We start from the raw sequence: 60,948 nt of genomic DNA on the forward strand, positions 1-60,948 counted from the left end.
AATTAAATCGGAGCAATAAGATGTAATCCATTTTTAATAAATGCTTCATAAAAGTGTCTCACATAAAATTCTGAAAAGGGTCAAACTTCTGCCATATGGTACAACTGGTGAAACTGAGATTTTTGAATAAATGAGAAAATAATTCAATAAATGTGACTTTTGAAAAATATTTGGAAACAGGACAATGCAAATTTGCATAATAACCTGAATCTATTAGTAGATTTCACAAAGAATAAATCAATAATATTCATGATTGATTCAGCTGATATGGAATGACCCATGTGTAATGTCCTCTTCTACATTTTGACATGTTCAACTAATCACACATTATCTGATTCCAGGATGCCTCTCCTCTGTATGTGAATCAGTAGAAATAAACCAGATGGTTTAAGAAATGATGTTTCTTTTCTGGGAAGTGCACTTAAGCATATGATAAATCTCAAATGATAAATATACGTATATATATATATTTTTTTATAGATACCATACGATGTACTGCATTTAATAGTGCTGAAGAGAATGTGTGTCTTGTACGTCCAATTGCATAACCGACAAATAGGCAACCATTATGAAGACTCGTTTAGATAGATTAGCCACTGCTCTGCCTTTATACGTTAATGTGATTGCCTGCGTGGGGGGTCTGTTTGTTTCTTAGGGCCTTCATTAAGCTGTCATGACAAAAATAATAGTTTTAAATAGATATTAAGGCTAAAGACCGTCATGAGTGTGTGTAGGTTTGTACTATGTATTCATATAGATTATGTGCATCCTGCAGAGCAAGGCTTTGCCCTTTTCAAAGCAGATGATCAAGTCCTTTCAAAACATGTACATCTTGTGGCAATCATAAGGGCAAAATCTGAAATTAAGATTAGTCTCAATGGATTTTCTAGTTGACAGTTCCTATAAAATACAAAGCGCTATAGTAGTCCTCAACCACATGCATGTGGAGATATAATATCTTTGGAATATTTACCACATAAGGCTCATCCATCGATAATTCCTAAGAGACTTGTGGTTCTCTAATGGTGAAGACACTATGCAATAATAGTCTGCACGTACTATTGAGTGTGAGAGTTTAAGAATAACAGTGATAATAATAATTGTAAAAGTATTTGATTGTCATACGGTCCTTATACAGCTATAGCACACAGTGTACAAAAGAAAACAAGCTGTCAACCAATACGCAAATGTCACATACTACGTGCTCTTTAGGAGATTAAAATAACCCGTTTTTTCATTATTTAAAAGACAAATGAATCCAATCAAACTGTTTCATTCCACTTTGGAATATATCGAGATGCGTATGAATTTTCTTTCTTTTTTTTTTACTACAAAGCAGATGTATTTTTTGAGAGAAATGCCACATTTGCAATAGTATTTGAGAACACTATACACATACCAACATGTATAAATGGTGTTGGGAACTCAAGCATGATTGTGGGTATTTGCTGTTTGTTTTGTTTTCTAACCCTGGAAACTAAAAGTGTTTTGTTTTCTAACCCTGAAAACTAAATGCAGTAGTTTTGTTAGAAGGATTATGTCCGTCAAAACATATGTTATGCCAATGTAATATAGCCGACATGACCATAAGACCTAACTCTGAGTTTTTGCTAAACAGGCCTGGGATGAATACGACTTCCTTTTATTATTGGAGAATACAAAACAAGGGAGGAGAGTGGTATTACTGTGGGTTTTATACTGTAAATGTCTCGACATTAGAAATGTATTATTATTTCCTCATCCATTTTATACCCTCAATCTCCTTGTTTCCTTGTCTCATATATTACATAGCTCCGTATTTGTCTCCATGGCCACAAGCATGGATTTCTCCTTTCTTTTCAAGTAGCATACTGTAAGTCCTATTAGACAGTTGCTGGCTCGGCTACCCTTTTCCCCATCTCGGGAGGCACAACCGAGGTGCGGCACTTGGCCTCATGTGAATCCCTATGGTCTTGCAATAATACTGTATATAATGTACCTCCAGTCCATCAGCCTAATGCCAGTCTATTATTGAGCACCTGAGAGACGAGAGCTGCTAGATAATTATCTGCATGTATCATAAGCATGAGTATTTCACCGGCCAAAGGAAAGCTCACAGTACTCAGATATTGAACGAACAAACTATCTGCCAGCAAAAGGCCTTTAATGATACCAGAAATGTAAAGCCAAGTCTGAGGCACAAAGCAGAACATTAAACACGGCCACAATGGGAGAAATGCAAAAAGAGATGTGGTCGTTGTTCAAAACAGCAGATGGATAGATTATGGAAATGAGTCACATTGGCCGGTGGACTGAAGCGTCAGAGCCATGATTAGGGTGGCTATTGATGGCGAAGGCGAGCAAATTGCATCGTACTTATTCAGCTACTGACGGGTGCAAAGGTGCATACAATAACACACGGATGAGGCAAAAGACAGTCGCGGTAAGGCAGATGGATTGGTGGCAAGACACAACGATTCACAAGCCGCCGACATGCCAGCCAGACAGGCGAAGAAAGAGAGTGAGAGAGAAGTATTACTGAGTCTGAGTGGGGTGGATGTAGACGGCGCATCACACGCAGTAAAGCAGCGTTTGTTGTCATGTCCATAAGTCACAGTCCCTTGAGTTTTTTTCTCTAAAATGAAAATCGGACGATGTTGTTCCTCCTCCAAGGTGTCGGAGGACAGGAAAAAGAAAATCCATTTCTCCTCCTACTTCTTCTCAGTCTTTAAATCGCGCCTGGTTTCATCACAGAAAATAAAAACACGAGCTTGTCACAGTAAAGCATCGGTTTTATAAGAGTTGGGAGAAATACAGCGCTACTGCAACAATTAGTTCTTCGTACTGCGTCATAAGATCAATTGTGAAGTTATCCCGGCTAGCCATCTGGCTGTGTGATTTCATATAGTTGTTGACTTATATTGTCACATTGTATAGGCAGTGAAATGACACTCCTATTCAGACATGACTGTTGTTTTAATTCATGTCAATTATGTATCATTATTGGATACTGGAATTGCCTTGATGGCATATTAGGACACATCATGTTTGAAAATACGCTCCTTGCCTCTTTTTCTTTGTTGTTGTTGCTATCTGTTGCTGCTACATCATTTGTGGAAAAAAAAAGTTATCTTCGACATACATAGTGTTCTTTTCTTAACATGAGAAATGAAGTAAGCAATGGGTAACTTTCGACTCTATCTATTATGCTCAGTTGGGCTTCTACTTATTTGAATAGTCAGAAATCGAGCCATTTTATGATACATTGCCTTTTGCAAATCTTACCTTGTCATCTTTCTAAATGGAGAACTGAGAATGTCCAGAGCTGTAATAGCTCTCATGAGGAGTCTGGAAAATGTGGGTGGGAGTTGCCCTTGGCCCTTGTAAGATTTTGACAGTTGGAAAAAAAAACGTATTTTTCACAATCTACTTTTCTTCTGCCCACATTGCTCTGTATCAAACCTACTCAAATATGACATTTGAAATATAGCTGTTTGCATTTCCATGAAGCTCCATCGTTGCATTAAAGCCTCTCTATCTAGTACCTGTAATGACCTTACCATGGGGCAAGAATGAGCTCCTAATGCTCTGAGAGTTATTGTCACAGTTTTATACTTTCATACTATATATAGATGCTTTCTCACCACGTAGCTGTCCATTGCCATATATTTTCCAGTACCCAAGGGGACATATAGACATTGCAGATAAGATATGACTAAATGACAGATTCTTTGAGTGCCCATGTATTGACGGCGGCTCTATGCAGATTTTTCTCACAATCCAACACAAATGTGTTTACAAATGTCACAATTCAGCGAAGGACCTTGTGTAATTGCTCAGCAGTCATCTTTTTTTATTTTTAACATCATGGACACCCTCTCTAAAAATCAACATTGATAGTCGGGTTGAATAAAAAAATAAAGGCTGGTTGTGCAAGGTTGCCTGTAATTGTTGCCAGAGCTAATTTGATCAGTGTTACAGGACCGTTACAACTACAGGGAAAGACAACTGGATTCTAATGTGACATGCTAATACCATTAAAGGTTAGCCTCCGAGTAGCATTCAATTAAGATGCATCACACAGGAGGAAGTGCTCTTATAGTGATTATTTGTACAGCTGTACATTTTCATTATTTATTTATCCATCTATTTAGCTTAATTGACTGGACGGTTGCCAAAAAGTGAAGACCCTTTTTACAGAAAACAACCTCCTTAGTTTATTTATTTATTATTATTATTATTTATTTGGGTCTACATTTTGGAAAAGCCACCAGGTGCTTTGTTTGCATCCACTGAGGCCACAAATTGTTAATATGTCGTGACCCTTTAAAAATCTTCCACGTTTTTCAAAGTCCTCTAACGTTTTCATTTTCTGTGGTCTGAAACTTGTCCTAAAGTCTTTTATCTGGAGTGGTGGTTCCCTTGTGCTTTGAGAAACTGGGTGTGCGCCGCTGAACAAAGCACAAATCCCAATCTCTAATGCAGATCCATAATTCCATGTGCATACAAATATGTAGGCCTGACCTCTGCGTAGCATGCGGGGGAAACTTCTCTTGGGGACAAATAAAGGGATTGCATGTTTTTACATCGAGGTTGCGATTGGTGTAGACTGTGTTGTGCAAGTCAGTGACTCTTTGTAGTGACTGGAAAATGTGTGACAGCTTGGGGAGATCACACTCTCAGGGAGAAGGAGGTTCACCAAATATCTGTCCCTGCTATTAACCTGCTGTTACTCTGGTATTCCTGGGGCAAAGACAGCGTCTCTGGTTTGCACTCGTGCCAGCACAACAGTGCAACATTTCCCACAATTTGGATGAATGATTTACTAGGTTAGAGGCTCTTATTTCAAGTTTACCAACTTGGTGTTGAACCTAAGGTGTTGCACTATCCTAAGGTGTCTTTCAGTCGGTGAATTACCCTAATGTATAAATTATATGTGGATGCTCAGAGACACTGGCACTGAGCTGATAAGCAAATAAAAAATAAAATAAATTTGTTTTTATTACACAGCACGTCATAGCAATTCCACATAATATTCATGTTCCATCAGGAAAGGTCTCTTGAAGCTCCAATTTAATAAGTGTGGGAAAGAACTAGCCCTTGAATATGACACACATACTACATGAGTTCAAATGCTTGTCTCTCAGTATTCAGCGAATTAAGACCTGGCAAATGGAGTGTCCAGGTATTCTAAGCTCTAGAGGAGCACTTGTCTAGTCAGATTACTGTTTAATAATTGATGAGAGAGAGCGAAGGTGAAGCTGAATGATTGCTAATGCCAAGTGTGTTTCTGGCCAATTTCACAGCGCAGTCTTTCTGATTATGGAGTATATTTGTTTATTTTGTCGAATGACATATCCGAAGATTGTATTAGACTGACTGTCCGACATTTCCACACGCAACTTTTGGATTTTCTTTGCCCTGTCTGTGCATTTGTGTAAAACATGCCAGTCAATAGTCACTTCATAGCCAGATTATATTCACTTGTTAGACAGTCCTGCATCAGCTCAGTTGTCCTGTGTGTTCTTGTATTTAATGCTCACATTGATCTTGTCCCCCTCTACATCGTGCACGGATGTGTGTTCAGGAAAGGTGCTTTTTTTGCACTCCTGACAATTAATTGATAGTAAAGTGAAATATGATAACCCTAACTATTACTATCAGTTCTACAGATGGTATTTTTTGTACAAGTGTGTTTAAACTGAGCTAAATTGAATTAAAGCTTGATACATTCAAATTGAAAGTCGATTGCATCATAGTTGTAGTCCAGCCAGTTTAAGGTAAAGCCATGCTGGGCATATTGAATCCTCCAATAACCTATCGGTACTATTAAAAATGTAATAGTAGAAATTTAAAAAAAAAAACTCATCTACGTATCTTCTCAATGTTTCTTATTATTTGGTCTGGGGACGCTAGATTTCACAAGGCTCTGCTCTTTATCAACATCAATTCCATTCAGCTTGATACAAGTTGAGCCTTTTTATTACCTCAATGAATTTGGATGGCCAATAAGATGGGAAAAAAAGCAATGCTCTCACACCTGTGGTCTATAGTGACCTGAAGCAGGTGCAAAAGTGACAAAATGAAGCAGACGAAGGGCTCTTCTGGAATCATCTGACAACTCTAAGGTTCCTAAAACACTATGGTTGAGAAAGGTTTGCACTTAAGAGTCTCATTTTAAATTGTCACTGTCTTTAGTTGCCAAAACTGATGCTCATACAGGTTTGTGGTGTGTTTTCAATCATAGATCGCAATTTTTGCCAAGTATTTTTGCTCACAATGTTTCAGCGATGTGAATATATATATTTTTTTTAAATATATAACATTCAAGACCCTACTTTTGTGTGTGGTGTATAGAGTTTTTATGGCCACTATATATTGGTGGTTAGGTGCATAACAGGGGCATGCCAAATATCAGTTATTGTGTTCTCTATATTCTGTATAAATGATTCTCATGTTTGTTAATACTCTATCCACTTTGCATAAAATGAAATGAGTTTTCCCACTTAACATCCTTGTCAGGCTCAGGGGACCTACAAGATTAAATGTTTGACATTTGTGTACTTTTTTGTGGTGCTGAACTGACTTCCTACTGCCTCAAGTAACTCAGACTGTTTCTTTGGCTTGTCTGATTTCATGGAGAGCGAAGCACACCTCAGGTGAGAAAAAGTTCAACCTGTCACTGAGTCGTAGAGCGCAAGTAGAATTTATTTCTCATTTCTCTTTCAATTTCCCCCATCTTTCATTCACTTTCTATAGTCCTCTCATACGCACACACAAACATGGGTTAACACTCAGATACGGTGCATTTCAGAGATCAGGAAGTCGGTTTTCCATGTCTCACAACTTTTAAAAAATTCAACAACTTGAACATCTGAGAATTGTATTTGACTTTGGCACAGAGGCCTCAGTGTGAGCATGTTAACCTGGGAAAAGACGTTTGCATATTTCAGAAGCAAAATGCTTTCATGCCATTCATGTTCAGCTATAATAAGTGAGAAACACAAGATAAGTGTTGATGTTTTTTTTACAAAAGATTTTTAAGGAGAACTACTAGGAGGAGCCTTGAGGGCAGAAAAACAGTTTCAAAGCTGTTTCATAGAGAGAACCCTTATTTGATTAGGGTATGCTTAGAGGTGTCAAAATTAATTGACAATGTAGTCATGATAAAACAAATCGCCTTGTATTTGAATGATCATTCTTTCAGAGTCATTAGGGGGGGGGGGAACAAATAAATAAATAAATAAATCACTTAAATGCAAATAAAATTGTATCTGAATTTCCGAATAGTCAATGCTAAAGATTTTTCATAGTGACAGCCCTAGTTCAGATGTGTCATTTTAAATGTAAAATATAGAACCTATGTCACAGCAAAGGTGTCAAAAATATTCTTAAGTGTTTGATACCACTACAAGCTATTGTCATCTTTCTGACAATGTCAATCGAAACCGTTCATCGTTTTCTTCATAAACTAAAGGCAAAAGTTTTGATACCGCTTGTGCATTAAGTTAGCTCCATGTAATGAAACGCGTAAAAACCATTCAAAATCATTGCAGTTGCTTATTGAATCAGTTTGTACCAATATTATTGCCAGAAAACTCACATGGAGAATTCTTCTTTTGAGATTGTGTTAGTGGATGACCTTCCCGCATGTCGCAGAATAAAAGTTGCCTGCGTTAAATAAGACCTCGAGCAGCACTCCTTGATAAAAATTCAAGACTTCATTAATTAGAACTGCAAAATTGTCACGCTCGTTCCTACACAGGAGGTTAAACCAGAGTGAAGCCAAGTGCGGTGCTCATAAAGATGGCAGGGAAATAGCATTTTGGTCAAGGACTCTTCAGAAACATGGTTGTTGTTCGGCTTTGACAAGGTCTTCTGGAATTGTGCTATGTAAGAACACTTGAGATATGTTTGCGACTGGAGCTTTTTGTCAAGGATTCTTTGTGCTTTCACTCAGGACTTTTTCACCTATCAAGAAAAATGAGTCATCATTCAAGTGTTGTCAATATGTTGTTGAGTTTTAGACAGCCAAGCAAACTAGAAAGTTTGTCTTGGTTTCCAAAGTCTCACAATTCCGGTAACTTTTCCAAATGAAAACATTTTTATTGATCCTTGCAATATCATTGTTTACATATATTTGTGCAGGAACCGTCGTGGCTTGGATATTTAAGTGGTCTTCCCCTAAATCAGGGGTATCAAATTCCTTTTTTTCGTGGGCCGCATTGTAGTCATAGCTTCTTTCAGAGGGCCATTATGACTGTCAACCTAAATAAATGTATGAGCACCTCATACGTTTTCAAATCAGACGGGTAAAAATTGGTCAAATATTAAAAAAAAAATGATATTATTAAAAGTGAAGACAATTTGCAATTCTAGTAATGACACACAAATTTGATGCACATTTGTCTTCGCGGGCCACATAAAATGATGTGGTGGGCCGTATCTGGGCCCCGGGCCTTGAGTTTGACACCTGTGCCCGAAACTGACAGTAGTCTGTTTGACTCTGAAATGATTCTGACCACATCAAAGTATCCTTTAGCAAGAAAATGAACTCCCAGTTGCGGCATCAGTATGTGAATGAAGAAAGTGTTCAAATGCTTTGCATACCTTGTGGGTATAAAAGCATGGGACAATGTTCAACTGGGAAAATATTTGATGTGAGTTAGGGACACTACACAAAAATAAAGTAGAAAATAAAATGTGAAGACCGGGATCGCAAGCCTAGACAAATGTGACTTTGTGAAGAAACCAGGTAATTTGGTATGTAAGAAGCAAGTATACATGGTGCAGACTCAGTACTTTTTTTTTCTAGGCTGATCTAAGAGTCTGTTTGCGTGTGTGTGACCTGAGTAGCGGCTCTTCACATCTGTACACGTATGAAGCGGTGCAAATCACAGCTTAACTATGTATGGTCCCTCCTGTGGGAGTCCATGTTTAATTTTGCATGCTGCTAGAGTGTCATAACATATTCACATCACACAACTCAACAAGCTCACTGGGTCAGAATAAAGGAGTGCAAAGAGTGCATTAGTCTGCTGAGCTTGTGAATTCCTGCACAGTTGCTCATTTGCATGTGTATATAGTAGATGTGGACACTCAACTTTTATGAACTTGCATGGCTAGATTACTCAAAAAATATTTTTTTTTCAATCGCTGGATACTAAAAGATACAATCAGAAACCAGTAAGGATAAGACACAAAGCATGTTTGAAGCATTTAACACATCAAGGAGAGATTTTCACATATGCTTTGTATAATTTATTGGCCTGCACACATCCACACTGAATATACAGTGTGTTATAGCACACGGAAGCACATACTTTCCATGGTGCAGCACATTAACACCCATACATACGACAGATTGAGGTCACTCTCGTTAAAACTGCTGGGAGATAGTTAACATGTTTTGTTCACACCCTGCATTCACCATTTTGTCGTTGCCATACTCGGATAGCGATTTGCTTTTAGTGCTGTTAAAAAATGGTGATATAGACAAACTGACTCATTTGCCTGCTTGACTGGTATACTCTGTGTGATTTCATCATGTTTTGCCATGCAGTAGGATTTGTTGCAAAATGTCCGCAGAGGCCTCCAAACTTGTTCTTTCTGTCTCCCCTTATGATCTTCCCTGCTCTTCAATTCTCCAACACAACAAAGTCAGCATCAGTTTGCTTGACCTAAAATTCTTACCTTCATGATCACAAGTCAGCTTTTAACTTTGCAGTGGTTAGGAAACACTTTACACGTGAAAGGCACAAGTAAAAAATACATGATATTTACAGAGACCACGTTCCTTCAAAGTTTTCTCGGAAAAAGGTCATCTGAAAATCAGATTATCCTCCATCCATCCATCCATCCATCCATCCATCCATCCATTCTTTGAAACATGTTTCTATTCAAATGAACACTCACAAAATTGTTGTAAAAACGACAGACCCAGATAAATTGTGATTGAGTCAATGGGTTCATACAGTATGTCCGTCTAGAAAGTCATTGAATCACTTAATAACATTAAGATTCTATGAAGACTGGTGCAATACTGACAGAAAAGGGCAGCAAAAAAAAAAAAAAGTCCTTGCACCTTTATTTGGATCAGCACCAAAATGTATTGTGGCAACCTTGGCCCGTGCCCCCACCACAAGTATTGTGGAAATAGGTCCAGTAGATTTAGCTACTACTAACTGTGATTAAAGATGGAAAATTAAAAACTTGACAATACATAACTGTTTCCAAAGAAAATCATCCCAGTCGAACAAAACTGCATTTAGGTGTGGGTGGTTAATAGAGAATTTTGTCATTTTGTCTCTTGCTATCATGAAAGATATCAGCAAGACCAGGGTGTTTCATAACTGCGGGATTAGACTTCAAAAATACTTCAACACACACAAGCCAAAGTGGAAAAAAACATTAAAGACACTAGAGGTCTCACAGGCACATTATTAAATTAGTCAAGGAAACATGCGCCCAGTGCCTCAAAGACTAGAGGCTTTCTCTTTTCAGATAATCCCAACAAAGGGACACTTTCTCCTTTGTTAGACTCTCCCTCTTGTTTCAATTTGACCAAGGAACAAGGGATCCAGGAAAGGGAGGATTCTTTTCCAAGTCTAGAAAGAACAATCATTCCTCTTTTTAGGGGGGGGGGGGGTTCCTTGGAGTTAATCTCAACTCTGCTGATTAGCGACTGGCATCGTGCACGATTGGCTTCTCCAAGAGAAAGGGAAGCAGAGGCGGAAAAAACAGAATAAAAGAAACAAACAACTTAGATATCCACCAAGAGAGAGACGCACACATTTTACAAACAGACAAATCCAGTTCGCCCGGGAGAATAGATTAAAAAAAAAAAAGGAAATGAAAATTAAATGCAAGAAGATGAGCAAATACTCAACACCTTAGGAATTTCCTTCACAGCAATCATAATAAAAGTTAAATTAACTTTATCAAGGATGTTTTAGTGAAAACAATGTTTAATGTTGAATATTCTGTCTGTAACAAACAAATCTCCCAAATTAGGTGTACTGCTATGCTACAAGAAAATTAGACCCATTGGTGTCGTTTCCGTGGTCATGAATAATCATTGGGTAAATGAGGGCGAATTTGGCATTTGAACTCAAGGCAATGTGATTTAGCCATTAGCAGCACTTTATTTATTGTAAATTTTTAGAATGAGTTTCCCAACCACTTACTCGCACTTTAGGCAAATAAGAAGTCTCTATCGGTCACATGTCCATCAAGCAGAAAGGTTCAATTCACGTCATGATTAAATTGCCTTGTTTTGGGATATTTAGGCACATTGAACACAAAAGTAATGATAAGACTCTTTATGAAGGCAGTTGGCTTTCCGCTCAAAGTGATGAGATGTTACTCTGAGACGTTTCTTTGAAGGATTGTGATAAGTATAACAAATAAATTGAATCATTGTATAGTGAAAATGAACAAATAGCATACACTACTTAGCTTTAACCCATTGAGGGATGAGCAAAGAGAATTATTTTGTATTCTCACTTTTTGTTGTGAATTCCCGTTTACTTTAATGATGGTGTCAAATTTATTATAAATCGTTATTGCCTTTTTTAAACAAGCTATCTGCATTGTCAGCTTATGTGAAATTTAAAACTACTAAAACTTTCGAACTACAGTGCATTTCGGTACTTTGTATGCAAATGAGTTGCCGGCTCATCAGATTCAGCCAGCAAAAGGATGAGCCCATTCATTGTATTTTTAAATTCATCATCTAACTCTCTCAAAAAAAGATACTACAACGATATCCTAGGCAATACAACCACTGTGGGGAGCAATTTATGTTGTTTCAATTTGTGCTGCCTCTCTATGTTCTCAACAGTATCAAGAGATTTATGTCCCCACATTGTAGAGATATACCTGCAAAACACACACACACACACAGGCCTCCAGTCACTTCCACTTCAAAGACCCACTGCTTGATTGGGCCACAAGAGGTTTGGGGTAGAGACGGGACAAAGTTGGTCCTCAGAGGAAAGATTTGCTTGTCTGCGTCGGTACAACCAATCTGTAGAGCAGCGCATGAGGCTTTAGCGATAAATAACAGAAATAATTAGTGAATTAAATCATAAATCTTACTTCAAGTTTTCAGTGTAAATGTTAGTTATATAAAAGGCAACATTAGACAAAGTTTGAAATCAATTTCAACATGGAAAATCTTTGAGATTAATTGGTTAATTAATTAATTTATGATAATTAACAAACGTACCCGGGTAACTTGACCTTGTACAGCTTGAATGTATAATTTTAATGGATGTTTTACTATTTCAAATAATTCTGTCGAAGAGATATGAGTGAGTGTAATTTGTTCCTAGTAATTTGATGGCGGTCCTCATGAGAACAGAAATGACTTTGTCACAGTCATGCTCCTAATCATTATCGGGACTTTATACCGCGACAAATAGTCACGGGCGTTGCAGAGGAATTTTGGTGAAGCAATGACATCATTGAGAAGCAATTTACTAATTTTGTTGTACTTTTTTTTATTACATTTACGTGTTTCATTAAACCGAAAAAATACGACAATATATTCAATGACTAATTGCTTTTATTTTTATAGAATTTTGTAGAATTTGTTTAATTCATTGCAGCAAACTTCATTTTGTTGTCTAAAATTGATTTAAAGAAAACTACTGGAATGCAAGGAACGTGTTTGTGCAAAAGATGTTGAAATTCAAAATCAAAGCTGGATCCAAACTAATTTCTGATAAATTATGAATATTTCATACTGTATTAACATACAATTAATCTTAGTGGATATGATTTTCTCTCCAAATTCCAGGCACTTTTTAATTGTCCTGCTATTTTGCTCTTCAAAGATGGATGTTCTCTGCTTTAATCCAGTTCCAGCCAGACATCTTTGAAAAGTGTAATCAATCACCCAAGCACATACTTGCGGTGCCCCTGTCAATTTCAGGTCTATCATTGTATTTAGCATTTTCCATCTTATTTCATCATCCCTTCTTGAGTATGATTCTTGTCAGAAATGTAACTTATTCACCACTATGCTGGCAATGATTTCTTAGGAGCGAGTCCGCTACGTGTTTAGGTGCAATCGTAGCCAGCCAAAGCTGTTGCTGCCTTGTTGCCTTTACATAAATGGCACAAGGCTTCTCCTAAAAATCGGACTGAATCTTCTGAGTGAAGCTTTTTAGGACCATCCCAGAGGTTTTCGCTTTTCATACTCTTACTCAGTGGTTTGTTTTGCTATCCATTTTAATGAGGTGCAAAATGCAAATTTTACCTCAAACAGCGATGTGAAACCTCATCTTTCGAGCCTTGTTATTATAAATTAACGTCAGTGTCAGTGAGTGCACAGTAGAGACGAATACTATAGTTTATTTAGTAGATTTGTGGAATGTGTTAATTTGATCGGGCATGTGCAACTTGATTATCTTGAAAGTCAAATGCCCATATGTAAGTTAGATTTCAATCGACATTTTCTGCAAAAGTATGGCCCAAAGGGGGTTGGGTGCAAAAGGGTAATGGTGGCAATATTTTCTTCTTCACACATAAAACAGAGCAAGACTTTTACAGCAAAGTCTGTCTCATTGCAACGGATCACATAAAGGAAGGCTTTTTTATTGATTATGGTAGTCACTTCAGTTATTTCATTCTACATGGAAAAGACTGAGTTATATTAGATGTCTTCTTGTTATGTGTTCTTTTCTGCTTGGATACCAGTGGTGCTCTCCAAAGACACTTTTTTTGATTAAGGATCCACTTTGCTGCCTTGCAATGGCACCGGATCCACTTTAACTTTATATTACCTACACACTTTAACACTTGTCCCCCAGTGAATGAACCCTTGTGACCTAAAGAATCATTACAGTCGTAAGTCAGCCAATACGTGTTCTTTTATGTTATTTCTTGAGGTTATTAAAGTAAATGATCATGAGTATTAAAGCAATGAACGTTGCCCCCCCCTCCCCTTCTACTTTCAATGACCTATTGTGTATATACTTGTGAAGACAAAATGATGTTGTTGTTTTTTGCCCAAAATGAATCAGAAATCAAATCTGAACACCACAAAAACTAATCAAATGGCAGTAATATGTTTTTTCTTACTGGCCATTGTAATGTGAAACAATATATAAGCTGTTCAAAAACACTGCACTATATTCTCCTGCAAATAATGTACAGTACCGTTACAGTGTACACATGGAAGCCACTAATGCTATGGTACCCAAAGGCTGTATAGAAAGTACTGTAAGTTGCTGAGTGTGTTTTTGTCCACCTTGCTGTGCAGTGGGTTTTAATAGATCCAATATCCCTCTGCATGTTTATTGGCTGATTATGAAAAATGCACTAGCTAAAATTCCCCTAAAGCGACCATTATGGGCAAAGTCCTATACTGCATACGCATACAAATCACCAGTTCCTCGATCCACACTAAAAGTTTAATTTATATGGTTACTTCCAGACTACGGTGGACCATTTAAATTCAATTTAAACAAGGCCCCAAACTTACTTTTATATTTCCTTGCGCACACATCCTCCCCCACTTATTTATTTTTTGCTTTATAGTCAATGCCGTCTTCTTTTTTATTTCTCTCTCTAACAATCAGTCAGTTCAATTTACTCTGGGACAGACTGCAGGGTTGAAGCAGCTGAGCTGTCACAATGAATTTGTGTGCTCTAAACAAGATTAACTACTGCTATTTGTATCCCCATATCTCTGAAAGGGTAATCAACGCAGCCAGTTTAGCTTGCTAATTTTCACCATGGTAACCACTTAAAAAATAGCCCATCATGGCAAATAGATTGGCTTCAAATAGCATTGCTATTATATGCGGGTGTGTTTCACAGAGGTGTGTGTTTTGAGGTGATGCAAGGTTTTTCATGGCTTAGCCTGCATTTATGACGTATTTATGATGAATTCCTATTCACAAGATTGATCAGACAACGAGACATATGTTTGGTTATGAGACTTGACCAGCATTCATTTCAGCACAATAAGGAGGGAAGGTGTGTGTGGGGGAATGCGTGCAGTATCGCCAACTTTTCTGGGTTGCTTCACCCATGGTGCATAATTAGTGGAACAGACAGAGCTAAGTGGAGGGGAGAAAAGGTACAGCCAAAAAAGAAACACCTTTGTGCCTTTTAAACTCACTGAAGCGAGTGAAAGAAAAGTGATGACCCCCGTGGGATGGATGGATGGATGGATGGATGGATGGATGGATGGATGGATGGATGGATGGATGGATGGATGGATGGATGGATGGATGGATGGATGGATGGATGGATGGATGGATGGATGGATGGATGGATGGATGGATGGATGGATGGATGGATGGATGGGTGACAAGGAATGCCTTCATTTCAAGGGAGCTCCACTCAAGAGTGCCTATCTGGCATGAAGGTATGGAAATGAAAGATCTAAATTAACTCCGAGGCAGGAATCTCATTCAGGACTTAGTATCAAAGTTGAGGGAGAGTACATAATTTTTTGATAATGTTTTACAGTGACAGTTAACATCGCTTGTATGGCAGTTAAGGATGCTAAAAGCGAATATGCACGAGGTCTTTATTTCCCATTTGTCTTGGATCCAACTGTAACAACTTTCTTGAGGATATTTTTGTTTCAAATTCAATGGTTAATGGAAAACCACCCAAAATAGGCTTTGACGCCCCTGGTGCCAGGCCAGATAACTTACTTTGGGTACAGTATTTTCCAATTTTTTCCAGGAATTGTTCCCCCCATATCCCCCTTGTCCTCTGTAGGGTACATATAATGAGTGTTTATCTGCATTTTCTGAGGAATGTATGGGTTAAAGAAATTGTGCAGACCCCAAATCCTTGGCCAACCCATGCGATGTGAAAACAATCCGCCAGTGACTAAATTATGTTTGTCCTCTGTGAATACGGAATCTTCACAAACCCTCAGGCATGACACAATAAAGGTGGGGAGTTTGCTCAAATTGTCAAAAGGACATATGTGGATTCTAGCACCAATAAGAAGAGATTTGGTGGATTCACAGATTTCAGTCATTCCCTTTTCATATTAGTTTATTTCAAAGCTGCATTGAAGTGCTAACACCAAAGGTCCTCACAAATGTCACCGTCCCTACAACTGTGATCCTTTTATCCATTTATTTTTAGAAAGATGTTGGATAGGTGACAATGAAAACTACAATAGAATCAGAAGGAAGGGAGACTCACTTTATTGCATGAAAATACCAGCCATCCTTTTTGAACCTTCTATTTAGGCTTAAAGTTCTCACCTTTTCTCACCATCTTTGATCAGCATGCAACACAGAGGCTGCGAAGGAAGAGGTGCGAGAAAGTGAGATACCCCCAAGCGCAACACTTTCAGAGCCTGGATACAGAAATCTATTCATTGACATTTTTTTCAGGGATTTTTTTCAGGGACTGTCGATTGATTACCTGATAAGGGTTGGACAAGCAGGAGTAAGGTGCGATACCAATTAGGAAGAGTGAAGTGCTTCTAAAAACTCGTCGTACTGACAGTCGACTGACTTTCATGCTGGCGTCTTGCTGCTTGGAATGAAATAGCACTGCAGATTTTCCCACTGATAAAAATAACCTTTATATCAGATGTGAGTTGAGCTCCTTGTACACAGCTGAAAGAAAAGTATGCCTTGTGTTGCTCTGCCATAAAAATATCATTTTGCAAACCATTACATTCTTTTCATCTGTATGCAAAGTGGAAATTACTAAACAGTTATGTTTTGTCGGGGGAATCAATAAAACATGGCTCGAGTCCAATAGCTACTGCAATTGAAAATATTAAATGTACAGTACAGTGATTCCTCAGTCTCAGTTTATTCTTTCATGAAAGGTCTTCTGGTTGATTGTGTTTAAACATTCTGTTTAGAGTTTGGACTTTGTAAAACAATATCATATTCACTATTAACTTGTCGAGGCAGAGTTCACAATGGCCCTAAGAGTGTGTTATGGCTTGCACAAGGCAAACCGACTAAAGGAGATAGCTAGCTTGACTGTCCGGTAAAGAGACAAGATAGTGCTGTGTGAAGAAGAGGTGTGAGAAGAAGGAGGGGAAAATGGCATGAGGCTGGTGAAACGCACAGTCAGAGATCATAAGAGCCCCCAGGGTAGAGACAATGGAGGCATAAAAGAGCTTTGGAGATAGGGGGAGTTGATACAAACTTCACATTCACTTTATCCACCTCACAATTTTTTTCTGAACTTGTTAGCTGTCTGCAACTCCCTTCTTTCTCCATTTGACTTAACTTTTCTTTTCTGCTTGTCATTTTGCCACTCATGGATTCTCTTTTGGGTCTGGTGAAGAAAAAAAAATGACAGCTGACATTTACGTTAATGGACTCTAAAGGTTCCATTTTATTCAGTTCTGAAGTTGAACTTCGCTGAGGTTGTACAATTATAGATTTGGTCAAGATTTCTGCATAACTACATATCTATTCCTAACATTAAACTGTGTAGATTTAATGTTAGGAAAATTAAATTACTTTAAATGATTTAACTTTATTTTGAAATGGAAAAGCACATCTGATCATTTTAAGTCTTCTGTCAGCTGAATCTGAGAATCTATACTGTGACAAAATATAGAATTTTGGTCCATTTTAATCAGCTTAATGACATTGAAAATGAACCGCCTATGTTGTCTTTTTCAGCATGATTTTAGGAGGCAATTCTTTTGTAAATTGTCTGCAGTAGCTGCATATCTGTTTGGAATTGCAAAGTCAGATGACAAAAGGCTCCAGCTTTTGATCGAGCATAAGCCGTTTTATTTGGCTGATTTTTTTTTTGTGTGTATTTTGTTAAATGTTTGGCTGTCACGCAGCTCTTTGTATATTTCTGGATGTTTACCTGCTGTTCATTTTTCTGTCTGGACCGGACATCTTTAATGGTGCATGATAGCAAATAAGCAAATACATTATTCAAATGTATTTGAAGAGAGTTTTACAGATTCATTTAAGCACACTGTCTTAAATAAGAGTTTGCTTTAATGACCCATGATCATTTACTTACATTTATGAAATTGATCACTAGCCTAGAAAGTGTTTTGTTTGCAATAGCACGACGTGTAAACTTAGTCAGGACATGCATAACAAAAATGATAAATTTTTCAACAACATAGTCAAGAACGATTTTAAAAAAAATTCTGTGTACGCTGAAAACACCTTACCTTCTATATTCATGTGGAATGCAGTTCTCAAATGTTCACCTTTCTTCACTCCTTTTTTACTCTAACAATTCAAGGACATCCTTGAGTTGAATTGAGAAGCCAGTGGTAAATAAAGCGAGGACATACGTCATTAGTCTACCTTGCCAGAAAGAGTTTAATATTTGGGAAAAGCTTCTCTTCCTCTTTTCTTCTGACTTTTTTCAATCCTGCCCTCCATCTCTTTCTCGCCATCTTTCCCAAACAACTCAGCTGTCCTCTGGCTGAACCATCGCTGTGTAATACGGGTGCACATGCGTGTGAGTTCGTGCTTCTCTGTGTGAGAACAGAGTGTGCGCAGCTAGTGTGTGTTTGCGTGTGTGTTCATGCTAAGCCATCAATCAATTCTCAGAGTGTAGCTGAGCCTTCTGCCTTGACTCTGCAGCCTCAAAAGTTGATTTACTTCAAACCTTAGACACAATGTGACTGGATAAATGCAACTTTTGCAGACAATTAGATTTTCAGGAAGTACTCTTAAACTAAGTTTATCTAATAACTGCACATTTGATTCTTTTTTAACATTAGTTATTAACTATAACTGATCACATCAAATGTTCTGCAAAGGAGTGAAGGTGGGAGACAGGGAGTATTTGTGTGTCTGCTGCATTGCATGCACAACAGACACAGATCAGCACACAAATTGAAAAGTGTTATTCAACCACTTGGTGATAAAGTCCTGGCTCGATCAGTGCAAGTATAGAAAGTACAAACAATTTTAGTCCTTGTGTTTTTTTTGGGGTTTTTTTTTCAATCTCAGGGCCTGTGCGCTAAACCTTTACCTTTTGTATGTTATCAGTAATGAAGACTTGAAACTGGTAAGACTTGCTAAAATGAAGCAAAATTAAAGGTTTTACTGCCGTGTGTTTGTACCATTCAAAACAACTGTGTCCCTCTGTCCATTTAATACCAAGGATTTAATAAGAACTTTCTGCCAATTAAAACCTGATTAAATAACTCTCCTAATAGCGTCCCTGGATTTTTTTAATTAACTTATCCTTATCAGTTTCAATATCAGTGAAACAAGTAGAATATTTGAAGATAAATCAACAAATTGAGGAAATGTTACAGAAATTATGTTAATTGGAAGAGCTATACCACTTCTCCCGATGAGGGTCACGGGCGTGCTGGAGCCAATCCCAGCCGTCATCGAGCAGGAGATGGGGGACACCCTGAGTCAGTTGCCAGCCAATCGCAGGGCACACAGAGACAACCATCCACACTCACATCTCGGGGCAATTTGGAGTGCTCAATCAGCCTACCATGCATCTTTTTGGGATGTGGGAAGAAACCGGAGTGCCCGGAGAAAACCCACACAGGCACGGGGAGAACACACACACGCTAAAAATGAACAAAAACTGTGAGACTTAATTGCTCAAACTAGCACAAACGTGAACCCACTGCTAGTGTCACAACAACAACAAATACACAAAACATGGGACGTATGGCTCTTAGTCTCTGACTGGTTGGCCACCCCTGATGTAGAGCTATACAGGGGCAGGCTAAATCAAGTTTACTATTTTTGCAGACCCGTGCAGCGTGGCATGGTTTAAAATTTGCGCTATCATGGGTGTGAACGCAACCGCCTTGTTTAGCCACCAATCACCGCTCAATAATTGCCAAGCACACTGATAGTCCTTGCCATGGAGGAGAAAGACGCTGATTTATTTGAATTCTGCAGCAGGGTGAGGCAGCAAAGTGCATTTGTGAGGAACTGCAAACGACCTTCCACTGTATCAGGATTTTCCAGTTTTAATGGCCCATCTTACGTGTTGTATCCAGAAGTGCACTACTTGCTGTGTTACTGGGTTGAATGTGATATACCAAGTAACATCCTTCATGTCCTTCCATAGTTTTAGAAACCACTGTCATGTTTTTAGCTGTTGACTGTAAATTTTAATCTTTTCAAATATTTACAAGAGACACACTGATGAATATGTTTTATGAATCCCATAGGGGAAATAAAGTACTAGTGTTCCTGCCAGAGTGTCAGTTGTATAAGAATCAGCCAGTTAAATGTCCCCGATGATCTTGGACATACTTGAGCATATTTCTGATGTGGGGAAAGCCAGTAGTTGATTGTTGAAATGATATGTGGATGCAGGAATGAATTAAATACTGCCATTTATGGATTGGATTAGACAAGAGGAGTATGCTTCTAAGCAGCAGTCTCACGGGGCACTATTTTAGTCATTTGGCCTTCAATGAAGTGGTTCACATTCTTGTTTAGGGAACAATTTTGTTCATTCTGTGTTTTGCAGATTTACCAGTTGGTCGCCAGCTTTGCCAGTGTGCTATAATTAATGTAGATGTACCATTATAACCATCAGGACTTCTGTTTTGGATTTGACTTTCCCTTATAGTGTACATTTGTCACTTGAGGAAGTTGAACCCTCAAAGAGTAGAAAGATGACACCGAACACTGTTTTATGAGATATAGATGGACTTGTAAATGTCAAATATGCATCTGCTCATACCAAATAGTTCAGTTCAAGATAGAGTATGGAGATTGTCTGTTTAAATAGCTTTTACACAAGGCCAGATGGGCTTTTAGGTCATTCATACGCCTGCAGCAGAGCAAGGGGAATGACATCACCTCAACCTGTTGGTATCATACCCCAGGGTTCTTGAAAAACCTGTTGACTGACCTTTAGAGTAACTACCCACTGTTTTTAAAGGACGCTTATTAAATTGGGGTTACATCTTTTAAATTGCCCCTCAGAGTGTAGAGGTTCACTAGGCTAATTTTATGTGTAAGCAGCAGGGGTTCAGTACACACTTGGTGGCGATGAGAAAGTGAATCTGTTTATAATAGGCCACAGGGACAAAGAATTGCTTCTGTTGCCCTGGTGGCAAAACAGAACAGTGATTGGAAAATTAAGCTTCAAAATTGCTACATCAACCAGTTGATATATTTTTTTACTCCTCTGGATGGTGGTCTCTGTTCAACATTGGGCTAAAAAGGTATACTGATGGAAAATCCATAAAACTGTTTCATTAAGCAAATTTGAAGCTTCATTTTCACATTTGAAAGCAATTTGACTTGGTGTTTCTTAACCCCCTTTCTTTGAACAAATAGTGCATCAAAGACCTTTATCACGCTGCGCCTAGCACAGTGTAAATAGGGTATTTAATATTAATTGGATATTCAAATGTGTTAACATTATGCATTTAGATGAAAAAGATCTTTAGTGTAAGTGCAGATTCACATAGTCATGGTATGTTGGTCACAAATTCAAACTACAACCTTTGTGGGAATTTTATGTAAGAAGAAACTTGAATTTCGTCCATTGTTAGAAGAAATTTTGAAAGCAAAATATTCAACAACCAATGTAGCTCAACCATCTGTTGGCATGGCAGCGGGACAGATGTTTTCAGTGAGCTGTTAAAAATAACTGGTTTTCAGTGATCATCGTAATTGGTTTTGAACAAATGCTAATTAGAAAAAAATGAAATATGTCACTAAAAGAGATTGAGCAGGCAAACAATATTAATTATCAACTAAATGAGATTAGGATACAAATGAACAAAATGCTGTCTTAAGTCATTAAAAAGACATTGGGAAAATAAGCTTGTGTTACTTCATTTCTTGTCTCTATCTTAAGACGTCTTAAACACGTTTCATAAATAATGTTTATGGCCATCTGTCCTTCAGTGGGTAAGGAACTATTACCTTCATGCTGAGTTGCAGAGCTGTCAACTTGAAATGAAACAGGCTGATTTGAAGGTGAGTTGACCTGAGCTGCCCTTGTAAAGGCCCTGCACTTCATGACCTCAACTCATAGAAAATGCATGGAAACTCACCAAATGACCTTTGACATTTCATTATAGCCATCACATGTCACCGGCAATAGAATTGATTTGTTTGAAAAATAACAAGACTGACAATTGACGTGACTCAAAATACAAAATCCTGCTTTGTAAAGACAACTCTATGAGAATATGTAAATGTAGTAGAATCGAGGAGAATAGAGTTAAATTCTCCTTTTTTTAGTAGATAACAGTCAATACATCCTCAAGCGCAGAAGTGAAGACTTTGGACAAATGGTGGCTCTGAAAGAGATCCGAAGAAGCATACGCACAATAAATCATGGGCCGAAAAAGAAATTTGAAAAAGTGCCACCTACGTACATTCGTTCACGCATAAACATACACAGACCTCCTCTGAGTGTCCCTTGAGCTTAAATTTAAGGGTAGGTTGTGGATAGGTTGTGTTTTGCAGAGCACTATGTAGCTAACAAGAGCAGTTACAAAATGGTGGGTCGAACGAGAAAAGGGGAGTTGTGACCGGTGAAAGAAATATAACAACTTTAATTCTGTCATAAATGTATATTCTTGTAATAGAGTGGAACCTCTGTTCTGGGATGCTGCTCAACCTTTGTTAAAATTCCAAATGTCTCCATGGTGCAACCAGAAACAGACTCGCCATGCAGAAGATCGACTCGCAAAGTATTGTACAAGTGATAAGATCGCCACTTCCAAATGATTTGCAGCGTTTGATGTACGCTGTTATTATAATCGTGATATAATAGAAGACATCAACCATACATGTCCCTGGAGCACAGAATCTGTCTGCCTGCACCTTGATCAAAATCACCAAAATCCTGTTATACCCTCTGCGCCACAACATCGACCTGCCTCCCTAGCTATAAAGTATTTTAAATTTTCAACACTGAAGTATTGCGCCCAAAGGTGAAATATTTACTTATTTTTTGCAGGGCCACAAATCCTCGAATGTCATATTTTAGAATGCTTCCTTCAACAACTTGTGAGATCGTTACGATGATCGCAATGTATGCAGATTTTTTTTTCACTGTCAATTTCAACCACAGATTATTGTACAAAAACAGTCAGAAAAGCAAAGCAACAAAGTCTCTTAAATCGTATAGATATCATTTCATGTATCTATTAAAATATTATATATAAATATTAAATATGGCGCTTTCGATTTTTACAATTTTAATAAAGCATTTATAACACTAACAATTTTAAAGAATAAATTGAACATAAGAAATAGCCAAGAATCTTTTGATTGCCCTCTAAACTGAGCACTATTACAGCAGTTAAATCACTGCATCAGTATCCTGATTCTCCCACTAGCTCCACTTGTCTCTTTTTGCATAGCACCAGTGCCACCTTCTGTTTGCACATCCTGTCTAACAGATTAGGTTCTCGCAAGCTTTTATTTGAAATTTCAATTTAAAAAAAAAAGAATAATCTAATTTACACACCTTACATCTCACACCCCTATCCCGTTACCAACCACTCCACATAAACTGAGTCTGAAGATGTGATCAGCAGAAAATATGTTCCTTATTTCATTCTAATTATTTATATCTACCCTGAATTCCCATTGGATTAATATATTAGTGAATCTCGACAACACAATCTCCTTCTAATACATTTTGAGAATATATTACCATTCTATAACTCAAAATAAAAGGGCGTAGGCATACTACATCAAATTTTGACCAAAAAAAAGCATGTTTTGGTATAAAGATCATGATCTGAAAAGATAAATCCAAGACCATTCATTTTCTGCTGCAATATTGTATTCAGTGTGTTGCTACACTGTGATACTGGTGTTAAATCTCACAAGTAACAAGATTCACACGGCTCTCTCATCAAAATTTAATAGGTTCTTTGCGATCATAAGTCACTACCAGCTTGTGAGGCCAAAGGCAGAACAACTAACTGTATGAGCTCTCTCCTGTGGAGTTTGTAGAGATTTCAAATGACGAGTAATGGGTTGTAATTAGTCGCTATTACATGGGGGGAGGGTTAACTTCAAAAGCTTCCAGAAAGAAATATTATAAGTAAAAATATTAAATATACAAGTGCTTTGGTGAAGGTACGTATGAGCACATGTGAACATAGCATACAAAAGTGTGGTGATGCGCAAGTTGTTGGAAAATAGTCCAATTCATTATAATATTCATAATACAGTTAGTTCTTCTCGGTGCTTGTTTGGCCATGCTGTCTCTAAAGCTGTGTGCTGACCAAAAAATGATCTGTTTTCTTATTCTGATACAACAGCAAAATAGAAAACTAAAATAAAAATACAGCTTCCATAAGCTGAGCTGCAAGTAGTTTGTGTGACGCTAGTTATGTGTGCACGTTCGTGAACGATTTACTATGGTCAAGGAAGCAAGGGGGTTGCTGAGAGTCATGAAATGATGCTGAATTCAAATCTCTAGCAGTTTGCTTTAAGCAATACTGTTGCACGAACATGCCTCGCTTTCAAAGAAATAAAGCCATATTTAATGTCATTGCTCAACTTTGTGTAGAGTAGCTCTTACTATTTACTATTATTATCCCCAAATGACTGTAAGCATCTCAATACACAACAACACTGCAGGAGCCCTACAGAATCTTTGCACAGTTTTTTTCTTCTTCTTCTATTTCAGTACATTAGATGTTTAAACCCCCAGAGATGTACAGTACTCTGCCTAAAGGAACTGGCTACAGCCTTCTTCTATAATGCATTATGTCCACATCCGGCCGAAGATGCACAACTGCAAATGCGTAGGAATCTGCAGACGGAAAATGCATTCACAATGCTTTCCAAATCATCTTCATCAAAAAAAAAAAAAAAAAAAATACCCTGGAGACAATTAGTTCTCCAATTTTGGACAAGACAGGGAGGTGAAAATGAGGCTTCATTTCCACATAGATGTCGGAGTGAAAGTGTAGTTAAATGCAAGGTGAAGAGGGTAGAGGGAAGTGAAAGAATTGGATTTTTACAGAGATGGCAGCTAAATGAAGCTGTGGAGTGTGGTACAGATGGAGAATGGCTTCAGACACAAGGTAATTATTTTGTGGCTGGTGGAATGGAAGGAGCAAGGGCTCCATCATTAACTGGCTGTTCATTACTGATGGATCGAGGGACCGACACATTCATATGGGCACACGTGCGTGTGCACACACATTTTCAACACCGTGTCACCTAACAGTCTTAAGCATTAGGTTTAGAATTATGACTATACTATATTGGAAATATAAGAAAATAATCCCCTTATAACATGGGGATGGGTTAAATGCAGAGGACAATTTTCACCACACCCAGATGTGTGTGTGACGATCATTGGGACTTTAAAAAAAAAAGATGCTAAGGCCAGAATGTTAAATGATTTTCTTTTTTAAATATAGACTTTTTAGCCTTGGACTACGGAGAAATCAAAATTGTATATTTATTGAGTTGCTGAGAAATTCCAGGATTCAACCAATTAGTCGGTCGACTGATGAAATCTCCCAATTTTGGCTCTTCAAACAAATAGATCTATACCACAACATTTTATCCCTAAATATATATCATGAAATTTGCTGAGATGGTCTTGCTATGGATAACTCATTCAAAACAAAGCAGATCTTAATTTTTACAATCCTTGGGTGAGCAATGCAAGTCGTGCAAAGAATTGACCCAGATATCATTGTTACGCACAAGTTAGTCACATTTTTTAAACTTAAAATAAATACAGTGCATCAAGAATCAAAGATAAATATGTTACATACGACTCACATAAACTACTGATAACACTAACACACATGCGAAGGATTAATATCCTTTAACATTAATTGTGAAATGCAATGCATTCTGGGAAATGAAAAAGAGTTTTGTTTTTTAACTAGACAGTCGGAATATATATATATATATATATATATATACACGTATGCACACATTCTACCGTGGCACCATTGAGAGAATCCTCTCCAGTTGTATCGCTGTTTGGGGTGGTAGCTGCACTGAATACAACATGAAGGCCCTGGAGCACATAGTGAACACGACTGGTAAGATTATTGGTGCTTCACTCCCCTCCCTGAAGGACATTTACACCTCCCATCTCACCCGATTGTGAGTGATGTGAGTCACCCCGCTCACTCTTTGTTTGATTTTCTGCCCTCTGGGAATTTAGTACAGGAGCTTGCGCTCCCGCACCACCAGACTCACCAACAGCTTCATAATCCAGGCTGTTAGGAACCTGAACTCTCTCCCCCCCTTCTGCGTCGCGTCCTGTACTTTTGCGCTATATTCTGACTGTCTGCTTTATGCACACTTGCTCCATTTTTGCTCCTCTTATTTATTATGTTATGTATGTATGTATGTATATATATATATATGTATATATATATATATGTATATATATATATATATGTATATATATATATATGTATATATATATATATGTATATATATATATATGTATATATATATATATGTATATATATATATATGTATATATATATACATATATATATATATATATATATATATGTATATATATATATATATGTATATATATATATATGTATATATATGTATATGTATATATATATATATATGTATATGTATATATATATATATATGTATATGTATATATATATATATATATACATATATATATATATGTATATATATGTATATATATATGTATATATATGTATGTATATGTATGTATATGTATGTATATGTATGTGTGTGTGTGTGTATGTATATATATGTATATATATATGTATGTATATATGTATGTGTGTGTGTATAATGTACGTGTAAGTGTTTGTGATCTGTATGTGTGCATTGCAAATGCCCAAAACTATTCAAGCAATATTATTTAAATCACCACCATATATGTTTTCACTTACCTAATACAAGATATAAAATGACATACCAACTGCATACCGTATATACAGCGCAGGGATGCGCAAGCTTTTCAGCACACAAAAAGACAAGTTATGGGCCTGAATGCAAATGAGTGTCAGGATGAAAGATGCTCCAGGCTGCCCATTTAGGAGAGTCATCACGTCTTTCCCATCTGTGATACCTGGAGACAACATTGTCAGTTCTCATCTATTTCATACAAACAGAGGTACATACATAAACAAGACAAAACAATAAAGATAAGGGAAAGCTGATTTGATTTGCATATACGAACGAGCCTGTTTCAAATGTTTTTAAAATATCAGGAAAAACATTGGAGAATGGTTATATTGTTTTCATATTCAATTGTATTTGATCTCTTTACTACGGAGGCATGGATTTGCCGATGAGTTAAAATATTTTGACAGGCAAATATGTTCTAACATACGTCCGTACTTTGGATACTAATGAGTATGACTTGTAAAACGCTTGAGCAATATACGATGTAGTTAAAAGTACTGTTGCACTCCATTTGCTGTTTTCCATTCCCACACAGTAAAAGAATAGATGCATGTTAAAAAAATAATAATAATACACTGGCACCTAAAAGAAAAACAATCTGCAAAACATCGCAAAGGGTGAACCTCATAAACCGCAAAGAACGACTCTTGAACGGGATCCTTTTTTTTTTCTTTCTCAGGGGCAGCACAGCGTGTGCCAGGGGCGTTGTTGTGTTCTGGTGTGCATGTTGTCGTCCAATCTCAACAGCATTTTAAGACCTGGCTAGTGAGCATTTGTCTCAAGAGGTTCACCGTCGCAGTTCACAGCAATGTCTGCAGTCTGCACTGATTATTCCAAATGCCGAAAACCCTTGCGGGAAAAAGAGACTGCAGAAAGGTTCTATCCGTTATTGTTCCATTGGAATGATGATTTTATTCAACCACCATAGGTTTTTGGGACAATAACCTGACCTGGTCACTGGATATGAGCAACTTGTGAGGTACTGAAACAAGATACATATCGTATGATTGATCTATCATAAGGGGAATGAAATAATGAGAAATGTGACTGATGAAGTTCACCTTGGTTTGACTTAAAATATTGTAAACAGTGTCTGATCCCCTCACATATTTATTCCCTCTAATATTCTCTTACATCTCCCTCCAGTCCATCGTAGTGTTACCGTTTCCTCTTCTCCAAAATGTTGTATTTCCACCCTCAGGATGGTGTTCATTAGTATGATAAATCACTCTGGCGCTCCTTAAAATTGCAGTCCCTTTCAAATGAGACAAACATGCAGACCAGAACAAATCTTAAGGCGATGGTGTAATGATCAAAGTTTGGCATCAGCCAGAGAATGCAAGGTACTGAGTACACCCTGAGGACTTCTCATCAAAAAAACATCTACCTTGTAGTCCGTCTCAGAAGTTGTCCCATTTGGACTTCGACCAATAGTCTAGTATGAGGCAGACCTACTGTATCTACCTGTTTGTTTGGTTGTGCAAGAAGTTTGTGTGAGACTTTCCTCTTCTTTGCCCCTCAACAGTCTGCGAAGAGTGACACTTCTTCAAGGGTTATTTCTAATAAAGAGTCAGAATACCTCTTTCTGCCCCTCCTCCCTTGCCTTCCCTCTATTGCCTTCTTCGACTAGGAGCTTGACCCTTCCCTTCCGAGCCGCACGTATTCACATAACTCTTTATACTGTAGGTTACCTCCCTGCCACACACTTTCGCACTTGAAGCGAAACATCCTTTTCCCCAACTGACCTAGAGCTAAGGGACAGATTATCTGTGACTTTGTGTTGCCCTTTCACAAACTTCTAAAAGTGCAGACACTTAACTGTCTGTTTAAATCCAGTTACAAGAAGAGAACGGGAAAGTGATGGAAGTGTGGAGGCATTGTTTCTCTATAGTGTATATTTTTATACATAGGCGTGTGTGTGTGTGTGTGTGTGTGTGTGTGTGTGTGTACAAACTAAAAGCTTGTGATGCTGTGGCTCTGAAAAATTATGATCCATTTTTATCCCTCCCATCACATTGTGATACTCCCTGGTTGTTTCCTTAGCCAATATTTACCATCCATTTCTGTCAGTGTGTGTTTGATTTATAATGCCTTCAGCAAAAGACAAGACCAAGAAAAGTGCGGGCATGTGTTACGAGTTCAACAGAGTTTAGTGTTTCTGTGAGTTTCAGTGAATTTTAAAAACTTTCCATTACATATTCATGAATATCATGATTGCTTCTTTAATCTGCTTTTTGAAGGTCGTAAAAATCCCTTTTTATCTTATCTTTACACATCTATATCGATTAATGAATCATAGTTCAGGTATCTTTTATCAAAGGTGTGCAGAGACTTAGATGTAAGCCTTGATGTCACATTTTTCTCCCCAAGGGCCCACAGCAGCCTGATAATCAGCGTTATCAGCAATAAGATGACTTTGCCTGGGATATGGTATCACCTTTAATGCTGTTCACATTAAATGATAATTTTTTGATCTTACAGTTTGTGTAAATTAATATAGGGCAGCCGGGCAGGTTTACGAATATATACAGAAAATAAAAATGTCTTTCCAAAGAAAACAATGCTCAGTTTTGATTTACAATGAGATTTAATAATTTAATGTTAATATCTTCCGTATTATATATAAATAAATAAATACATGACAACAAAATATCCGTCAGAAGACTGTTTTCTGTTTTCCCTTTCAGATTTCTTTAATTGACATCAGCATACAATCTTAATTTTTTTTTTGCTCTTCCCCAAGCAGTCAGGTATAAGTTATGTGCACACAAACTACCGCTTTTATAAAAAAAGTCTCATTCTTGCTTTCAAAGAGGCAAAAGCATCTTGTAATTCCTCTTATGGATTAAGCCATGCTTGTTGCGCCTGTCTGTCAAGACTAGCAGTGTTTGTGTGCAAGTGCAAGCACATTAGCAGATACAGGTCATACAATCAAGACAGGTTTTGTATCCTGGGGACATAATCTGACTTTAATTCCAATCACTCACATGAATAGTCAAACACGCACACGAGCACACGCAGACATACAAAGATCAATTAGGATTTGCTTTTTTCAATTTCCTTTGCCATTCTGTATAGCTTTATTTGAGTTCCTGGATGTTTCTCTTTGTTTTGGTCCAGAATAATGAATTGCTTGTGATAAAATGGTTTAATTTAAAGCCACTCTGGATCAAACATTTTTTTCCAGGTTTGATGCTGAGCGAGGAATTTTGGGTTAGGGTCATGCATACGTCTGTTGTTTATGTACTAAATTCAAAATGAATGCAATGCATTAAAATCAAGATTTCATGGCTGAAACTAATATTAAATTGCTCCTCAGTATGTGCCAAACTTCTGAGCCAAATTTGGTGGTTCTCTATTTTAACGTATTGGTTGCTAAGGACAAATGAATGGTTGTCGTAAAAATGATAAAGTAATTTTTGATTTTCTCCTAATTGTGAATTTCTGAGCTGCGTCTTTTTGATCATGCCAAAATATATATTTTTTAAATTTGGGTCACTGGGACTCAATGCAGGTCACATATATATGATACCTGCACAATTAAACATCTCATCAACACGTTGAGCACAAAGTAATCCAACTTTTCTAATTATCTCAGCAATAGAAGTCAATTAGACAAAATACATCAACAGCTAGGGTCATTAACTACAATTACATTTCAATAAACTCTGATTTACTTTTGTTTTAATTAGCTGGTGGCATATGTGAACAGCAGCGAGCATGTCCTTGTTGCTGACGTTTGTTGTCATCGCTAATGCCGTTGATATTGTTTGTTGGGTTATTGTACTTGGCTGTGGATGGTGTTGTGAAGAGGCCATCAATCTCCTCCTCCTCCTCGCCTTAGTGTTGACTCTCAAAGTCCCACAACAGTCATTCATAACAACGCTGACTTTTGAACAAGTCGAGCCTTTATTTATGATACTTTGTCCTACAAAGTTGTTGTTGGTTTTTTTCCCTTTAGATTTGTGATTGTTATAAAGTTCTGTGGAAAAATAAGAAAGAATCATTTCTGCCTTGATTGTGAGCAACATAAGTTAAGAGCAGATTCACTGGATTGCATAGTAGCTTTTTCTTCTCTGGACTTTTAGATGGAAAAAGTTAAAGGAACAGGAATTGGATATGTTCAGAAAAGTTGAAATATGGTAGGGAGGAATGGACCGTTATAGAAGGCAAGAGTTGGGAAGCGGGTATGCTTCTGATCACTTCTCTGTACGTGTTTAGCCTTACTCGTGTCTTCGCTTCGATAACAATTCCAAATGTATCACATACTTTCTTTGAAAAGACAATCCGTAATGGTTAAATGTAAAGGTTCTGAGCTCATTTTTATACAGTTTCGTTCATTTTCTGACTTTTTTTTAATAGCACTGTGAAAGTTGTTGAGAGTAAATGCTAAAGTACTTCAGGCTTTTTTTCACAATTCCTCTATTCCTGCTTGTGCATTAACTTGCCAAGTCTATTAAAATTAAACCAAGCTACCATAATTAGCAGATTAGGTTGTTTTTCACTTTGGTTTCTGGTCTAGACTTGTGTACTTTAAAACGGAAATTGGAAGTCTTTTCTTCAATATATTTTTTCGTATATTGCAATATAAATGTAAAACATTATGATTGGCCGCCGACCCGTTCATGGTGTATCGTGGCTGCACTGTGGAAAATGCATTTTTAAGAAGCTGTTTTTGACATTCTGTTCTACCCATTTACATATTCCCTCAATCAAATGCAACCGTACAGACATTGTTTATATTTCACAAAATTGTTAAGGAGGTTTAAATATTTTAAATGTATGTGTGGATTAGTGAAACAATAAGCGTTCGTGTAAATGGGCTGTACTTGTATAACGTTTTTCTACCTTTGGTATTCAGAATGTTTCACACCGTTTCCTCATTCACCTACAAATGACATGCCATCAGGAGTAACTGGGGGTTCTGTGTCTTGCTCAAGGACACTTTGACACAGGCTGGGAATCAAACGCCCACTCTACCATTGAGCTGTGCCGCCTCATGGAGGCTGACACATCTTTATGTTTCTCAAGCTTAATCTAATGAGCTGTGGTGGGATCAGAACATGGAGGGCATTTATTGGAGAGAATCATTAAGTCAATTATGAACAGTACCAATGAGACAGACAAAGATAGAGAAATATGAATTGTTAAATCACAGCAGCTTCATTATCGGATAATTGTCTTACCCACCTCACCTTTATATGTATGTTTTTCTTTCCTTGTGTTATTGTATCTGTCCTACAATTTGAAAAGATGAACCAGATTCATAGTTCAAGGAGTGTCAAACAGACATAGTTGGTAACAAATGGGGGGAGGATGGATAACAAAAAAATAATCTGAAGATAGCCAATATAACGATGTCATTCTTCTCTTAATGTCATTTATTTATTTAGTTAGAGGGTCACGGGTGTGTTTATTTATTTATTTATTTATTTATTTATTTATTTATTTATTTATTTATTTATTTATTTATTTATTTATTTATTTATTTATTTATTTATTCATTCATTCATTCATTCATTCATTTTGTTACTTATTTTATTTAACAAAGTATGGTAGTTGAGAACTTTTCCTCATTTACAACGATGACCATGGCATCAAACTGGCCGAAAGTGTGTGAGGTTGCCAGTCAGTTAAATAGCAAGTACAGGTGTGAAACACAAATTTATTGGTATGCCAGCCTCAGTCACAAAGGGAAGACTAGACATTTACAATTGGTGTTTATAGCTCGTATAATCTGTGTAGCTTTATTTCAGAGTGGTTTTCCAACATCGATCAAATGTTAAAATTGGTAGCATAATATGTAAGTACTTCAAATGCATTGCGCATTCTAGGGAAGGAGGAACAAAGGAAACAATTATGCCTGACAACAAATCCAACTCTGAAGTATGGCTTTGTTAATTAATTGCAACTGGTGGACTCTTGAGAAAACTGATCAATCCAATTATCAGCATAATGAAGTAAATCGTGCCAATATATGTATATATACAGCAGTATAATCACCGTTCCATCAATCAGAACAGTTGAGCTCAGTAGAAAATATTTATTAGGATTCCTAATCTAGTTTGGGATGTCCACTGTGGCTGTAGGTAGGGAGGCATTTTTTTCACGCATGCACGCACGCACACACACACACAAACACACACACACACACAAACGTGACAATTTTCCGATGATTGTCACAAAATCCACACTAAACTGAGTGGTCTTGAAAATAGAACTCAAAGCTAGCAGACCTCATAAAACGATGAGCCTTTGTCTGGTTTAACATTTTTCACACATTGGGCCAAGGTTTGTTTCTCAGTTGTCAAACTTAATTGTCTGCCTTTGGGTCTTTCCCCTTGTTACTCCATGCCTGCACTGATAATAGTCACGCTACTTGAGGAGAAACAAAATCCCGGAGTGATACAACACTCTTAGCTCAGTGTGACTAATGATGAATGTCCTGTCAGGTTGAATTAAAATTCAAGTCTTTAACAGCACCACAGAGTATCTGCCTGGAGTACCGCCCAATATGACTAGTCCTGAGAGAAGGGGGTGTGGGTGGGAAAAAAAAATCTGGAAAATTGAAAGGATTAAAACATACAAAGGTTTAATAATCATTCATTTTGTAACACATTTTATGTACGTAGTCTGTTTCAAAATATCTCACAAGGAAATCTGTAGTCAAACAGAAATATAGATCAGCACTTACTTTTTACAAAAATAAATAGCAAAATCCAAAATTGTTATTTTAGCATATAAACCAGCTAAGTGGCCTAGTGGTAGAGTGTCCGCCCTGAGACTGGAAGGTTGTGGGTTCAAACCCCGGCCGGGTCATACCAAAGACTAGAAAAATGGGACCCATTGCCTCCCTGCTTGGCACTCAGCATTAAGGGTTGGAATTGGGGGGTTAGATCACCAAATGATTCCCGAGCGCGGGATAATGAGTGGGAAATGGTTGTTTGTCTATATGCGCCCTGCGATCACCTGGCAACCAGTTCAGGGTGTCCCTCGCCTAGTGCACAGTCATCTGGGATAGGCTTCAGCATGCCCACGACTCTGAGGCAAAGCAGTTCAGAAAATGGATGGATGGATGGAATGTATACGTCTTACCTAGTACTAGAGTGTGTGCTTATGTATGTGTGTGTGCCTATGTGTGCGTATGAGTGTGTGTGTCTCATTAATGATTGAGTGCTTCTTAGATCAAAACTTTTGCTGAATCAACAACTTCAGCGCGCATCTCACATACAGTCCATACAAATACTCGCCCACACACATGCATGGACATGCACACGCAGAGGCCCGTGTGATGTACAAGCTCCTTTCATGTCCATCCCCCAGCAACACCAACACCACTTTTAATGCCACAGTCCAACAGGAAGCACTGATTCAGTTGTGTTCAAGTAAAGGCACACCAACACGTACCTGTGCACAGGCATTGAGCTACAGGGTGGCCACCTCTTGCCACTTTGTGGCCAACCCCATACCTCGGGAACAATTTTGAAAATATTTTAGTTCTTCTCGGCGGCACGGTGGAGTAATGATTACCACGTCCGCCTCACAGCTCAGAGGGTGCGGGTTCGATTCCACCCTGTGTGGAATTTGCATGTTCTCCCCGTGCTTGCGTGGATTTTCCTCCAGGCACTCCAGTTTCCTCCCACATCCCAAAAACATGCTTGGTAGGCCGATTGAGCCCTCCAAATTACCCATAGGTGTGAGTGAGAGTGCGAATGGTTGTTCATCTCTGTCTGCCCTGCGATTGGCTGGCAACCGGTTCAGGGTGTCCCCCGCCTACAGCTGGGATAGGCTCCAGCACGCCGGTGATCCCGTGGGGACAAGCGGTACAGAAAATTGATGGATGGATTTTATTCTTCTCTCAAATGACTTCACAACAGAAAATGTGCACTATTTGTTGGTGTGATTTACATGTTATGAATGACAGAGGAAAAAATATTCCATCCCCTGTTAAGAGAAAGCATCTACTATTTTTTTTCGAACATGAAGTGTTTTACTTCATAGAATACAAGCATGAAGATAAGCTCAATCTTGTGTGAGGAGGCTCCTCTGTAAGGACTAGGGCTTTGGAGTTCAAGGGTCATGTAGACTAAAGTGTAAAAATGGCAAGTAGTTGTTTGGGATATCCGCCTCTGCTTACTTGCACTTTTTGAGGTGCCTTTCAGCAAAGCATGGTCCTCCAGCCCCTTGCAGCACACGTGGCATATCACTTTCACGCTGATGTCTTTCCGATACATCGGAGTGTTGGGCGACTCCCCCTTGAGAAATTTAATGAGCAAGAAAAGAAAATGACCGCTCGCTCATCTGTCAAGGGTGAAAGAAATGACCTTAAAAACCTCTAACATGAGTTCCGGTAACGGCACAATCAATCGGACTGTTTGAAATACCAAGTGTGACATGTCCACATTGATATGTACGTGTGAGCTGAGTGAGACACAAATGGACTTTGAATTTGTCACAGTTATTGACTTTATATGCGCAGCAGAAAAAACAGACGAGTAGGCTTATTATTTTGACAGCTACAGAGTGCCCCTTGACTACACTCCTTTACACACACAAATACTAGACACGTGGAAAATGAGCTTCAAAAACAACTTCCCACAATTACGCACAGTGACCTTGATGTAAGATCAACCCCCTTATGACAGCACAAATAAGTGCACACTAGCATAATTAGCTTCCGAGTTGCCAACTTCAGCTTTATTCAAGACACGAGCATTCTTACACTATTGGGATGTGTACGGCTGTATGTGTGATGTATTTTGAGACAACAAAAAATTGGATTTCATTTGCTTGTGACAAACAGACGTTATGGAGATGAATAGTGAGTGAAGTGAGGAAAACAATCAAGAGGGTTCACAGGGTTCAGATGACAGGGGTGACTGATTTAATAAAAGGGGGGGAAGATGATCCATAAATGCCAAGAAAGAAATCGGATAAAGAAATATTAAGATGGGCATTTCAGAAGATAAGCAAACAGCAGCATGCAAATGCGCAAAGCTGTAGCTACAAATGGTGCAGTATTGGAGCGGAAGGGAGACGACGTGAGATAAATTGTCTCTACAGTCACAAATGATTGCATTCTTAAATTAGATTATCATTATCATCCTCATTAAAGTGTCATAATGGAACACATGCCAGTTGTCTCGTACCGTGCCGCTTTTGGAATTGTTACCAGATCATATTCTAGTTGTAATGAACCTAACCTAATGTTGGGATTCAAAGCATAGAAAGGAAAGAAATCGGGCCAGATCAAGCAAAGGAACAAATGACCACAGGACCCATGAAACTTGCTTGAATAGCGAGTCAAAAGCTATCACTCAATCAGCGACTTCTATTTTAGGTTCAACTCGAGAACCTTAAAGGATTATGAGTTGCCTGGAGTTCTCTGTCTCTAGGCAACAATTCTTTGAAGCCTTTATACCATTAAAAAGCTTTTGCGCTCATCACATACCGTAGCTGTAGGAGAATAAATAACAAATAGTGGATAAAGTTCATGCTTTGTTTGTGAAACACAAATGCAACTCTTTTCAAAAAGAACTTACAAAAATATTGAGTCAACCCAAATTCCCTGACGTGATGTTTTATTAATTCAAACTTTTTTTTAGCATCTATAAATCAAAACGATGACAAATTTAATTTGTTCATTTGAATTTCATGACATTTAAGCAACCAAATAGACACAGCAATCTAATTAACTTAATTTTGGGGGGTTATATTGTCACCCATTTGTTTCTATGCAGAATATCATTTGTATTCATTTTATGCATTTTTTTTAAGTCAATTCATAATTGATCATTCTCTGTATTCAAAATAAAATAGGTAAAAAGCAAGTATGCCCCTCATTTTACATCAATGGGCTTATTACATCATTTTCCATCAATCGAGCTAAGGCTTATTATTGGGCCTGTTGGTGACATTTTATCCACCGAAAAAAGGTCTCACTGCTGGAAACAAAAAGTCCATTGTCAAGGGTACAAAAGCAGCACCATTAAAAGCATTAAACTGGAAAAGCATTGAACGACTAAAGAAATTTCCAATAGTACATATACAATACAAGACACAAGCAAGTGCTCTTTATTTCCTCCCTGTGGATAATCACGTAAAATGAGAAAAGAATGTGCAATGCTGTCTAATCTTGCAAGTCACCCCACACACAATCGCACACAGCCACTTAGCTTTCTCAAACAGAGCAAAAATACTAACTTTGACAGTACAAGCCCAGTAGGATTGTGTTTCCTCACTCCACTGCGTTGGATAGATTGTAGATGAGGAGTTTGAGTCACTTCACATTTGTATGAGGAAGTCCACAGGGGAGCAGCATTGTAAAATGATCCCACTGGCAGTAGATTAGTTCCTGCTTGAGCGATGGGCCCAGCTTCTGCTCGCTCTGCTGTTCTAAATCAATTATACTACCTGCTAAATCAGGCTCAAACGCCACAACGTGCAGGTTTTCAAAGCCATCGTCTTTCTCTTTCTCTGTGTCTTTTGCTTTTGTTTTTGCTGCTTTCTTTCCGACTGTTTGAAAAGAAAGGATCAAAATAGCAATGGACCAAAGTGTGGCAGTTGTTGCAGTGCCATCCATTGGCGCGCGACCAAGGTTGCGTTCGTGTCAGTGGCGGTGAAAAGTTGTCTCCTTAGCTCAAGAGCAGATGTAAGAGCGTGATCATTCACCAACCTGCTTGCAACATGACATTTTTACATTTCTCTGTTTATATTAGTTTCTCCCCAGAGACGGCTCAGGCAAACTTTTCATTCTGTTTGTGCAAAGAACTACATTATGATTGGTGTTCATCCTCTTCTGCAGGTACACTCAGTCATTTCTAGTCAGTCTAGACTCGCTGTCGCTTTTTCTTTTTTCTTCTTCCTCTCACACTGGTTTCATTTTGTGCAATGTACTATGTGCAATAGAAAAAAAAGATTTTATTCTGTGAATAGGAATTAATATAACATTTGGCCCTTTCTTAAATATTTTAATGCCATGTTGCCTAATCACTTGTCCCAGATGCCTTTCAATTATGCATCTACTCACAAAGCTCCCGCATAATGGTTGAAATAGGGATATTAATGCTAATAGTGTATTAGAAGGTTTAGCATTCCGATCCATCCTATGGCCACTAGTGCGAGTAATTGAGATTGTGTTGTGAACAGTTGCCCGTGTTTGGATCAGTGATCTATATTCAGAGAAAGTGCTGAGATAGTATTAATTTGCTTAACAAATGCAGAGAAGCATGCTCAAACCAAAAGGAAATGCATGCAAGCAAAGATGAAATGGTTCTTTTGTTCTTGTGATTTAATCACACAACATATTTTGCGCCTTTTTGTGTTCATTTATAATTTTACTCATCAGTGTATCTTCTATCAGATAATAATGGCAATTCAAAGAACAAGACAAAGACAACCAATCAGCCATGCCTATCTGACATACAAGTATAAAGAGAAGTTAACAGTGGCAATCAGATTAAATAACAGCATAATAAAGTTAAATTACTCATCATTACAATGTTGAGTTTTGGTTGTAGACATCCCATTAGAAAAAACGGAGTGTTCTGAAATACTATAAAGCCATTATCCCGACAAGCTAAAGGTACTGAATTCCCTGGTTGCAATGCCAAGGTCTCAAATGATAATAGACAAATCAATTCTGTGCTTCACTTGTTCAATGAGCACTTTATTTCAACCGGATCCTTTTTTAATACCCCCCAAAAGAATCATCACGGTACTATCAGTCAGTTTACCTTGAGGCCAGTCACTGTGACTGAGGTGCGTAAGGCCCTCAAACTTTTAGATTCCAGGAGATTGGGAGGCTTAGATAACCTCGAGCCCCTTTTTTTTTAAGATAGTCTCTCATTTTATTGCTTTAACCTTAACATAGTTTTTGTCTTGAGCTTCTATAGATATCCCCCCTGTGTACTCCCCTAGTTAAAATGGATGGAGAATCTCTGCTTCTTTGGAGGAAAAATGGGAACTTAATGGCATTACTGACTCGAATGGAATATGTGCTCTAATGTTAACACAATTGTGTGCATCTCATGTAAACACTATGATGTAAAAATGATCTTGTTTGTTAATTGTTGTGACATCCCAAAGAATTGTATTCTATTTAAAGTGACTCACTTGGGTCCCTTAATGGGTGGTTTGACCATGAAAACACACACACACATTTGACACCAGCAAATGTTGAGCTTAACCTTACGAATCAAGAAGCGAAGAATCAATCGTTTAACTCAATAGCACTTTTCCATTTGGATCCACACCACCCTGAGGGTCAGTAGTGACAATAAGACTTGGGCATGAGTGGTTTCCTACATGTAAATTGCCACACGCAAACAAACGTACACACTTTAATGGTGTGAAAATGAGCACACTTGGGCATAAACTGTTAAATGCACAACTGTGTCAATTTCACTTCAGTTGCAACAATTGAATTACCGTAATTTTCGGACTATAAGTCGCGGGTTTTTTCATAGTTTGGGTGGGGGGGCGACTTATACTCAGGAGCGACTTATATACATATATATGTTTTTTTTCCTCTTTTTTGGGCATTTTATGGCTGGTGCGACTTATACTCCGGAGCGATTTATAGTCCGAAAATTACGGTACTCCAACTGTAGGTTATAATTTGTTGTGGTGCAGTTGTATACCAGTGCTGAATTTAGCCCCATTCACCTACAAAGCACTTTGAGTTTCTCCCTTGTTTCCCAAAACTCCTCACACCCATAGGCATTTGTGAGCACAAGCGTTAACTGACAGGAAAATAGCACCCTGACAACAAATAGACTTGGCTTCATCAGTTTTGGCCAGTAATCGTGTAAAATCATGGCGAGAGACTGAGCTTCAGGGTTTAGGCAGTGAGAAGGAGCCACTGATAAAGTGTAACACTTAATTGAGTCAAAACAAAAATGACCTCTTTATTTTGTGTCTCCCTGTCTTTTGTTTATCTCGCTTATTGAGGACTACAGGGTAACATTTTAACCAAATCCCACATAAATACGTAATGGTTTATACATTTTTGTTTTTGGTGTGTTTTTTGCATTGATTGTTAAAACAATAAACAGAATTGAATATTTGCATTTAGTTTCAAAGTTGGGTTTTGTCTGATGCAAACCAGCAAGAGGAGAAATGCAATGCTGGAATTTGCCCATCAAAATATAAAGAAAGAGACGAGCCTGAAGAAGTCAGGGACAAACGTTTCATGGACTGGTGAGTCACATATTTACCAAAAACACAACAGGGTTCAAGACGTAGAAGCCTTTAGACTGACTAAGTCAATCCACCCAAACCCATCTAAACAAACAGCAGAAAGAGGGTGCAATCGAATCCTGGAAAACTATACTTTTTTACTAAATAATGCATGTTTACTTTTTTGTATTGTAAATATATTTGGTCCAATATATACTCAGCTAAAATTTAGTTTGTTTTGTTTGTCTTGTTACTAATAACACTATCTTCTTCTTCTGTGTCACATTCAGTTCTTTGTGTCAATTTCCTCTTTTGGTGTCATACCCAAATATTTTCAGTCTACAATAAATATTCAGAAATCCACCTCAGTCTTTTACTTTTGGAGGGGTAAAGTAATGTAAACATCTATAACAGCAGGAACAAGAGACTTCATAGCCAGCTTTACAGACACTACCCAGACTTTTCTTTTTCGTATTCTTTGCTCCTTTGAATTTTTATATCCGTGCCAGTCCCGAATTCAATAACTGAGCCAAATATTTCACAACAAAAAATGTTTCTCCTAAAGCCACTTGATATGGGGATTTGTACAATATATGTGTGTTGTATCTGAGAGGGAATGGAGAAGGTAGTATATTATTGGGTTTGGCTCAGCTGTATTGTTTTACTTTAGAGAGCAGAGTTGTGAGTCAAGCACATCAAGGCTCAAACACAACACCACTCGTATCTTGAATGAACATGCAAAAAAAACAACAACTGTGAGACCAGCCAGAGTGAAAGATTTTAGAAGTTTAGAAAGTCATGTTTCTTGCCTTGGCTTTAGCCTCTATCCCTACTCACTCACACACACACGTACGCCACCTGATTCCATTAATGCTTTTGGACCTCAGACCTTGTCCCCCATTGCCGAGCTGCGAGCCAGCAGCTAGAATCGCCGGAGGAAGGCAGCCAGTGCACAGCACGTCTCAGACAGATTGTTAATCAGGATGTGCTACGTGATGTTTTCCACACTGATACAGCTCTCTCCCTCGTGGAGTAATCATCCTAACACTGTTATGCTGATGACGCACAGGGTCAAAGAGACAATCTTCTCAGGGGACGAGACGGACAGAACCATGTGCTTCAATGTAAATTAGGCAGAATCAAAATTGGTGCAGGGAGGAGTGTTGTGAATGAGAACTATAATGTGATTTTCTTTCATTTGATAATTAAGAACACATCTAATTAAGTAATATTAAGCCACTCAATTACATTATGTTGCTTCACTTACCTCACTTTTCTTTCTTTCTTCACAGAAAAAAGTGATTGCACAAGGCACATGTTTTTCACAGTATCAAGGAGCAGGCAGCAACAATTAACACCTCACATTGCTGTTGTTGAAAGGAATATAGCAAACGTGTGAAATTTTCAAACATGCAGTTCATCCACGTGCTTCACACCAAACTAGTTTTAGTGTGTGCATCCAGGCTCGGAGCTCTAAATGATATTTAATGTTTTCTCTGTAACAAAAATCGAATGGCATTGTTGTCTTTTGAAAGGCCACCAATGTATTAAAGTTAAATGTCATACTTGTAGAGAGAGTAATAGAAATGCAGAGGAGAAAAGCAATATTGAAACGAACCCTGTTGATTTTCAATGACAGAAACTATCCATACATCCATTATAAGAAGTGAGGTCAGGCACAGTATTCAAGTTAGAATAGGGATAAAACTTTTTATTCCTTTGTTTATCAATTAAATACGTAACAAGCTGGTGTGTGTGCGTGCGTGTGTCCAGCCTGAACACATTCTTTCACATTGCACATGCCACCACTTTAAGTGTCGTGGGAATACGGTAGTCCTTCGAAAACCAAGCCACAAGCAAAGGAGCTCTCACCCTCAAGTTCATGCACAGTTCACCCAGACTCAATAGAGTAGTTTACAATTTTTAACCTTGTCACAACACCTCTACGGCAATTTCGGTAGAAATGTGCAGTATTTATTGCTCACTACAGCACCGTCTTTCAACATGTCTGCGGTGTGTCTAGCATGACAAGCACGTCACCACATAATGTACTATATTCCCAGCACCGGACATCAATTACATTTTAAACTACAACTCATCGTACGAGCAAAATCATGACAATGCATCTTTATTAGATGTATTATATTTGAGAATATATCAGTGGAGCGGATAAAGCTTCCTCAGCACAATCACGAGTAAATTGCTTAGCTGTAGCATTTGGAGAGAAAAACTGCACCACTGCATAATACAGTTTCATAAATGGATGCATCTTACATTTCAATCATTTCCAGTTATTGGATGGTCAGAGAAGACTTCTGAGCTTCTCAACAAACCGGACGATGCAGCACCACTGCGTGACTTTGACGCTCCTACATCTGACAGACAGAATGTAGCTTAATTAAATCCTGTGGACATTTGGGACCTCATACTTGCATATGCGAACTTCAAAAAGGATAAGGCTGCAGTCAAACAGTGATAGTATGCACTCAGGGAGAATTGAATCACATTTGGTTTCTTGCTGACTGCCTGGAGTATAATCTGTACAAAAGCACATGGGTGTTGGCTAATAGCTTCTCTGTATGAGAACTCAAAGTAGAGATGACACATAGTGAAAAGGCCGAATGAGTGAGTGATGCAGCCAAGGAGAAGACTGACAAACTCTAAGAGAGACTAAAAAGGGGAGTGGTACATGATATCTACTGATAATGGCTTACTTGGCGATCACACAACTGACTTTGTCATCTCCACTCAATGTCAGAGGCCCCCGATGACCAAATCCACGTCAGCCATTAGACTCATTCGCTCGTCTGATTCCTCCCATCCATTGCGTGCCCTTGCATGCAATATTCAGCGCTCTGTCGTGACGTCAACCTCTGATATCAAGTCAATATCATACTCTTCCTAGAATTTTCCAGTCCTGGAAATCCGGCCACAATAGCGCTAACGCCCGTTTCAAACTGTGCATGCCTGCGATTTCAAAAGTGACGAATGTAATTCCGAATATATTTATTGTACACACATCTCTGCACAGTGTTTCCTGATCCAACTATATAAGTGGATGCATTTTACACTAACTTAATAGCTGCTATTATTTCTAGACTTTGAGACAATCATTTGAGAGATAAGGGTTTAATCCTTAACCACTAAACTATACATTAATTTGCTATTAAAAATAGCTGTGCAGAGGCAGTAATGAAATCATAAAATGGCAAAATGCACATTTAGGGAAGACTTATAGAGAACCCATTAAAATGTGCTTGACACCACTGTCCTAAAGCGTTATGAGCTGTCTTGTAGAACAGCTCAACTGACTCCAGTCTGCAAATACTGTAGTTTGAACTGACTTGTAAATGGAGGCACAGCAACAGTGTACTAAAGAGATGAGCATGAGGACGACTGCTCCTCCACTTTATTTATCTCTGTAGAACTCCTGGCACTCATTCAAAAGCAGTGCATTTTCAGGGTCACACTCCATGGAGCATGTTCACACACAGGCAAGCACAAGGATGCATTTTCTTAGCCTCCTCATACTTTGTCAAAATTATGGAAGCATGTTAAGGCTAGCATGTCTTTTCTGAATGAATTAAACTGCGCCGCATAGCGATATGACAGCCCATTTATTTTCATTAAAAACTGCTCAAATCCCCCAAGCTTTTATGTGTGTCGCATGCACGATTAGCATAGTGTTGAGAGACTTCTCATTGACATGTTGCTTAGACAAACCTGCATATAAATGCCAAAGAAAGAAAAACATGTTTTTCAAATCATAACACCTCAGGGTGCTTTTGAACAATGTATTGCTTATTTTATGCCTTAAGGGTGTATAGGGTTTTGGGGGCCTTTCTGCTCTGTGTAAACTGGAGTGAGACAAATGTTTTGTATTTAAAGTTACAATGAGTGTGGGCTTTGCAGTGATATTTCAAAATATTTCTTTATTCATCACACTGCATATTTTTAGCGCATTTAGTAACTTGATTTGTACACAACATTGACAATGTACTGTAAATTCCCTTTAGATACCTTTGCAGGTCTTCCTCTAATTTTATGCTTCCAAAATTGTGGGAACAATTAGAGGAGGGCCATTTTCCGAGAACAAAGGTAATTAAAGACTTGCTTGGTTAGGTATCCAAATAATTATAACGTCACAATTTCAAATCAGCAAAGTACATCCATGCTCTTTCTCTAATCCTACCATTCTCCATGCAAACAAATGTATTTTGCAATGGCATTTAAGAGTAAATAAGTTTGACCTTTAGACCAGAGAAGCAAGAAAAGTCAAACGCACCCTGCACCCAACTGCTACAAGAAGCATCACCACAAGTGCGGTACAACAGTGACCTCTACAGGTCATTTGCGTTAACGATACTGTACTGCCAGCTCAGTGTTCCCAAACGCTCAGAGACATCCTCACTCTGTCATTGTCTCTTTGAGTTTGCCTGGCTGCTTCTTGCTTACTGTTTGTTTTGGGTTGCAGGAATGTGAAAGTGTAGCTGCCAGAAAAACAATCACACATTCTAGACGCACAAATAAATGGAAGTAGAGTTTTATATCCATATGAATGCATGGAAGATTGGGGCTAGACTCCAATTGCCCCCTTAAATATCAAAGGTTTAACCTTGCAGAGAGAAGAAATCAATCAAGGACTGTCTGTGCGTAGACAGTTTAAAGGGTTCACATACTGCTTGCAAGAGGAATCAATGATCTATTAACGTGGAATAGTGCAGACACACTTGTATGCCAAGTCGAATTAGTTGAACCTCTTCAACATCGGCCCAGTCAGCAATAATCGATAAAAGTTCTGTTGATTATACCCCTTTGGGGAAAAACAGTACAGTTAAAGGACTTTGTGGCGGCGTCTCAGAATTATGATTTGAGTAGTATTCATATTATTATGTTCATCAGTATAATTCACATGCCACCTGCGAACCTCAAACTGCTCCCAATGAAATTGTGATGAAGTGCACTAAAGCTCGAAATGTCTTTGTTTCAAGCTGTCACAAGTACGAAAAGTGAAGCATTACAGTGGATGCATTAGCTCGACGTCTAAAATGTATTTGTGCAAATTAATATTTATTTGTCTCAACACTGAAAATGCTTACATGGAAAACAAAACAGAGATATTCAAATAAAACCTGCTAGCCCCATTCTCAAAGTAACAACAAATGATGTTTATGGCTCAATTAAGAAGGATAAAAACATACGAAAAACATTTTTTATACTGCTCTATTATTAGTAGCATTGCATCTCACCTGACTTTGTGTGTCAAATGTGTTGGTGTCTGTTTTACATGAAGGATGTGTTCTTAAAAAAAAAAAAATCCTTCATGTTTGACTTTGTCACAAAAAATACATTGTCAATGTGAGGTTAGAATGCAAAATATTGACAACAAACTAGACTCAGCCATTCATGCTCATGTTGTGCTGAGTTTTTTTTTTTGGTGCTTTTGTTTGTTAAAGTGTTTGTAAGTTAGTTTGTTTTTACATTTTGAAAATGTATGAGTGTATGTATTAGTAGAGGTAAGGTGAGCTATTAATCTGCATTATTCTGAACCAAAATGTTCCCTTCAAAAGCAACAATTTCAGGTAACTCGTCACCAGGTGAGAGCAAGTCACATTTAAATTTGCTAAGAAAATATATATATATATTATTCATCTGCAGTTTTTGCAAGGAATCACAATTTGGACAAGGCTAATCCAGGTCGACAAGGTGAATCTATTTTTTTTGCCTTCTCTGTTAGGAAGTGGCCAGATTTAATGTTGTGCAATCTTATCCAAATACTGCGACAACATTCTGTATATGAAAGAATATGAACTCTACATTCAAAAGGAAACAGCGTTACCATAGGCTGCTGTCTGAGATTTGAACAACTGCTAAAATGTTCAGTTTCTAAACACCGATTGTAGAATCCCCAAGGTTGTGCAGGTGGAACATGTTGATTTAGATGTATGGAAATTATATTAGTATATGTAAAATTCCACCCTCAAAGCTCTTATTCTCTTCAATACTTGTTAAGTGATGGTTGTCGCAAAGCATTTTGTGACGGCAAAGATGTGAAAAGATCTTTCAAGTGTTTGTTTGGGAGAATGTATTACAAAGTCTTGCATCACTTGTGATGCCTTTGTGGGAAAACAAAACAGACCACTTTGATTTGACTCGCCTGTTTTTGCCGTTAACGCTGATTTCATTATTTGTAAAACTGCCACATCTTACTAGTACAGTATTTATTATCATAATTATAATTTTGATCAAACTTTTAAAAAAGTTCACAATACATAAGTGCTATAATTCATTTAATAGGGACAAAAATGCCCATCATTCCAAGCCAGGCTGGATTTGTCATTTGCTTTTGAGCCACTGATGTTGTAGCAGTTTACTTACCTAACTTTGGCCCAGATAGCACTTGTTTAATTCCCTCTCAGTGATGATGGGAATGTGAGTTTGACTAACTGTCTAATGCTCTGTACCCTGTGATGGATTGGCTAAGTCAGCTGGGATAGGCTATCTTTCCGCAACTCTGAGCAGGATATGGAGGAGGAAAAAACAGATAGCTGAATCTATTTCTTGGCATAGCGCCCAAACCCTTGCAAATGTTCATATACTGTATTTTAACAATTGGTCTCTCCACATGAGGGTCTGCTATCTTGACAAATTATTGAGAAAATAATGTCCAGACTTTATTTTACATTGTCCTGCACCCCGGCTCCATTAAAATCTTGGTTTTTAGTGTCTGAGTTGAGGAGAAAAAGAAGAGAAACTTTCTCCCTCATCTAACCAATGACTTCCGTTAACACAGTTAGTTTTAAGCTGGTTACAGAAACATCTCATCTGAGAAGCGAAGGAAGACATCAAGCAAGGCTTTTTGGGTCAAATCCATGTGACCTTTTTAAAATATTGTTCCTTGGCATTCACTATCAGAATTAACCTTGCAGCGAGTGCCTGGCCTCATGTTAAACCGTTTTTACTTCTTTACTATTTCCACCTATTATGCATTCCTGTGTTCTGAGCCAAGTTGATTCATTGTGATCAAGTAGACCCTCAATCATTTAGCATTAATGAACTGTTTCAAGTATCATTTGGATTTATCAGGTACCGTATGTTCTCGTCCCACCATCAATGGTGTCTGCGAGGATTCGCCAAGGTTTGCCAATTCATTTGTCATTTTTCATGCAGAGGAATCCCATTGTGCTTTCCTTTTCAGTCAGCAGCATGTTATGGATAAATATGCAGTACAGCACAGTCCACAACTCAGGAAGTGTTGTATTGATACTGCTGTTATCTTTCAGTTCCCCAGTAATGTCTGTGAAAGGGTTACTAGAGTATGTTTACTAGCATGTCCAATGTTTTACTATTTTAATCATTTATTGCGTTATGATGCAATTTGTGCAATCTAGCTGAATGTGAGGATTTTATTCGATGGCTAAACAAAAAATGATGATTTTTTATTTATTTAGTCACTATCATGTTTATTCTTCAAATGTCTGACGTTGGTGTAGGAGTGATTGCAGTGTTTTCTGATTGCTTCCAGGCTGTTTTAAAAGGTATCGCTGATGTGCCACTTATCCTCACTCCAGGTAGCGTTGATTGTCTCATTCTGAGCACAAATGATAGTTCTTCCCAGTAGGAAGAGTGTTTGTGAATTTGTCTTGATTGGTCTCCTCCTTCCACTCGTGTCTGCTATTAAATGCGCCTTTATGGCTCTATTATTTAAATGCTGTTTCTTTTCCTGCCTTGTTGTCCCCGCAGGCGCAGGGTGAACATGCAAACTGCACACCTCTGAACTGTGGGGCGGATGTGCTAACCAGTGAGCCACCGTGGCACCAACAAAATTTTGGTTATTTGAAAAAATAATTATACAAAGAGAAAACCTGGAAGGTGCCCGTTCAGAAAGCCATCAAATTCATGTAATGTTGTCTTTATCTGGATTTAGCAAGCTCCAACAGTATTAGTATTTTGAAAATAAGATTAGTTAAGTAAATTCGCGATGTGATATGAATAAACTATCAACTAATCAATGGTTTGCCTGCCATCTGACCTCATTTGGCACAGGCCTCATCTTTCCTACGACCCTGAATGAGGGAAGCAGTTCAAATAGATGTAATGAAAAACATGGGACTTCATAATGTTTCAACTCTCATGACAATGAATAGACTGAGTCAAAGTTCCTTTGTCTTTTTAATGATGCTGGGTGAATATAAAATACTATAATGTAGACATTAACCCCAGATGAAAAGTACATCTCGAGGTGTCAATATCACTTTAAGTCTTCACCAAAGGACCGCGGTATCCACACTGTTGCTAACGCAGCCACGAACACACACTTCGTCTCCTTGTCTAATCACCAAACAAAGCTTTGAATGCTGCCTTCTGAAATCCTTTCCCTTTGAATTTTGTTGAGGGGAGATAAATCCCGGGAGATTAAAAGAAGGACAAAAGAAGTGAAGATGAACGCTGGCCAATTCCTGCTGAGACCTCAAGAGTTTTAAAAAAAAAAAAGGAGGCAAGGAGTTCAGTTGATTAGCAAATCTCCACTTGGTGTGTATGCATGCATGTGGGCCAATATAGATGCTTGCTTTGTTTTAAACACCATAACTACACTGTACACAGTGTGCATTTCTTTGTGTAATATGGATCTTCCTGACAATCTTTTGTTCAATTTATTTCAATTGCTTATTTTAGGTAGTCGTTATGATCTTATTCCTGGTGTCCTCACTGCATAATCTTGCACGTATTTTTTAAATAGCAGCAGGATTTTCTGCATGTTTTACAATATAGCAAACTAGGCTTAGTGGAATCCAACCACTAATAAGATTAAGATAGCCTTTTCGTAGTTAAATTATAAAAATTGAAAAAAAAAAGTGTGTAAAAAAGCTGAAGATTGAATTGAGGATTGGGGTGAATTTCGGCTGAAGTAAGTCCAGTGCCATTAGATATATTTTTCTTCATCCTTCTTTCCTCATTGCACTCTACATTTTCATAGAATATTATACAATGCGATATGAAAAAGTGAGTTTAAACAAATATGTTTAAAATATAAGATGAGAGTAGAAGTGTCTCGCAGTGAGTTCAGAATGTGGACATGAAACACTGCAGTCTGATAGTATCTCACTGGATTCCCACCAGTTTTCTCACTATACATGTATCTGCTTTGTGTGCTCAGGTGCCTTTATTATTGTATGCAGGTGACTTTCTGCTAAAAAAAAAAAAAGAAAACTTATTGACAATAGTTAAGAGGTCAATTTGAGTCTGTCCCTGAAAATCAATGAAGTCATTTAGCGATAAATAGTGCCATCTAAAATAATGTAGTCATATGTCGGGAAAATACAAGTAAGTCATAAATAATATAAATACTTGGTATGTTTATGTAATTGGAAAGGAAGAGGACTGTTTGTTTCCATGTTGTCACTGAAAAGATGAACAAAGGCTATTTCTGAATAGAAAAATAGTCGAGCATGAATTTAACAATAACATACATAGCTATCCTTACCTATCTAGACAGCATATATTCTTTGAATGTTGATATTGAATCTAATGGTGAAGTGACAAACATTTTTTGACAGTCACACACTAAAGGATTGTGGTGTTGTGATCGTAGAGTTACAGCGTCATCTTTTGGCTGCACAAAGAACAACAATAAACTGAAGCATGACTATTTATGGCACATGCAATACTTTCTCAAAACACTGAATATAATACAGTACCTGTTTATCAAAGAGGGCAACTATCATTCCACCCTTTTTTTGTAGTGCATGTCGTCACGAGGGTTGTGGATGAGCTGAAGCCTCTTCCAGCTGACCATGGATGAGAGGTAGGGTACACACTGTACTGGTCCCCAACCCGTTGCAGAGCATATGCAGACAAACAACCATTCACATTAATCCATTAACCTGAAAAATATATTTATATGGAAGACAGCCGGAGTACCAGGAGAAACAGGATATAGGTTACCTCGGCCTACATACAAAGGCCTAGTATTTGAACCAACAGGCCCAGATACAAATGTTAATATGAATAACCTGTTGCAGACCATCAAGGGATGTAAGCATACTGCACCCATGTGAAATTGGCAGAAAAATTGCAAATTCCCCGTCAAAACACAGATGAGTAAGGTATTTCTGCATTTTCCATCCATTGCAGGTAAGAATGAGAAGATGGATTGGGACGGGTTAATTATTTGTTTGCTGCGCACGACTACTTCATTTCTTACAAGCAATTACCAGCAGATGTCTTTTCCGTTACTATTGTGTTTGTTCAATTCATTGCCAGTATGAACAACGCTTTTCTAGGTGCACACTGCACACATACAGCATTATTTAATCTCATCTGATTCTACATGTATAGCCTATAGCAGCAGGCTACTAAACTGGTCATTGTGGTTATATTTTCATTTTTTTAAATATTGATATTAATTTATCATGTGGCTTAAGCAATATCATTTTTATAATAATAATAATAATAATAATAATGGGCCGTGATTCATTTAATTTCTTTGGAATCAGCTTGCTCCCCCCCGCCTCTGTTGCAAACATCCGGGCAACCATGAGACCAACCGTTATAAGGCTAAAGACACTGCCAGCCATGTCCTGCCTCTAAACATATGCTGTTTTAACCTTTTTATTCACTTTAAATCATATGTATATATTTTGATCCTTTTTGCATTCATATAATTTTTTCCAAAGGTGTAAAAACGTGCGTGTTTCCACAAGCGGCGGTCATGTGTCTCAGTGCGCTGGAAGAAAAAAGATCTGACGTTCGGCTACGGCTGTTGTCGGTGATGGTGATGCTCTCAGTCTCCGGTAAGAAGCACGCTGCATTACATTGACAGGAAGGTTTCACTGAAACAATCACATTGTTGCATCTTGTCACTATATTAATTTGACGTGTTTATGAGTTGCAATAATAAATGATGTCGCTCAACATCTTTCATAAACAGATGTCTTCGCCATTTTCTTCTTATTTCTAAGGCCAAATAGAAAAAACTCATGTCGCTCCCTTTACGCTCTACCCCATAAAACCAATAATGGAGCCTACAGGGTGCCCGAAATACCCTTTGATACCTAAAATCCCCAAACTCATAACTATATAGTGGATGAAATGCCTATGGCCTATAAAGATGAACCTACCATTAAAGCCACATTATCTGATGGTGCTGTCACGGTACCATACTACCACTGTGAATGTACATTATATAATCGTCAAGCTACAAGGTGCCCTCTTGTCTTTATAAATGAAGTCTTTAACAGCTTTCCACCCTATACAACACCTCAAAATGTCGATTTACTGATATTTATACTTCTTGAATTATTGAGAATCTCTTCCTGAAGATCCCCATTCAAACAAATCTTGCATATGCAAAGCAATAGATGATACACAAATGTTCATGTACAAAAAGGGCCCTTTATTCAAAACAAGAGTAGGCCAGTTGCAAGTGATGAGATTTAAAATTGGATGCCCCAAATTGAGCAAAGTGGTCAGATGGTCAATTGTCTACTATACAGGACTAGGTTTTGTTTAGTCATGCTGTTTTTCTTCAAGTGGTGTGCCACACCCTTTCGTGTCTCCATGTCAACATCATTAATTATGTGGGGATGCTTGTGGTGTAAAAGGTACATCAACAGCTTTGTTTTCTGAGATAATCAAATATTTCAGCAAATATTTTATTTTCTTTGTTAGTTCAATGTAGATTTTGTTTACTTTTCTATCCATATGTATGCGCTACTAAACAGCAGGTCTAAAAATTCAGTTACCAATTGTGGTCACTAGAGGGCAGCATCAGGTCACTCAATTTAATGAACCCCATCTTCAAGGTCAGTATGCCCTATGTTTCAATTGTTAAAAATGAACAGTAGGAGTTTAACGTTTACACCATTCTTGTGTACTGGTGGGTTTAATTAAATGCTGCTGTACCAGTGACATGTGGTGAGGTTTGTGGCTGGTGAGACATTAATATCAGCCAGATTTTGAAAGAGCACTTTAGTCATAGTCTAATTTCTCATGCATTTATGACAGCCAATCGCATGGCACATACAAACAGACATGTACTCACATGCACAATCCCAACTGTGGAATATTTAATGAAATTAGCATGCAGGTTTTTGGAATGTGGGAAGAAGCCGGAGTTACCTGCGGAAAATCCACTTAAGCAAGGGGAGAACATACTGTTCAAAATAAGTTTTTACCCCCAACCCTTGGAATTGTGAGCCAACAAGGTTACCTCTGCCACCGAGCTGAAAATCGACATCCTATAGGTTTCTATCAAAATCACAGTGTTTTACTGGCCTATAATGAAGCATGTGGCATCCATTTCAATTTTCAAAAGATGATGGTGTAGCAACACTGAATACAAATTCACATTGCATATCATTCAGAATTTTTTCTTCTTACATTGAATGTACTGTACATTCATTTTCACTTTCCCTGACTGTGTAACATACACTGGCCAAGCGGTATGTACATGCAGTCGTAATAAGGGTGGGCCAATAATGTAAGACAAACATTTTGGGTACTGGGAGTTAGTATGAGGTAAGAAGCGGAGGCAAGTGAGGCAGATGGGAGGGGCAAAAGAACTGAGGTATGCATGAGGCTGCCTCACTGCAGTATTTCATGTCTTTGCGAGCGCCTCTGTCTTGGCCCGTCTTTCCCGTACAGGACCGCTGACTCATTGATAGCCTTTGTACAGTGGATATAAAAAGTCTACACTCCACTGTTTGAATGCCATTTTTTGTGACATCAAAAATGAGACCAAATAACTTTCAAAGCCTTTTCCACCGTGAATGTGACCTGCACAAGATAATAGCGAGGGGAAATAAAAATAAACACCTGAGATCATCAGTATCTGGGGATGTGTTTAGAATTAACCATTCACATTCAAGCAAAGACAATAAATAAGAGACAAAAGCATTGGTTTTGACTGATTGGCGTGAACAACAGCCAAAAATGTTTTAAGTTGTGATATTTAAACAAAAAGTATGTACAAAGAGTTTATTTTGAGCAGTTTCAAATAGCAGTCAGTGTTAGCACCAAACTGACTTTTACTCAAAATCTAAATAAAATTGTTTGGAAAAGCCTACTAGAGCAGCCGAACTTTATTTGGGGTTAATCAGATCGACAACCGAGTTTTACAGGTTATATTGGTCACATCAATGATGGAAAAGGTTTGAAATAATTTATTTTGGTCTTGATTTCTCTTTACAAAATCTGGATTTTTAACAAGGATGTGCAGACTTTTCTTTATAGCCACTCATTACAGTATTGCTAAATGTGTAAATGGGTTTTGGGCGTGTGCGTGTCTGCCCACCAGCGACGGTGTGTCAATCTTGTAGCAACAAAATGAATGTGCAAAAAGTGTGAGTTAATTGCAGTGCATGCTTAAATGCGTTGGGTCTGGCTGTGTAAATATTTTGGTTCTGGCTGTGTAAGGAGTTACTGTAGGTCAGTATTTGGGGATGACATTGAAATAGCATGCTTAGCTTAGCATGCTCACAGCTGTTGGCAAAACAGTTTCTGAAGATGTGGGTGCACGTGTTTGTGTGTTGGGGGAGGCGCACATTTTGTGCAGCCTCAAAACAGAACTTACTTAGCTGGATGATGTGCATTTGTGTGTGTTTGCGTGTGCGTGCTGCAGAGAGTCAGTGGTGCAGCAGCAATTGGACCCCAGCCAAGAACACCCGACTGCAGTAGAGAATGGTGCAGAGCCCCATCCCTGTTACTCATATAAACTCACAATGTGAGCTTGTTCTGAAAAAAAAAAAAAAACATGTTCGACCTGCCATTCAGTGTGTCTGCCTACCCAGAGAGTCTTCCATGCCAGAACTACAACTGATCAAAAAACATCAATGTTAGGTTAATTAAAGACTCATGGGTGTCAAAGTCAAGGCTTGGGAGCCAGATTCGGCCCACCACATCACTTTATGTGGCCCAGGAAAACAAGTCATGTTTGTCAACTTCCTTGACCCAGGCTAAAATCTGTACCGAAATGTGTAAATTACATTGAGCTTTTTTTATTTTACAATTTTTACAGTAAATAACAGAAATAGAACAAACTTCTAACCTTAACATCTGATTTCAAAGGTAGTAGTCTATACATTTTTGTGTGTAATATGTGATATGAGGTACGACTACACATTTATTTTTCACTGAGGCCATCTGAGGAAAACCGTATGTACAAAGTGGCTTGCGACGAAGATACGTTTGAAATCCCGATGTTAATGTACACATGCTTGTTGTCTACGTATGCTTCAACCACTCTACGGTATAGGCCGTCATTCTCCACAAGTCAACTAGTATGGGCTATAATATCGCTTCTTTTGAAAGAAACCAGTGACGTGCCAAACCGCAGTAGTGTGCAAACGCCTTCAGCAGTAAGGTTGTTTGGTTGTTAAATGAAGAGATGCTTTTTGTTTGTTATAAAACTCTGAGGGGTGGCATTGGTCAGATTATTTTCTGCTTGTCTAACCTCAAAACCGCTCCTTTATCCTTTCCAAAGGAGAAATAGGTTCAGTCATTTTTGACAGGCAGTCATCTATCTCCCTAGAAGTACAATTTATAATGGTAGTTTCAGTTCGTTTTGCTGGCATGTAGCCAACCACAGGGTAAGCATGTTTGTTTCACTTGTCCCAAAATATCTATTTTGGGTTATTTAAAAGAAATAGTCTTGTGAATTCATTCAGTCAGTTTGAGAGGTTGTCTACAGTGTGTAAGATACAGTGTGTAACTATAAATTAAATGCTGTATCATGTGGTACAGTTTAATTCAGATAACGATACTATTATTTGGAATTGTATCAGATCAAGCTTGTTTCTTACGTAAACTATGTAAATAGTGTGATGTCAAACGAGTGCAATACAATAGAACCTGCCATCAAAACCAACAGTGGACAACACGTTACACAAAGGACAGCAATGGAGGACATCCAAGAGTTTGTCTTGTTTCTGTTTTTCCCCACGACTTCTGACATTGAAAATGTTAAATCAAATGTAGCTATTGCACAAATGCAATCCCATACTAATGTGCTACAAGTAATGAAATGTTTTTGTTATCTTTCAGGTTGTTCAAGCATGGACGTTATTGTGACCAGTAAAATCAACGTGATGAATGGGTCGGATATCAAAATCCCATGCACATTCACTTCTTGTTATAAAATAGACACAAACAAGTTTGTCATGAACTGGACCTACCATGAATCAATCAATGATACGGAACAAATGGTAAGAAATATAGCTCAATATGAATCGTGGGCGTTTCAAAACAACATTAACTAAATAGTTTGTTTGTTTCCATAGTTTATGGCATACTACCGGAAGAAAGGAATGGTGGCTTTGCTTCCAGAGCGATTTGGAGAAAGGGTGCTGTTTGCAGGAAACCTGGAAAAAAATGACCTGTCAATCACCCTATTAGACGTCCAGGAGGAAGATGAAGGGATTTACAACTGTTATGTGATAAATCTTCCGGACCGCATACATGGACATGGGGTCATAAGACTTAAGGTTTTTACTGAACGTAAGATACTAACCTTACCTCATAGAGAAACTGACAGTCGAAGGGCTCTCTTTTCATAGATAGTTGCACATGTATTCAGCATAAAAACGTCATTTTCATGCTGAGCATGTCTAGTTCACCTCTTTTTGGGACTTTTGATGGATCCAGGACATTTTCTATTACACGCCTACGGTCCAACTCCCGATAACTAACAATTTGGTGACAGAAAGTAGACTAGATCTAAACCAACTAAAAGTAGGTCTAAGTTGTGGCACAGCTGGTGTTACAAGATTTATGAGTTCAGATATGTGTGATGGATGTCATAATATTTCATTCATAAATATGACAATAGTGTTTACTAAACCCTCTTATATTAAAAATAAATTTATTGAAGGCAAGTGCTATCTTTACATCGGCCATCTTTACAGCGGCCAATTTTACGTCATACAAAAGTGGAGCAATTCCTTATAAATGAACTTTGCACACGAACTGCACCAAGCGAGTCTGTTATGCTTCCGCCATGTGGCTCTTACGCCATGTGGCCACCTCACCTTTGTTGAATTGGCAGCAAATAAGAGGAGCCACTTCGATTGAACAGGAATCAAATTGGCTGTGTTCATTTCCATAGCAGTGCAGATGCCCATTTCTAACTACCCCCCCCCCCCCCCCCCCCAAAACAAATCCACCCATACACACAGTTAGACTGCACCTTGTGCTAATATGGCACAAAAATATAGCCCTTGGAGCTAAACTTCACTTTTTTGTGTTTTTTTTAAAAAAGTGAGCTACTTTGGATCTGTTTGTGTCAACTTGAGTATAGGAATAGTTGTTGAAATCTTAATAGGCTATTAAATGGACAGCAAAGATAATTTTTGCAATTAATGCCGATAACCATACACAACTGGATGTGCATGTTTCTTTGATGCTGTGGATCTTGTGCTCCTGACTCAGCTTGTTATTTATTAATGGCCGACGAGAGGTTGAACTTGGTCCCTCAGCATCTTTCTCCCACTTACACACTAGCCAGGCTCACTCTGCAGCACTTTCTCTCCACTCTGTTTAATCAGCCTTGTAGAGCTTTTAGCCACCACTGCATCTCTTTTCGAAAGGACATACTTAACTCGCTTCTTTGCTTCCCACAGTTCCCCCACCGAGAGACTCAACAATTGCCGTTGCCATTGGTGCATCAGTGGGCGGAGCACTTGCTCTCCTTATCCTTTCCATGGTGGTTGTGAAATTTCTCCGTCATCATCTCAAACAGGATCTGACTTCAGAAGAGAAGATGGAGGAGGAGGGGAAATTAGAGGCTGAAGGTGCCACAGAGGAAGGAACAAAGTAAGAAATCACAAATTTAAATTCAAACTTTCACCAGCAGTGCTTGCAGAACACAATCCATGTAGTTTTATTTAAAAGTACACCCACACGTCACATCCTCTATGAACAAACTCTTACCTCCATGTACATCTATCTTCTGACATTTACAGACAACCTTAAATGGGCCGCCAGAACAAACTAGTCGCCCGCAGAGCTGTCAACCCAGCACCTCCACTGGTAAACTCCTTTTCCCTACCGATTGCTTTTGTCATTGAAAACACAAGATGTGACTGTTATCATAATGTATTGGCAGGAATGTTTTTCCATTGTTTAACTGACTTAATTGACTATTTGTGAATGAAAGAATTGGAACATTTTAGGAAAAGCTCTACACATACATTTAAATGTTTTCTTTTTTAATATGCCCCAGTACGTTATACAAACTTTATCTTTTGTAGAGATTCTGGGATTCTTTCGATTTAGCTTTCTCCTAAGTTACTCTTACACATATAAGAAGATAATGTAATATTCACACCAGAAGTGTCTTCAAAACATTTACTACAACAATGTGGATTATACGTATAGACTTTATACATTATATCCAGATGCTTCTGGTGTTTTTTTTTTTTTAATTGGATAACATCCAACATTACACTTAGTTTAGTTGTGTGACTGTCTACCTCACATTTGTATTTATTCTTTGAATGTAACACTTTTTCCAGGGTCAATGTTTAAACTTGGGGGAGTTTCAATATACAGGGAGATAATTCACTGCATCTGTACATGCTTGTTTTGAAGAGAATTTTAAAGTTTTTCTTTCTGTTTTCTTTCAGAAGATATGCTTCATCTTTCTTCTGTCCGTAAGAACCACACTGACTGATTGACCACCAAGTGCATCTGTTCCCTCTGCATGTTTGTGTGTTTCGGTGGACAAGAGTGTGTTTTTAACGTGTGTCTTTAAGAAAGAGCGAGAGATGTGTGTTTGTCTCTTTACAGACAGCAATTATATCTACGCATAGCTTAACTACTGCTATGTTATTAATGTCAATCTATCAAAAGAATAAATTTGTTATAGAGGTTACAGCTGGAAGATATGACCTCACAGGTAAGAAGAAACTACAAAGAAAATTTGTTTGCTACAATATTGTACTGTATTGACCAAAGTATTGAGATATCGGAAAGGAAATATGGATTTTTCTGCCTCTGTGTTTTGCATAAATATACCTTTCTAATGAGATGTTTGAGTTTCCTGATCTTGCAAAATCTCCATTCCAGGTGTTTGATAGGGTGAAGGCCAGGGCTGTCACGTTCTCCCACACCTAAATCATCCAATTTCTTTTAAATGAACCACATGCGGTTCTTTCCTCCTTCAGTTGTGGATCTGTAATGTTGGAAAATAGATCATTAGTATTTGTTTCAATTAGTTTCTTTGTTTTTCTATTTCTAAATGTTCCGATTATGGTATAACACACTACTCATGCTCAAAATATTCATCAAAAGCGCTGATATTGTGACACCTTGTGTGTGTGGTACCTATCTTGTGTCGATATCATGCATTTGAATACAATGCTGTCAGATTCCTAATGGCTTTCTTAATTAATGGCATAGAATATGTAATATTTGCAAACCACATTCTAAAGCACTTGAACCAAAATCAATTTTATTGCATCAAGCATAACCAAATTAGAATATATAAAATAATTAATTGACTAATTAAATATGTAAAATAAGAAGCTTATACTAATAGCGCATCACAGTGGTTTTCACTGTGCACACTGGTGGAGTTTTTGTCCTTTTGACATTTTCGTAGCGGAGAAGAGCGATTGCACCTTTGTGGCAGTGAACAACCACTGACTTGATTCCAAGCTAATGGAAGTGACTTCTCGTATTTTCCATTAAATTCAGCGCAGGTGAGGCGCGCAGTCTACATACATACCTGTTTTTAGCTGCCAGGGGGCGTGTCATAGAAAACGCCCTTAGTCTGCCAAAATCAAGCGCAATCTGCCAAATTCTAAACTTAATTGCCCCAGCACAAACATCAAAATGTGCCACTTTTTATCCCGAGCGCACTTGCACTTGTCTATGAAAATAGAGCCCCGTGTCTTTAAATACATGCACAGTATACATTTGGACAGGATGTAGTCTTCACTATAATAAACTATAATTTCACTGACTTTGCAAAATGTTTCTCAGAATATTCATAGCAGAGTTTGATGTTTATCTCCAGACACAGTCGCTTTTTCATTGGGTCAAAGTTTTATTTGTTTCCAAGGGAGGTTACTAAATGCCTGTTGTGATGAATGCACAAGTTTTTGTTTTTGTTGTTCTAGTGCACGTTCTCTGATTTTACCTTTGCGTCAGATACAAATATACTCTCATATTGTGCTGGTTATACAATTGCATTCATGCTTCTGTGATTTAAGGAAATTGCTACTTCAGACACCATGTTAAGCTTGTAATAGTGAGTAAATCATCACATCGGAGTAGGACGTAAGAAGCTCAAAAACATTGTTAATTGTAATGTATCCAATCTCAGAAGTTAAACAGATGCCAGACTTTGTTTTGTTTAGTTTTGCATTACAACCACGTCATTATATTAAAGCATGGACACTGTAGTAGACTTATTGCATGTTCATTAACACATTTCAACATGTACCAATGTAAGTTATGTCAGACCGAGAGACAAACATGATTTTATCTGAGCATGCTTACCTAATTGTTTACACTGTGTAGCAAATGGGCACCTTTCTTCATATTGCACTTCTTTTATTGGGATAAAAGGAACGTGTTTTTAAAAAGAAAAATACTGCCTAGATGTTTCATATCATTTTCTGTAGGTCAAAGATTAATATGAAAGTGTGGTATAGAAGCATAGATCCAAAAACAAGTCCAACCACAATTGTCTTTTATAAGGATTTACATTCCAAATGCAGCAAAGCAAACGTCTTTGTCTGTGTGTGTGTGTTTGTGTTTGTTTTTAAAATACTTTCTTTTAATTCCTGCCTCAAAGGTCAGGTCACTATTTTGCACATTGTCACATATTTTACATCAGTGATCCTCAACTGGTGGGTCGGGGCCCAAAACTGTGTCGGCGATCTATTTTGGGAGGGTCACATTTGAGAGAAAAATGGCATTTGTTTGCTGATATTTTACAGAACAGTACTGAGGTATATCAAGTCCCCAGGTAGAACATACAATTTGCATAATTGTCAGAAAATGTTGTTGATGTGTGCTCTATTTACTCCCTACTTTGAAAACAATTACAGTGCAGCTATTTGGTTAACAGGTTTCTGTTAACAATATGCCATGCCGATACTATGTCAAACTCATTTGAAATTGAATTTGAACAAATAAAATACTCTTAGACTTTTAAACAAAATAAAAATGCTTCATTCATGTTAACTTATTAAAGTGGGTCAGGACCTTGCAGTGATAGAAACATGTGGTTACCAGAGTATCAACAGTTGAGAACCACTGTTTTTTTATATCATATTATATTTGAGAGCATGTAAAACAAGCTATAAAAGAGAAAAGCATATAAAAAGTTACATAAATTGTTTACTGGAACGTGTAGATTTGTAATCAGAACATGGCATGGTGATTGTATGCTAAGGATGTATCCTTAATTTAAGCACCGTGAATGTTGAAAAAAGTCACCAATAAAGTATTTCATCATATTTGTCTGATGTAAAGATTTCATTCCAATCAAAATCTTACAGATACATTTTTAATGACTTTAATGAAAGAATATTATATGAGTTAAAACTGCCGAATTACACATGGCGCATGCAGCAGACAGATGAATGGTGATATTGTAATTTGGAAAAAAAAAATATGCTCATTTGCACATTTTGAGAACAAGGTAGAAAATCTACTTGATCATTTCATTTCACACTTTATGGTTGGAAATACCGTTGCAATTTGTAGAAGAACAATTAACGAGTCAAAATGAGGAGAGGTAGAAAAGACTCACCAGTCGCAAAGTTCTAACGCAGCTCCATTGTCATGGTAATGAAATCCAAGCTAGACATTGGCTCAGCAGTATGGCTTGGTCACATGCTAAAAACAGACTGATTAGAAGCGAAAGACAATATTGTTGGGTGTATAAAGTGTGCTACAATTCTGATTCTTGGAGTGTTTTGCACAGACGTGATTATGACAA

The 60,948-nt window shown here is 37.9% G+C and overlaps 1 protein-coding gene across 2 annotated transcripts; it reads left to right on the top strand.

Moving 5' to 3' along the window:
• The first annotated feature begins 50,643 nt into the window (after window positions 1–50,643).
• Window positions 50,644–60,437, top strand: scn2b (sodium channel, voltage-gated, type II, beta). Of its 2 annotated transcripts, XM_061281405.1 has the most exons (6): window positions 50,644–50,791; window positions 55,041–55,201; window positions 55,277–55,493; window positions 56,615–56,807; window positions 56,957–57,023; window positions 57,620–60,437. In XM_061281405.1, the coding sequence occupies exons 1-5, from the start codon at window positions 50,710–50,712 to the stop codon at window positions 56,964–56,966; spliced, it is 663 nt and encodes a 220-aa protein (XP_061137389.1). In that variant the 5' UTR covers window positions 50,644–50,709; the 3' UTR covers window positions 56,967–57,023; window positions 57,620–60,437. The 2 variants fall into 2 exon arrangements, with proteins under 2 accessions (XP_061137389.1, XP_061137391.1); XM_061281407.1 differs by lacking the exons at window positions 56,957–57,023; window positions 57,620–60,437 and having other exon boundaries at window positions 56,615–56,811.
• The last annotated feature ends 511 nt before the right edge of the window (window positions 60,438–60,948 follow it).

This window comes from Syngnathus typhle, linkage group LG6, assembly GCF_033458585.1.
Source record: "Syngnathus typhle isolate RoL2023-S1 ecotype Sweden linkage group LG6, RoL_Styp_1.0, whole genome shotgun sequence".
NCBI classification, from domain to species: Eukaryota; Metazoa; Chordata; class Actinopteri; order Syngnathiformes; family Syngnathidae; genus Syngnathus; species Syngnathus typhle.

What these genes read in the sequence shown, in the direction of transcription:
- scn2b (XM_061281405.1), top strand. Translation starts at nt 50,710, where the DNA reads ATGTGTCTCAGTGCGCTGGAAGAAAAAAGATCTGACGTTCGGCTACGG. An exon ending in GGTGATGCTCTCAGTCTCCG is followed by an intron (nt 50,792 to 55,040) that starts GTAAGAAGCACG and finishes GTTATCTTTCAG; the next exon opens with GTTGTTCAAGCATGGACGTT. An exon ending in ACTTAAGGTTTTTACTGAAC is followed by an intron (nt 55,494 to 56,614) that starts GTAAGATACTAA and finishes TGCTTCCCACAG; the next exon opens with TTCCCCCACCGAGAGACTCA.